Source organism: Mytilus edulis, chromosome 12 (assembly GCF_963676685.1).
Source record: "Mytilus edulis chromosome 12, xbMytEdul2.2, whole genome shotgun sequence".
NCBI lineage: Eukaryota > Metazoa > Mollusca > Bivalvia > Mytilida > Mytilidae > Mytilus > Mytilus edulis.
The window spans coordinates 35,083,912-35,156,000 of NC_092355.1; the positions used below are offsets into that span (position 1 = coordinate 35,083,912).

At 31.9% G+C, this 72,089-nt stretch overlaps 4 protein-coding genes and 1 long non-coding RNA gene across 6 annotated transcripts; 3 read left to right on the forward strand and 2 right to left on the reverse strand.

The window, feature by feature from the left end:
- Window positions 1-858: 858 nt before the first annotated feature.
- LOC139499547 (uncharacterized) lies at window positions 859-6,986 on the reverse strand. The gene is made up of 5 exons (XM_071288270.1): window positions 6,941-6,986; window positions 5,185-5,241; window positions 3,089-3,252; window positions 2,165-2,251; window positions 859-1,305 (listed from the first exon to the last, which is right to left on the reverse strand). Exons 2-5 carry the CDS (start codon window positions 5,231-5,233, stop codon window positions 955-957), a joined length of 651 nt encoding a protein of 216 aa, XP_071144371.1. The 5' UTR covers window positions 5,234-5,241; window positions 6,941-6,986; the 3' UTR covers window positions 859-954.
- An 8,680-nt stretch (window positions 6,987-15,666) lies between these two features.
- Window positions 15,667-20,423, forward strand: LOC139499548 (uncharacterized). The gene is made up of 3 exons (XM_071288271.1): window positions 15,667-15,934; window positions 17,278-17,457; window positions 20,133-20,423. The coding sequence occupies exons 1-3, from the start codon at window positions 15,793-15,795 to the stop codon at window positions 20,375-20,377; spliced, it is 567 nt and encodes a 188-aa protein (XP_071144372.1). The 5' UTR covers window positions 15,667-15,792; the 3' UTR covers window positions 20,378-20,423.
- A 5,926-nt stretch (window positions 20,424-26,349) lies between these two features.
- On the forward strand, window positions 26,350-31,882 carry LOC139497588 (perlucin-like protein). Its single transcript, XM_071285820.1, has 4 exons — window positions 26,350-26,359; window positions 27,370-27,518; window positions 30,984-31,071; window positions 31,539-31,882. Exons 1-4 carry the CDS (start codon window positions 26,350-26,352, stop codon window positions 31,778-31,780), a joined length of 489 nt encoding a protein of 162 aa, XP_071141921.1. The 3' UTR covers window positions 31,781-31,882.
- Window positions 31,883-38,850: 6,968 nt separating this feature from the next.
- LOC139498331 (semaphorin-5A-like) lies at window positions 38,851-43,802 on the reverse strand. The gene is made up of 4 exons (XM_071286704.1): window positions 43,755-43,802; window positions 42,015-42,169; window positions 40,296-40,454; window positions 38,851-38,898 (listed from the first exon to the last, which is right to left on the reverse strand). The coding sequence occupies exons 2-4, from the start codon at window positions 42,163-42,165 to the stop codon at window positions 38,861-38,863; spliced, it is 348 nt and encodes a 115-aa protein (XP_071142805.1). The 5' UTR covers window positions 42,166-42,169; window positions 43,755-43,802; the 3' UTR covers window positions 38,851-38,860.
- Window positions 43,803-43,864: 62 nt separating this feature from the next.
- Window positions 43,865-50,589, forward strand: LOC139498332 (uncharacterized). Of its 2 annotated transcripts, none has more exons than XR_011657890.1 (3): window positions 43,865-43,941; window positions 48,869-48,966; window positions 50,039-50,589. It is a non-coding gene; the product is annotated as an uncharacterized lncRNA (long non-coding RNA). The 2 variants fall into 2 exon arrangements; XR_011657889.1 differs by lacking the exon at window positions 43,865-43,941 and adding an exon at window positions 46,888-47,066.
- The last annotated feature ends 21,500 nt before the right edge of the window (window positions 50,590-72,089 follow it).

Below are 72,089 nucleotides of genomic sequence, written 5' to 3' on the forward strand. Positions count from 1 at the left end.
ATTTTAAAAGGAACAATTTAACAGAACACAAAAACATCTACTATCTACGAACACATTCATTGATTTGAGTGTCTGACGTTAGAAAATTTGATACGTCACACAAATTTGTCGTTCAATGTGCATACACACAATTTTAAAATTTACATAGGCAATGTGGCAGATAGTTCCAATTGATAATTGTTCGTGGATAAAATGAATATTTATAACTGTCTTTAGATGTTTGTATTTGCCTAAATGAGGGCGGATTGCTATGTCTGGTTCTATTGTTTAGTGGGAACAAAAGGTTATGTGTAGGGCCTGCAACAATTTCATGAATAATTTTGTAAAAGAAAACAAGTCTGTAAGGTAAACGCCTAATTTCGAGTGGGTACCAATTTAGGTTTGTCATCATTTCAGTAACTGAGCTGGTGTAATGGAAGCAGTCATCGGGATACATTTGTATTTGAAAACCAAATAACAAGTCACTCAGGTTATTCAACAATAAGCAAATGAACCAAACCCTTTACAATTCGTATTAAGCTTTTGAACTCCACTGTATGAAAATAGTTCGAATCAACATTACTTATTGTTTATTTGACCTTGTGCTGTGTTCTGCTTTTTGGTCGATTTGTTGTCTCTTTGATGCATTCCGCGTTCCCTTCTCTATTTTGTGTATTGGCATGCATCGGGAAGCCCTACTGGTTTTTTCCCTAAATACAGATGGTTATCTTGTGTGTATGATTTCTTATTTCAATATTTCCTAAAAGCTTTAAAGACATGAATGTTCTTGAAACTTAAAAATGTGGAAAAACATGTATCTAAAAAGGACAAAAATATATATACTAGTATATATATACGGATATGCAAGAAAAACTATTCTAGGTGTATATGACTGGTTTACTATATATATCAAATGTTAAAAATATGCATTCAATGGCCGTTAACTATGTATTTTTAGTGTGTCATTACAAGACCCTACACGAAATCGTTCATGTCATCATGTACTTCATTGTGATGCACGCTTATAGTTTTAGATACTGATCTGGGCTGATCCTTGTGCCTTCTAGATTTCTTATACGGCGAAACACCAAATTCTTTTCCAAATCGAACGAATAGATAAATTCCAAAGCATGTTAAAGCAATGCTAATCAAAATTAATACTAGAGTTATCGCTCCTAATGCTTTGTACACCTGTGCGTGATTGGAACATCCGGGTGTGTCGTTAGAACTTGAACATGATTCGAGAACCCTCGAGGCGCCAAAAACAACAATTGCAACAAAATATCCAAGCATCGATATCACTGATAGAATCAAGTGGAGTATTACCTGCAAAGGAAAAGAAATATTTGTTTGTTATGCTATATAAATGTGTGCGCTTAATATCACTGTTTAATCGTTCATACAGTGTATATGTTACTCAAACTAAATCCGTCCGTCAAATGATAATCAAATGAAAATAAAATCAATAAAATGCAAACTTTTCACTTTGATGTGTTTAATTGAAAAAGAAGACAGGATATAAGGTTAATATATCATTCATGACAAAATCAGTACATGCAGAGCAAAAACACACACTAAAGCAAAAGAACAGCATTGTTTCAATTGCTGTCGCTACAAATCAAAGCCACAATGTGACCGAAGGCTGATTGAAAATAAATAATTGAATGCTCAGTAGATGATAAAATCCTTGCAAACATGTTTACTTTCTATTATAAATTTTATCTAACTGTAAAAGAATGAATGCAACATTCTACTTCATGACACATAATACCTCGAAACGGCCTAAACAAAACCGAAGAGAAAATGACATGCTCTCGGTTCGCAGTCGAATAAAGAGAATTATCTGACCCCAAACTGGAAAGAGTTTAAGACCGACAGACCATTACGCGGATTTGTTTTAACAACCTTGATTAATTGTGATGCGGACCTGTCACGGAGAAGACCATATAACTCGATTCATAGGATAACTTTGCTAGGTATAGATCACGTACCAAAATATTAAACAATGTGTATTTGGCCGTCTGGTATTTAAATTGCGCAATAAATCAAAAGCATAATTAGTTGAAAAGAATTTTCATTTTTTTAAGGGTTGTAACAGGAACGATTTGAAATTGAACCGTTGTAATTTAACGAGTCAGAAGAAGCTAATCAGACATTAACATAATCATACAGAAAATTAACTTACTAAGGCTGTTTCCGGTTCATCTGGCTTCTCCTTGACAAACAGACCTTGGACAGAGAAACATCCACCAACAGTTGCTTTGGCCATTACCTATATATATACAGACACAAAAATCAATAGTGTGTTTAAAATTCTTTATTACTTCTGTACTGACATGATTTATAACACACAATCTAAATTTGTCCGTTTATATTTTTTTTAAATTATGCAGACACTAAGGTTAAAACTCCCTCAGGCAACGTTGGCTTTGGTCGGATTTGGCGATTTTTAAGGTAGTATTTGCTTTAAAGCCTTTCAATGTTTTCGGTTCTTACTCATTCTAGATTTTCTGATGTGGCTTTGGGCGTTCCTAATAAAGGTTAATCTAGAAAAGAGTTACGATCTCATTAAATGTATAACGCATTGCTCTCACTCTATTTTTTTCCATTGTAGAACACCATGAAATTACCCGAATTATCAAAGTATAGAAACATTTGAGATATCTACTTTCGAAGCTTATATGACAATACAACGATAAGAAGTTGGTACGAAACCATTTTAATCACATTTTAAGTATATGCTTTATCAAAATGGAAGTTGATTGTTTCTCGTTGATGAATAGATTAATGCAGTTTTGGGAAAGGTTTACATTTTGATCTAGTCACCAATGTGTTTTTCATTAATCTTTCCCAGCTCAAAGTATTCTAATGCATAGTATGATTTTTAAATCAATTTAATTGTTGACTACAGAACAACAAACACACTCAATATGTGTGTCCTTTCTTTTGAAAGTACTCTTAATATTTCTTTAGCGTGAGCATGTACTTGTACATCCACACAACAGACAGGTTACTCTCTTTTGACAACTCTTTATGTGTTATTAATTTGAATTTCGTCAGCGTTACATGATTACATTTTACACTTGTTTGATCGTTTTTTAAAACTCACAACTGTTGCAGCTACAAACGATGCCACATAGAAAGGAGGCGTAGAATATAACTCTCCATCCATCCAGATTACTCCGATTATTCCGCAGACAAGAAGTCCAGTCATTATAATAGTGTCAACAATAAACAGTAAAAAGTGCGAACGGAAGGCTTCACGTCGTAAACCTGAAAATAATTTAAAAAAAAACATGCTCTGAGAGAAATCAAATCAATAATTCATGAGGTATTGAAAATTACAATCAGGACCCTCAAAAGTTTTCTTTTGTGTCCTTGGCTATCATTGCACCAGTCCAAAATTAGAAAATTAAATAATCACAATGGAAATATGTTATTATGTATTAGCACGTGTAGACTACCACAACTTGAAGATCGTTAGTCGACCGAGAGTATTATGAGTTCAGTAAGTGCGTAGATACCAGGATAATACAACAAAAATTTCAAAAAAGCCCGTCGATTTTTTTTGAAAATACATCAACTATTTCAAAAAAGCGCATGGCACTGCCTTTACACGAAGAATGGGATTGAACGTCCCCATTCTGAATAGAGATGTTTCAGCGTACTTGTACATCCTTCAAAACCAAAAAGAAGCCTAATTTGGCAAGGGTTTTTACTGTCGGCTGGAAGAAAACCAAAATGACCATATTTCTATTATTTTTTTAAACCTTGGTATTTTGAAAATGAATATAAAGAAGACCTATGTTAAGTGTAAATCAATATGACGGCAAATATAAAGATATAATTATATATATCTAGTAGTCAAGACACAACATTTCAACTTCGTCAATTAATGTCACGTGTAAATAAATACCTTTGTCTTTTATAAAATTTGATTTTGATGACGGATCTCGCACCGTATGCCTCATAACTTTTAAAACATATCCCTTTTAAGAGCCTGACATTTGTCCCTTGATGCATCCACCTCTAAATGTCATTGAGCTGAATTTAAGATTGTTGGATTGCTGTTTCTAAAGTCGTAATCCTCAAGTTTACCTAAAATGGTAGGTCCTTAAACAGGCGCGACTAAATAATGGGCAGAACATATAGACTGCCTCTGGAAAAATAAGGTTAAATTGCACAATGACTACAATTATGATATGCAACAGGCCACTCAAAAGTTTTGCTAGGGTTTTTAACGTTAGTAGAGTCTGGCATCGGATTTGACATCACCATGCTGACTGGACGTGGCAGCGAATTTACCCATCATGCTGCACAACTAAAAGGGACGTTCATATTTGGCAAGTAGTTTGTAAGGGAACCAAGAGTTACCATATTTCTATTCACCATGGCCAGTCGCCCTTGGATGTTTTTACCATCGAGTCATTGAACTATTTGGAAATTCGGTGATAATCTATGGCAAAAGGGTCATCAACTGCAGCAGGTGTAGCACGTAAAACTGATATGAAGTGAGAGAGCCATGTGGTATGGACTATTCGACTGCGCATAATTTCACGCATGAATTACAAAAGTATTTGTCGTAAATTGGATATATTTTTTTAAAATATTGTGATTGATTAGATATGTTAAATCATTGTAGTTATGTGACTAATAGAATATTTTCGTTATTATCCGTATTTTGACATTTCACCCATTTCACCATTTTTCCGCCAAAATTTGGGTTTTAAGGCAACCTATGACCGTGACCAATTTTTTTTATTTGCTCATTCTTTGAAGCTATAGTTCAGCTTTTTAAATTACAGTTTTGGACCAAGTGTCATAGAAAGTTTTTTTGATATTCCAATAAAAATATGTCAACACCTCTATTTTCCCTATCATTTCATTGAAAATGGTCCCTTTTACATATCTGTTTAATTAAAAGTAAAATTTTGAGCTTATATGGTCCGTGACCCCCTATTGTTTTTCGACCAATTTGATTCACTTTCTGTAAAGAATAAAATATCAAAAAATAAGGCACTTCTGATAGAAACTTCGAATATACCCGAGCCACCTTAAAGGATATGCCGAAGAGTGATATTTCATCATGTTTAATTTTATTTGAATTTGTGCTAATGTGAGGTTATGGAAACGCCTTTAAGCTTGCCAAAAAAAAAACCAAAAACAATTGCACCTGAAAAGGAATGAAAGCTAACTCATACATACCTCTGTTAGGTGTCTTGTACTCTCCCTGTAAACCTGGAGATTGATACATTGTATTTGCTGTAATAAAAAAATAATGTTAAGTATAAACCGAGGGAGAAGATCAAGAAAATATAATTAACTAGAACGTTACTAGTAGTAATTCTAACAGTAGACCGTAAAAAAAGGGTTTGATTTTAAATCCTTTTTTTCATGTCCTTCTGGTTAGAACAAGGTCGCTTTTGCATCACCTACTGGTGAGAACAGGGTCTTTTTTTAAACGGAAGTATTTGTCTAGAACAGGATCGCTTATTTAACTGTTTAAGATACAGCCTAGAGCCCAGGTCCAGAACAGTTAATACATTTTCTAAGCGTGTATAGAACAGGGTATGTTTTTCAACATTTTTGTTTAGAACAGGATATGTTTTTCAAAGTTTTCTGGTTAGAACAGGGTATGATTTGACAAGTGTTATACCAGAAAAAATGACCAGTAACACTTCCGAGACGGGTTTTTCTATTTTCAAATCTTTCTATAGGGGCCGTTTGTTTTTGTTTCTTAAAATACCATATTTTAAATATACATCAAGAACAAATTGATTTACATTAACGTTTATATTTTAGAACGAGAATTTACGATAACTTCAATTGGTCACAAAAAGGTATAATACACCTCATCACTTTTACTCCTATTAAGTATAACTAATCATGCTCTTAATGTTCTCCAATATTCAGATCTCTATTACAAGAAAATAAGAAAAATGTGAATATGGAACCAACTGCTTACAACCGTTTGGATATGGAATATCGAATAAACAGTAACGAACCGGCCGCGTACTTCAAACTCATGTGATCATACACTTTTTTATTAACCAACTAAGTGCATTATTGCCAAAAGTGACTGTTTATTAAAAATTACATATTTTCTGTAATGGCCCTGTTTTTCTGTAATGGCCCTGTTTTTTTTTCTGTTAGGGTTTTTAATAAAGTTAATAAAACTAAGTTGTAAAGAGTATAATACCTTTTAGTAACCAGCAACCAACATTAAAGAACCATATAAAGGGATCACTGTTCATCCTGTTTTTTAACACATATCTCTTTCAACTTAATATCTTGGATATTTGGTATATCTAAAGCTTTATAATGGTGAAGTACAAATAACTTTGTTCAAACTAAACTGTCATTAAAAGAGTAAGACAGTGCATCAAATTAGCAACAACACATACACTTTTGTTCAGTTGGTTAATAAATGTATTAAGAAATGGGTGTTTTTATAATGGCCCTGTTATATGTTCTCGGTCAGTAATAATGGCCTCGGATGTCTGTAATAGCCCTCGGCGTTGCCTCGGGCCATTATAGACTTCCTCGACCATTATTACTGACCTTGGACATATAACAGGGCCATTATAAAAAACACCCATTCATTAATACTATAGTAAGCTATATTTATTACAAGTGTATGTATTAATCAGCATTGATGAAAATAACATAAATTCAACACGAAAGAATTGATGTAATGAAATAAAAAATAAACACGGTGTTTAATAACTGACACATATTATTTTTGTCATAGTTATTTTCTTCTTTTAGTATGAATTTTATTATCATAAAAAGGGGGTTCCGTTCAAAGAGAAGACTGTTGTTTTCGTTAAAAAAACCTCCCATAGATATCGTATAATTTGTAATTCATAAATACAAATATTGTCTCAGCCTTATAAAGTATACTACATGTTTTCTGATACATATTAATTAGTAAAACTGTATAATTGTGAAAATAACTAACCTTCACAACAGTAAGATATCTTTGTTTATTTATAATAATAGTTAATAGTGAATAAAAACATGTAAAAACAACTTTAATCAATACATACATTGTACAAAAATCTTCGATACGGAACGTGCACTTTTTATATTCTCTTTGTAGTCCGAGTCTTTAAACACTGAAGAGATATCGTATTTGTCCATGTCGAAAGTTCAATTGATTTCATTTTTTAAATTAAAAGTTTGATTATTTGAAGAAGACAACGTTTACGATTTTAATCGTATGTATATACGAACACATTTTTCTATTTTCGTTTAGAATGAGTTTTAAAGAAAAAAATAGATTTTCGAAAATAAAATGTGCAAAATTAAGTTTTTAAATCGAAATTTAAGGTTTATATTGATTTCGGGCAACGATATTCAACAAAATCATTTCAATAAAAACAGTTTATGGTACATTGGATAATGTTACAGAAAAGAAAATAACGGACAACTTAACAGTAGAAAAAGGTAAAACTAAAAGTATGGAAAATAATGGACTAAACATCTGGAGTGAGGCGCAAATGTGTTCGTATATACATACGATTAAAATCGTAAACGTTGTCTTCTTCAAATAATCAAACTTTTAATTTGAAAAATGAAATCAATTGAACTTTCGACATGGACAAATACGATATCTCTTCAGTGTTTAAAGACTCGGACTACAAAGAGAATATAAAAAGTGCACGTTCCGTATCGAAGATTTTTGTACAATGTATGTATTGATTAAAGTTGTTTTTACATGTTTTTATTCACTATTAACTATTATTATAAATAAACAAAGATATCTTACTGACAGCAACCAGACAACAACATAAGGCCAAAAGAAAATTAAAAAGGAAAAGACATCTTATAATATGCATTTGACGGGGGTGGGGTGGTGGTTGGGGTGGGGGGTGGGTGGGGTGGGGTGGTGCAGGGGTCCTGATCCCGAAATCCCGATGTCCCGAATTTATAGAAATTTCAATCCCGCCATACCGAAATTCGAAAAAAAGAATAGCCGGATCCATAAAGGATCGATCCCGAAATCCCGTGCTGAAAAACACCCGATCCCGGAGTCCCGTTTAAGGTCCCACCTCATTTGTGTAGATGGACTAAATAACAAAACATAATATTACCAGTCATGTCTCAGCCTGTGTGCGATTGTTTTTTTCTTGCTTTTTTTTTTGGTTGGGGGAAAAGGGGGGGGGGGTTGTAGACATATCAAACATAAATATGACCATGTACAGAATTTTACAAAATCGTTAATTGAAGATTTTACAGAATAAGCGTTATATCTAAAGATAAAAAAAACATTTAGGTCCACACTTCATATGGACCCTTGGACCCGAAAAAATCGTTGGATTATCTCGGTGTTGCTGGTCAGTAATGAATAAAAAATCACTGGTCAATTTAAAGGTTGTTGTAAGTGATGCAATATATTCCTATTTTCCTGTTCCCCTTATGTAACTTCCAGTGTTATTAAAGTTTACATTCATCAAAGCCTTAGTTTAATTTAGTTTCTTGTCATTACTACCCCCCCTTTTATTTGTCGCATGTTGTGTATCATGTACTGATTCTATATATACTTCGAGCATACATATGTACACTTATTGAACACTAACCATTTAGTAAACTTTTAAAAACGTTTTTGTAGACTTGTATACAATAAATTTTATACAAAACAAAAAAGATATTAACAAAGATGTCAGTTTGTCTGCGTGTTTTACTTGTTAACTTAAAGATTTGTAAATAACCACACGACACTCTTTCAAGAATTTGTAGAATCATTGATATAATATTTGTTTATATATGCGATGTTAAGCAGCAGTATATGGACAGAACACGGTCTGTCGTGATATAGTACCAAAACACTAGCTTTTACATGTTCCGCTGCTAAAAAAAAACGTTTTTTTTTCAAAAGTGGTCAAATCATATATCGGAACGGAGAAAAGGTGTAAACAGATGACTAACAAGATAGTCTAAGAGATTTATGAATAGGTTACCCAAAAAATGACAAAGTTCAACTATCTCTCATTAGAGCAAATATTAATAAAGATCAAAACCCTGACCACATGCAAACAATATACAAACAAACTATAAAGGGGACGGACGGACGAAAGGACGGGTGGCCAGACGGAATGACGGACGGACAGACGTACAGGGGTAGTTGAGGGGGCATACAAAATATAGCTTCAATTACATCTTTAATTGCGTCAACATGTAGACAGTAACCCTGATGATTTCTATTTTTTTTTATGATTTTACCATTTTTGCGTTCATGTACTTACAACGTATTTTTGTCTGAATTAGTAATTGTTTTAGATATGCATATTGATAATGAACATACATGTATCACATTTTTTACAACGTATAATTTCTTTTTAAAATGTTCCATAAAAGAGGGTCTGATTATGGTTTAATGAATACAGAATAATAGGCAAAAATTGCAGAATAAAATGCAAAAAAAAAAAAAGAAAAAGAAAAAGTGTATAATGAGGTGCTAAAATATAAAGAATAAAGAATATTGGTAATACTAAATAAAAATTTATGATAATTATCCAAACTCTTATGATAAAAAGAATCTATCAATACGAAACACATAATCATCGTGCATAATCAACACGAAGAACGTTGGAAATTATTAGCATGATAACTTGACGTTATATAATAAAAATTACGACGTCACGAATTTTGATGTTTTTTTTTGTCAAAATGTTGGGTTTGCGTCGCTTCTACAGGGAAAACGAAGTCGATGACCATATTTTTTTTTAATATCATCTAATTCGTAAGACAAAGAGGAAAAACATACTTATTAAAAAAAAAATCGTTGGAACGGTTCTCGTGATTTATACCAGAAACCGAAAATTGTAGAAGAAAAATATAGATTTACCCTATATATTCAATGTAATTTAGTACCCTCTTGGACCATTTTAAAAATGGATTTTTCTTGAAAACGAAGTCGGTGACATATACTTTTTTTTTTACATTTTCTGATGTGTATTTTCAATATCTAATTGAGTTCTTAGTTTTAAAAAAATCTATGGACTAGTTTATTTACTGAAGCTTGACCTTAATGCCATGTAAGAAAGTGACGTTATCAAATTTAAATGAACGTTACAAACTTTGTTGCATTAGAATCGCTGTTATCGGCTTCATAGTTATTTCGTGGCAATCACAGTTTGTTTTACTATCTCCTTGTAATCTTAAAAGATTCAAAACCAATGTGAGGTGGCTTCTTATCTATTCTGGTTTTACTGTGTCAAGTTTCATTTATATCTCTTTGTATATATCTATTTAAAGAAGAGCTTCAATTTTCAAAAGTCCGTGGTACATTGTGCGTACTAAAGCTTTTTTCACTTATAAAAAGGAGGCTGCAAAAATGCACAAGTGGCATACATATTATTATTTCTTTGAACTATCTAAATGCAGAGTACAGTCAATTAGTGTTATTTTCTAACAACAAAGACGCATTATCACTTCACGCATCTTGTTTTTTTTTCATTGAATATTGACATGGTTGAAATAAAAAAAAACAGCACTAAAAACATTTGTATTTATACAATATTTTAACAAAAATTCTATTCTACATAAGTCTTTTACATAGACGTATGCAGCTAGACCAAAGTCTAAAGCCTGTATCAATTCCTCAGTAAATTCTTTATACATGTTTTACATGTTGTAATATTGAAAAAAAAAATGTTTGATGAGCATTTGATTGGGATTCAAAATTCAATTTTTCTATATTAAATATTTTCGTATGGAGTATGAAAACTTATAATGGCAAATATATTTCTTTCTTTTAGTTCAATTCTTTTTTGACGAAATATCTGGTTTAAAGAACGAGAAAAGTGCTTACCGTGAAAACAGGCGAAGTTTCATAAAACTTTGGAGTATGATTACCGTACTCAGGTTTCAAATCCTACAATAAAAATACTGGAAATGACGTTTCGAGCACACACAGCTAAATCAATTTTAATTACTACATATACGTTTATGAATTGTTAAGCGCTCGTAAACATACTTTTCTCAGGAAACTACAATACAAGGATTTCTGAAATTTTGTTTTAGCGTTTATCATGTTTATATACATTTGTAAGTCACATATATATACTGCGTGATGCGTTTTCATATTCATCACTCGGCAACTTCCTGTTTACCGAACACTTGTTTGATTTTACACATGATAGCCAAGTTGAAAATTTTCGTCACATTTTTCTTAGGAACTACAAGACAAGATTTCTGAAATTTGGTTTCATTGTTTATACAAGTCAGCTATACCGTGTGATGCGTTTTCAGGTTCATCACTCAACAACTTCCTGTTTACCGAACACTTGCATATTTTTACACTATTAATATTTTCCACTTGCGGAGGTGGCATCATCAGTGAGCAGTAGCTCGCAGTTTCACTTGTTTATTCTGGTATCACCTAAGTTGAACAAAGGTATAAAGGAAAACAAATTAATTAACATTACATTGCGTTGTACATTGAGCCATTCCAGTTAATATAAAGTGGGGATGGGTGGTCCTTTCTGAGGGGTGTAAAATTTATACATCTTAGGGGTGAAATGTTTTTTTTCATCTGACAGGTACACTTGTACGCAAACAACTTCTGAGGGTCTTGGCAGCAGTAAATAATTAAAAATAATTACATCTTAGGGGTAACAAAAATGCCTATGTCAGATCTAATGGGTGCTTTGAAATGTAGACAGTTTTCTATCATGCGTTATCTGGTATTGTTTTGAAAATTCTGATGGGTACAATCCTTGCAGTAAAAAATTCTGATTGGTCATTTTTTCCCATGAAAGCCCATCCACCCAACATGAACAGGAACTCTTCATCTGAAAGGTCTTATTTTTTATATCCGATAGGTAGTTTTTTATGATGTTTTTTTCTGATACGTATAAAAAAAAATCTCCTCATCCATCACCACCTGTCAGAAATTAACTGAAACGGCCCATTTGTTGAGGAAGCATTCAATGTGGGTTATATAACAATGGTTTGCTCAGTATAGCCGACAGGTTAACATCAGAATCCAGTTTGTCATCTATAATTCAAATACATTGGCATAATTGTATATGTTAAGATTTTAGGGTGCATTTTATTTAGCATTCATTGAATTTAATTTAACTGCCACTGATTAGTTTGGAGTATACGACCATATCTTCCGGGCAACAAAATGGTACATCTGGGACGTTTGATGATTATGTTCAATACTGGGTCGAAGCCAATACAAGTCGATGTTACACAACCAGTTAATATTCCTGGACTGAACAGAAATAATACGGATGCATAGATATAAGAAGATGTGGTATCAGTAACAACAAGACGACTCCCAATCCAAGTCACAATTTATAAACCATTATAGGTCACAGTACGGTCTTCAATACGGAGCCTAAACAGCAAGCTATAAAGGCCCAAAAAAATATCTAGTGTGAAAACATTCAAACGGAATTTATTTCAATTAAAAATGTAAAATTTCATCGAAAAAACCCATTCCCAAAACTTTATTTGACTCAGTCAGATATACCCAACAGTTTGATATATTTGCATGTCAATTGCTTTTTTGTCTCATTGTTGATTTTGCTTTGCTATTGGTTGATTTTGAGCGTCGTTGATGAAGTTGACATCGTTTGTAGTTTATTGGTACTGTTGCTGTCACTGCTTATTGATGGATGGAGTCTGATCATGGAGATCCCGCTTATTGTTTTGTCAGAATCCCTTATTCCACAAACGACTTCATTTTCCGTTTTTCCCCAAAAATGATTCAGTTTTCATGTGTTAATCCCGCATCATGCTTACACCCAAATACGACATAATGAATATGGTATGTTAAGCCCATATAACAGCACTTGTGTTTTAAAATGAAATATTAAAAAAAACTTTGGGTTTAACGAAATACCGTGGATTTCATACAACAGGAATTAGTTACCTTATCTGTATTTGGGGGAAAAAATCGAATTTCATGCCCTTAATGCGTTTTATTTTGTGCTTCATCTGGCGATTGCAACTTTTTCGTTTTGAGCCTTAATCATGAGTCTTTTGTAAACAAAATGGCATGCGACGGACACCTGCTAATCTTGGTTTCTTGTTATGTCTAGCCACACTATTTAGTCAACAAACTATAGGGTATATTCAGAGTAATTTCCATTAGCGTTTTTTACACTGCATTATTCACCAAATCACTATGCATTATTAAAGGCATACTACTAAACTGTTCATGACATCTCATGGCATTATAAAAAGAAAGATCACAAAAATACTGAACTTCGAGGAAAATTAATTCGGAAAGTCCATAATCACATGGCAAAATCAAATAACAAAACGCATCAAAAACGAATGGACAAGAACTGTCATATTCCTGACTTGGCACAGGCATTTTCAAATGTAGAAAAAGGTGGATTAAACCTGGTTTTATAGCGCTAAACCTTTCACTTTGATGACAGTCTCATCACACAACTATTGATTTGCATTCAATTCAGTGCATCAATACAAGATGCAAACTGATCCTTTTCTACATTAATAACAAAATTTGAATAAAAGGCATTGTCTTTATTACACATCTGAGATTAGAATTTAAAAAGGATGAAAATTAGATTATGTGCCAGTCTCGTAACAATCAGAGTTTTATAATCCATCTGATTGCAAATCATAAGACTAAGTTTAATTACATACCTTCCTCATTATTTATGGATTTTACTTTTTAGAGCATTGAAATATCAATAACAACATTAAATTGCATACAATATTTAATCTGATAACGGATAGCATTGGAATTTTAATAGAAATACGGGATTAACAAGTCCAGTAGTTAATTATTCTGCAAGCTTGAAAGCTTTAAATTTATTCTGTATGAAAATAATATCTATACATATTTGTTTTACCATTTCCGTTTGGTAATTGTTATATTGATCGATTAATCAAATAAAAAATCAAAACAAAAACGGAAAGAAACGAAAAAATCTTGTATAAGCTTTGAGAAGTCCTAAATACAAGACTATGTTTATTTTCAGAGCTAACACGGTGTCCAAGAACTGCATTCAGATGACTTGTTTTTGTTTTGTTGTACTTTAACTGCATCGTCAGAACAATTATAAAAGACATCTTCGCATTAAATGTAAAGGCTTATGACGACACTGACGAAGATGTCAAATCAGATCACTAGGTATAATTGAAAGCATACTACTAAACTTGTCATGACATCTCATGGCATTATGAAATATCATCACATATTAAACTATTGATTTGCATTCAATTCAGTGATATAAATGCAAGATGTATACTGACCTTTAAATGTCATTGATATCAAAATTTGAATAAAAAGGATTTTCTCTTTTACATATCTGAGATTAGAATTAAAAAATGACGAAAATAAGATTCTGTTTCAGTCTCGTAACAATCAGAATTGTATAATCCATCTTATTACAAATTATTAGTTTAATAACATACCTTCCTCAATATTTTATTTAACACAATAAGGACTTTCCGTTGTGAATTTTCCTCGGAGTTCAGTATTTTTTGGATTTTACTTTTTAAAGCATTGAAATATCAATAACAACATTAAATTGCATACAATATTAAATCTGATAACGGATAGCATTGGAATTTTAATAGAAATACGGGGCTTACAAGTCCAGAAGTTAATTATTCTGCAAGCTTGAAAGCTTTAAATCTATTCTGTATGAAAATAATATCTATACATATTTGTTTTACCATTTCCGTTTGGTAATTGTGATATTGAACGAGCAACCAAATAAAGAATCAACATAAAAACGGAAAGAAACGGAAAAATCTTGTTTAAGCTTTGAGAAGTCCTAAATACAAGACTATGTTTATTTTCAGAGCTAACACGGTGTCCAAGAACTGCATTTATATGACTTTTGTTTTTGTTTTGTTGTACTTTAACTGCATCGTCAGAACAATTATAAAAGACATCTTCGCATTAAATGTAAAGGCTTATGACGACACTGACGAAGATGCAAATCAGATCACTAGGTATAATTGAAAGCATACTACTAAACTTGTCATGACATCTCATGGCATTATGAAATATCATCACATAGTAAACTATTGATTTGCATTTAATTCAGTGATATAAATGCAAGATGTATACTGACCTTTAAATTTCATTGATATCAAAATTTGAATAAAAAGGATTTTCTCTTTTACATATCTGAGATTAGAATTAAAAAATGACGAAAATAAGATTATGTTTCAGTCTCGTAACAATCAGAATTGTATAATCCATCTTATTACAAATTATTAGTTTAATAACATACCTTCCTCAATATTTTATTTAACACAATAAGGACTTTCCGTTTTGAATTTTCCTCGGAGTTCAGTATTTTTTGGATTTTACTTTTTAAAGCATTGAAATATCAATAACAACATTAAATTGCATACAATATTAAATCTGATAACGGATAGCATTGGAATTTTAATAGAAATACGGGGCTTACAAGTCCAGAAGTTAATTATTCTGCAAGCTTGAAAGCTTTAAATCTATTCTGTATGAAAATAATATCTATACATATTTGTTTTACCATTTCCGTTTGGTAATTGTGATATTGAACGAGCAACCAAATAAAGAATCAACACAAAAACGGAAAGAAACGGAAAAATCTTGTTTAAGCTTTGAGAAGTCCTAAATACAAGACTATGTTTATTTTCAGAGCTAACACGGTGTCCAAGAACTGCATTTATATGACTTTTGTTTTTGTTTTGTTGTACTTTAACTGCATCGTCGGAACAATTATAAAAGACATCTTCGCATTAAATGTAAAGGCTTATGACGACACCTACGAAGATGAAAAATCTCTTCACATATCTAAAGTAGAAGCTTTAATTCATTGCTCAATGGAATGTTTAAACCAGAATCGTTGCGTATCCTATTTTTACAATGGAGTATCGAACACGTGTATCCTACATGAAGATCCGTTTACATATACAATCCGGTCACAGTCTGGAGCGGGATGGAAATTTTACATTACTATTATCAGTAAGTAAAAGGGTAAATCGTTATTCATATTGAATATTATAATTTAACAATAAAAAGATATTAAAGATACAAAACTGAATAGTAATTAAAGAATTCTGCTGGATAAAAAAAAAAAAAATGGTAACAAAGTTTGTATTGGCATAAAATTGCGAAATATTTCTCTTGTAAATTTTTTCTTTAAGGAAAAGTTAACAATTTATGCTTTAACATGTTTAAGGAGGTAAATCTTGCTTAAAAAAAACAACTTTTAAAATCATCAGTACGTTTGTGTCAAACATATAATTATTCTAAGCTTCTAGTTAACATTGATTATTTCAAATGACTATCTGGTAAATACTTAGAATACATTTATGATCTTAGATGGAAATTTTACATTACTATTATCAGTAAGTAAAAGGGTAAATCGTTATTCATATTGAATATTATAATTTAACAATAAAAAGATATTAAAGATACAAAACTGAATAGTAATTAAAGAATTCTGCTGGATAAAAAAAAAAAAAATTGTAACAAAGTTGGTATTGGCATAACATTGCGAAATATTTCTCTTGTAAATGTTTTCTTTAAGGAAAAGTGAACAATTTATGCTTTAACATGTTTAAGGAGGTAAATCTTGCTTAAAAAAGAACCAACTTTTAAAATCATCAGTACGTTTGTGTCAAACATATAATTATTCTAAGCTTCTAGTTAACATTGATTATTTCAAATGACTATCTGGTAAATGCTTAGAATACATTTATGATCTTAGATTTAAAACAAAATAACTGATTTAAAGAGTTATCTCACTGAACCATGGTCTTGCCCCTTTTAATAAATAATAAAAAAGAAAACTTTACAGTGTTCAATTATCTATTGTCACACACAATTTATTCTACATTTGTTTGCAGTAGGTAATGAACATGCACACGCAAGGATGAACTCCATTTGAATGTATTTTAGAAATTTCTGGTCCAATTTTCAAGTAATGCACGTTTTCACAGATTTTGAGTAAAGAATATTCTAAACAGAAAACTTGTTCAAAACGAACTGCAAGTGACGTTATATACATGCAAACGCTATAACCAATAGATATTGGAAGATGTGGTGTGAGTGCAAATGAGACAACTCTCCATTCAAATAACAATTTATAAAAGTAAATCATTATAGGTCAATGTACGGCCTTCAACACAGAGCATTGGCTCACACCGAACAATTAGCTATAAAGGGCCCCAATATTACTGTGTAAAACCATTCAAACGGGAAAACCAACGGTCTAATCTATATAGAAAAGCACATTGTATTTTAAAATTTGTGTAAAGACGATTTGGACGATATACATATTACACGATAGTTTTAAATTTCAGCAGACTCTGGTCGATGCAAGCCTGATTTCTTTTACTATCGATATCTCGATCTATGCTATAAATTCGGAGCAGCAATAAATGCTACCGATTCTACCATTACTACGATATGTAGTGAACCTAACGAAGATATTGTGAGGGTCGATTCTGAAGAAAGACAATCCTACATAGAAACAATCACAGGTACTTTTTGTATACAGAGGCGGATTTAGGGGGGATTCAGAAAATTTTATGTTGATTATATAGGGAATCACTAAAGCGTGACGGGAGCGATTTTGTCAGATTTTAAGAATCCTCCGGATTTATCCATTTGATTGCCTTAAAACAGTTTCTTAGCACCGAGACTTGTCAAAGGTAAAGCTATGAAAAAAATCCGCCAAAATTTCAATGACTTATTTCCAAAACAAGCACATTGACCTATATTTTATTTTTTGCTCATTTGGTTCTTTTATTAATCCCCTGTCAATATATAGACAATAACTGTTTAGTGTCTTTAAATGTCAGCTGTATTTGTACGAGGCTAGGAAACAAGGTATATGCGAGCTTTTAGCGAGCTAATACACCTGTTTCGAGCCGAGTACAAATGCAGCTGATATTTAAAGACACTAAACAGTTATTGTCTTTATCCTGCAATTAATTCTGTATATTATATGTGTTTTGAAAGACACAAAACTCATGTTTTGCATTTATTTTCGATTTGAAATTCCTTGAGGCCACTGTAGTAATACGATACAGTAATCACACATTCAGCTGAAGACGGGTTCGCAAAAAAAGAAATTCGAATTTGAAACAGGAGTGTACGTGTTGTCCTATGCTTCAGACTCGACATGCACTAAACATGCAGGCTGAAATTGACATCATGGTTGTTTTTGTTACACAATCATACACATTCAAGTTTTGAAATCGATAGTTGTCATCGTAGAAAAGACTGCTGTTCATGTGTGTATGTTATCAGAAAATTGTTGTGATTCTTTTTGATCTAAAGAAATGTTTGAAAACAAACAGAACGTATAAAAGTAATTGTTAATTCGCAATTGATATGTCATTAGAATGCGACTGCAATACACATTCTGAGGTCACACAGGTTCATACAATACTCAGTCCGGCAGTGGGCGGAGCTTAAAAGCGATATCTGTATAGTATTCAGATACAGCATAGCGATATCTGTAGGGCTGTATCTGTATAGTAGAACACCCAATTGAAGGATAAATACTAGTGAAACGTTATGAAAAGCTTGTTATTTTGAAACTGAGTAGCGAACTAGTTTTTTTTTTTACCAAAATATGATACAAAGTAAAAAGAAATTCTAGATATATTTACACAAACAAAACAAAAGAAAATAATAGTTCAGATGTATTTACTGAAAAAAAAAAGAATGAACAAAAGTATCAAACATGAAATTCTTAAACAATTGGAATTAATCAAACGTGACAAAATAATCAAACGAATGGAAAACACCCTCAATAGCTGACCTGATAGCGCACTTTCCCCTACGACAATGATATGTTTTTTTTATTGCACCGAGGGTAGATAATATCGTTATGATTGGTTTAACGCCTTTATGTGGAGACCCACAATGGATCCGTAGGGGGGTAGTAAATGTCATTGGATGTTCCTGACGTAGCGTCATTCAGCTAATGGTGACGTCATCTATTAATTGTGTTGTGTTTTATTGTTAAACTTTCTATAAAACGGAACAGAACAAGTAAAGCGTGCGATAAATTTTTTATATGGTTCATAACTAACCCCCTACCTACCATAGAGGGTGAATACAATCCATAGAAGATTTCGCCTTCGGCATCTACTCCTATGGATTTTACTCATCCTCTTTGCATCCGTAGTGGGTCAGTAGCGAACGATACAACTTATAATAGCTAGCAAATTTGTCACTTGCATGCCACCATTTCATACTTGTGTAAAGCGCTTTGTCGGATTCTTAGTGTACAAACCGAGGTGATTTTTTTTGGTAAATTGTTATAAAATACCCAAAAAAAAAGACGTATAACCTGCTGGTGAAAATTGAAAAATACTTACAAAATTATTAAAATGTACTGTGAGATAAAAAAGTGAAATCTCAAAAAATTCTGAACTCCGAGATAAGAGATATTTGTCCTTAACAGTAAACACTCAGTGATAAGAGATATTTGCCCTCAACAGAAAACACTCGACTGTTCCATTATCTTTAGAGTTGGTGTAGACATACAGCTAGTTATAAACCTGGATTATTTCACCATTTTTTACATAAGGAAAATCCAGAACCAAGTCAGGAATATGAAAGGTATTTTCTATTCGTTAAATGTGTTTGAGCTTGTGATTTTTCCATAAATAAGGAACTCCTAGATTTAATTTCATCTTGGAATTCGAAACGTAACCTTTAGGTTACTCTGATATCTATTTCATTAGAAAAAGACAATAGATACCAAAGAGACGTTCATACAATTTGTATATGTCAAAAATTAAATGCATAGGCAAAAGAGATAAACAATCGAAAGAAAAAACCACGATCTATACAAAATGAAAAATAAACAATCTGAAAATAAAACTCACCCCAACAAATTATTAGCGATTACCATATTTTGACCAACATAATCATCGAAAGCACAATAAGGAGAGAAGTGGGAGATACTAAAGGGATATTTTATCTGAATGGTCAAGAACAAACTGTCAATGTAATGACAAAAAAAATATCATAGAAAAAACGACTATAAAAGTCTGCAAAACACAACTTACAACACTAAGGCAGGCCAAATATGAACCCTACCAAAATCAGACAAAGATTTCAGGTGCTCATGTTTTTTTTTCCTTCTCCATCATGATTTTTTGGCATATTTAAATTCTGATAATATTTAAAATTTCAGCTGACATTGGTCTTGTGTACAACATCGCCATCTGTATTCAGGGAACAAGCATGCTAAACTCATCACACCAATGGACATTTAATGATGGGACCAGAATGCCGTATTCAAAATGGGCTAAAGGTCAACCGGATGCAAATGGAACATTTATACGGATGTTCCGATCCCACAAGTACAAATGGTACAGTTTGGTTGATGACAATATGTGCTCTTACATCTGTGAATACAAATACAATGACAGTGTATAAAATGTAAATCGAACACTTGTAAAACACAACTTTTTGTCAAACTTTGACAACGTCTAAGACCATTATTGAACAACGAAAATCCTACCACTATACCGTGTGTCTAACTGTATTTCCCGTCTCTCAAGAGCACACATGTAATTATTCGAAGAGCTCGTTAGCCTCGCACTTTAAATATTAAAATTTTACTCTATCGGGGGAAAAGTATCGTAACACTTTGATACAATGGTTTAATTTTTGTCTCAACTTGGCAGATTGCGTACTTAATCTAACGAAGTAGCGGATTCACCCGAGGATCGCCGATTGGAATGTGTTCTATTCGTCACAACTCGGCCGATTCCGTACCTTCATCTAACCAAATAGCAGGATTGTCTATTTTGGTTGAATATATATTGCTTGTTAATATGCTCCTGCATTTTGTAAATGAACTTGTAACAACGTATTTGATTTTAGCGAGAGAAATTTATATATTTGTGAAAAATTAGTTCATATTTTTCGATATCACAAATCATTTACTAAATTTTATCATCGGTATAAGGACATAATTCGTAAATATAACTCAACATGCATACATCTTATGCGTTCAGGTATTTCACGTCCAATCTTTTATGGTAATATTCTTTTTAAAGCACAAAAATGTCAGTATTCACCCTAAAAGCTAACTTAACCTTTAAACACTCTTATTGAGAAGGAATATAGTTCCAATACTGTTGTCAGGTCATTAAAGATTGCATATTTTGGTTTTAATATTGATTCACTTATAGGGTCTTTACATCGGAATTAAACACATTTATTCTAAAAGCAGTTGTTGGCATGCCACGATATATGTTCTTCTCATATATTTCATGATGGTATAATACTAAACCCTAAACAGGAGGGATTGTGCCTGATTCTCATATGATGAAAACATAATCTTTCAATCAGTTTGATTGAGGTATGAAGCTGGCATGTCAGTAACTGCTAGTAGTCTGTTGTTATTTATGTATTAGTGTAATTTTGTTTATTTTCTTTTGTTTCATATTCTGACATCGGACTCGGACTTCTCTTAATCTGAGTTTTACTGTGCGTATTAGTGCGTTTGTTTTTTCTACATTGGCTAAAGGTATAGGTGGAGGGTTGAAATCTCAAAAAACATGTTTAACCCCGCCGCAATTTTGCGCCTGTCCCAAGTCAGGAGCCTCTGTCCTTTGTTAGTCTTGTATGATTTTTAGTTTTAGTTTCTTGTGTATAATTCGGAGTTTAGTATGACGTTCATTATCACTAAACTAGCATACATATTTGTTTATGGGCCAGCTGAAGGAAGCCTCCGGGTGCGGAAGTTTCTCGTTACATTGAAGACCCATTGGCGTCCGTCGACTGTTGTCTGCTCTATGGTCGGGTTGTTGTTGCTTTGACACATTCCCCATTTCCTTTCTCAATTTTATTGACCTCTTAAAAGTTTTAATGGACAAATATTTTAATAATACATTTATATTACAAGTTGATATGTTTCGATATAACATCAATATTTCTAATCAACAAACATACCACTCAGTATGCAAATGTTCAGGTCAAACTTTCAAAAAAGAGTGCTAATTAACTGAATGGCACTAATTTAACAATACACAAGAAAAGATGCACTGCACATCAAGTCAATAATGTAAAGGCCAGAACATCATGTAGTTATGCAAACGTCTTACTCTTTGTTTTGACATGAGATTTGCCGGAACCCACCAACCACATAGTACATATTTTTTTGTTTTAAAGTTGGGTATATTTGCATGAGTTTTGAAAAAAAAACAATCAACCATTAAACCCCACGTTTCACTTCATTCATTCAAACTTCAAGATTATTTTTTCGGTGGGTCTTCAGGGTTAAATGTTCTTTTCTTATACATATATTATGATAAGAGAAATGTTTTTGAATTGAGTAAACTAATTGTGTGCGAACATTCTAATAGTATAACAAAAAATAAAATTTAATAGATTGAGGAAAACACAAATCCGGTTACATACTTAAACTGAGAGAAACACATCAAGTACAAGGGGAGAACTACGACACACCAGAAACACCACATTAACATAAAACACACAGAAACGAACTATGATGTTACAATAGCCATACAGGTTACCAAAACGTCTGATAATATCTTAAACAATTAAAATTTAAATAGAACAAAACCCAAAGATTTCATCAGCAAATAAAGGATTGACATACAAAAAAAACATAACAAAGAGCATTTAACGAAAACCGCTAAAATTCATAAATCTGGGAAGACTCACAACGATATTAAATGCCAACTTCTTTTTTCGTGAGTGTTTTTTTACCTGTCGCTATATTGATTTCATAAAGTTTCTCATGATTTGCAGTGTCGACTGCACTCATATCCATCAATAATTCAAAACAGTAGACAGCATGTGGTTGACCATTTTAACATCATGATAATAATAATATAAACATCGAAATACATACTTTCTAATCCTGTTGTATAGGGATTTTTCACCCAACATTGACTTACGGTAATAGTTAGTGGATTTGTTCTTTTGATATTTTGAAAAGTGTTACCAACATGATACAGTTGACTACATACATACAGTTTTGTTTATACATTTATACATCTACACAGATATCTTTTAGGTATTACCTGTCTCTGTTCTCCACATTCTAATTCTAACGAGATTAAAAAATAAGTACACACGAATTTAGCAATGACCAATTATTTCCAATTCTAAATGATAGTCTGGGAAAGTAGATTGAATTAAAACAATCAAATGCAAACAAAAGTATAATATAAATTAAATAAATCTGTTACAATATCTGGTGCTTAATTGATTGTAAATATTTAGTCAAATAACATAGAATTTTCAAACCATATTTCTTTATTAAATCTGATATTTTTCGAGTTTCATGACGGTTAGTGTGTAACTAATGCAGAATATGAAATAAGTTTCTTCACTACAAATAACATAGTATAAATTAAAAAAGTGGCAAATTTCACAGTCGATGCATAAAAGGTTGAATCAAACTTCTGTATAACATTATAAATAAACGATTCTGATAAAGTCTTATTATGTTTTCATTCAAATGATGATGTACAGAATTTTCAACAAGAAATTGTATACTTGAGTTTTTCATATGGATATGGAGTATATGTGTCTCAATTGATACGTTACTCTAGAGCTAGCTCAAAGTACGTTGATTTTGTTAAACGAGGAATACTACTTTCTCAAAAGTTGCTAAGGCAGGGCTATGAATCAATCAAATTAAGGTCATCACTCATGACGGTCGCCATCGTGAGCTGATTGGCCATTATGACAAAAGTGTGTCAGAAATCATATCTGATATTCTTCCTCAGTCATAATTACATTCCATCATTACCGAACTGAACAAAGAAATAACACGACGGGTGCCATATAAGGTGCAGAAAATGCTTACCCTTCCGGAGCACCTGATTTTACTCTCGGTTTTTAGTGCAGTTCGTGTTTTTCTTATTATTATTTATAACTGTTGATGTAAATGGCCTTTGGTTTTGTGAGTCTTTGTTTACTCCTTGGTTTTGATTGTTATTGTCTTTCTCATCATAGCTCACCAGTTACACTACGTCAAATGGACGTAAACCATCTTAGTGCAACATAGCATTTTTAAATGACCATCGAAACCATGAAATTTATCGTTGTGCTTTATGTTACAAAACGTGGCTTTGACATGTCCGATGAACCTTTGATTATAATCCTTGTGCAGGGAATCTTTTGTACACCTTCCATGTTAAAGAATCATTGTAAATGCTCTTGTAGGGCCAATTTGTTTGATAACGACGAATCTATTTTCGGCCTGACTATGCATGAATTTTGTTTCACCATAAAATTTAATAAATTGATCGAAGAAAAAGACATATAATTTAAAAATGATTCAAATTTTACTTAAGCTATTTAAAACATATACACGGAAAATGCATTTGAAGATTAAAATTTTTCATTGTAACTTCCTTATGACTCGAATTGACTTTCTTTGATATGTTATAATATTTCTATGTTATTTAGACGGAAACTAAGTCTAATCTATGTTTTAAAATCTGTAATCCTTGCCTGATTAAGAGTAATCAATGGTTTCAGTATAAACAAGTGTTGCATTTTACCAGCATGTATGTTTGTATCAAAGTGCGAAAAATTACTCCATGTCGAAACACGTTGTTCTGACGGAATGCCTTATATGCACACGCACTAGAAAAGTTACTGCATGAATTACAGATTTTTCTAATTAAACACATACCATTTCGCACACTTCGTTTCTAAACTGATATAGATCATGGTAATATTTCTAATTTTCCTTCTTCATTCAGTTTTTGAAAACTGTTATGGGGTTTATAAATTTAAACAATTATATACAAGAAGAGATGCTGTGAATAATATTCTTTGTGAAAATGGAATAGGATTTGTAGTGAACAAAACTTCGTCAGTAGTTTGCAGTAAAGTCTGTGCCTCCCATCCATTTCGTGTTTCGTTTACCTACACTATCAATGGAGATTGCCATCTATTCAACACAGTTTTACTTGATACGACATTATGTGAAACCTCTCCAGGTTCATCCTATTATGCCGAAAAAGGTAGGTTTACATCTTGTATATATTTCCTGTTCTATTAATCTGAAAAATATTGTATTTTGGAAGCTGTTTGTGTTGCACTTTTTAATTAATATGTATGAAAAGAAGTCTTGGAATTTAATTGTACCCGATAATTTCTTTACACGTACCATAACTATTTACCTGAAAAATGTTGTATTTTGGAAGCTTATCAATAAGCTGTTTGTGTTGAACTCCTTCAAAAAATATGTATGAAAAGAAGTTTGGAATTTTAGTTGATGTCGATAAGTTTTTTAAATTTTAAACTGCTAAAGTTCTGAATATGATTACTAGTACCTGTAAAATAAACTGTGAAAAAGTCTACATTTGACAATTCATCATGTTAATGAGTTTTCGTACCGAAATCGGTTCATGTTTGTGTGTATTCCCACCGCTTTTTGGCGCCTGTCGAAAGTCTGGGAAACCTCTGATCTTTGTTAGTCTTGTTTGCTTCTTAATTCTAGTTCATTTTTGTTGAGGAGTTTAGTAACATATCTTTTTTCACTGTACTAGTATACACTGTTACGGCCAGAAATCGCCTTTAAATTGTAGCCAACAAAAGACACAAATCAATAATAAAATTTAACAATATTTATTATACAAAAGTTTACAAGAAGTATTACACAAATATTACTGTCAACTTAACTGTCAAAATATGAGTCCAATCTTTTATCTTTATCTGTATCCGGATATCTTTCGGAATCCAATCTGAATATTACGGTCACAATCCAGTATGATGTTGTTTGCAGAATAAAAATGTCAATCCAAATGCTATGAATATTAATGTCTATCGATGTCTAAGTCCAAATCCAAGAGTGATCGTTTAACTTTAGTGTCTGTATATATATAGTTTTCATGGAAGATTCTAGAACAGTCTATAATGGAACATCCTAGAAAGTTACAACAGAAGTTTCTAGTAAAATGTAGAAGTTTATATAACCCATCTTTTATTAGGATCATTCTGGAAAGTTCCAATCATTCTGTAAATGTTCCAGAGATTTCTAAACTGCACAGTTCTAAGATTATTCTGTAAACAACTATCAGGCCACACAACACAAATCAGGCCAACATAAATGTATACAATAATTACAATATCATAACAACACTTGTAAAAAAAACCAAGATGATCAAAGAAGCCAGGACATTTTATTTCAAATTCAGATAAATTGATGATGTTCTTTCCATTAAAAATCCAAACGTTTTTGATTAATGTCCGTTTATATATCAACCGGAATTTGAAATCTCAGAAACCTATGTAGCAATATACCAACTTCCCCTGGATACGGGATATTCATTTCCCCACTGCTTTGGTATTCAAGAACATGTAGCAATGAATCAGACTGTGTAAAACGTCACCAGTGTCTGAGCAGAAAGTTGATGGCCAGGGGTATGTCAAAGAACGTCTCGTCCTTTTTTATTCTAAAAGTTCATTGGAATGTACAACGACTTTTTTTGGGTAAATATTCCGTATCAACTTCACAAATATTACACGATGGTCTTGAAGTATAGATTCCGGGTACTGATGTTGTTTATCGTCTTAATAACGTGTTATAGTACTCTTTGATATGTCTTCTTAATGTTTCTTTAACTGTTTGGTTGTTCTTTTGGTGGAATCTATTTGACGTGGCTTTGTAACTTATACATCCCGTCATTCTGGTTTTGTCCCATGGTAAATGCTTGTTCATATAACGTTTTGTTTATTATTTTATAATGATTAAGACTGCTGTACCCCTATTTTGACATTTTTACCAGTCATTTATGTTTTCTTTGTTCACACATCGTTGTCAATGTAATAGAAGTGAGAGGTTTAGCTATCTATTAAGCAAGGTTTAATCCACCATTCTCTAGTCTGTACTAAGTCAGGAATATAATAGCTGTTATCTATTCGTTTCATGTGTTTGAGCTTTTTATTCTGCCGTTTGATTAGGAACTTCCAGTTTTGAATTTTCCTCGGAGTTCAGTTTAGTGTGGTTTTATTTTATTCCAGTATACATTTTTGGTTACGAGCGAGCTGAAGCCCGACTCCTGGAGCTGAATTATTTCGAGTAGCAGTATAACATCAAAACAAACTTTAAAAATAATTTGGAGAGGCTTAAGTGACCAGATCGATACACAGCAAAATATCTTTAGCTTTTTTCCGCAATAAAAATGATCGCCATCATATATTCAACAGTGTTGAGTAATGCATGGTGTTAAAACCAATAATCAATCTATCAATAAACCGATCGACTGACCTCTCTATTACAAACATAAATGCTAATTATTCACTATATGATCATTAACATCAGCTATACGATCATGATAATGTGTTTGAGCTTTTGATTTTGCCATTTGATTAAGGACTTTCCTTTCTGAGTTTTTCTCGGAGGTAATTTTTTTTGTAATTTTAATTTTTAGATGGTCTACTGGAAAGTACAACTGATTTCCTGACGTTATTTGAAGAGAGTACAGCTAATGTAGTGATTTGTGATGCAGGATGGGTAAAACTAGGAAATACATGTTATAAGTTCACCCCAGATGGACCAAAACACTGGACTACTGCTAAGGTAATAGTATAGGTTTGATGAGACCAAACCTATATCCTTGTTGTGGTTTTTTTGTTGTTGTTGTTATTTAATGGGGGTCTTTCCATCAAAATATATGTAATTACCTACAGAAATACGCTGATTTGCAAGGTATATCAATTTCAAACTATTATTTTGACAAAGTATACATGTAGCTGATATATTTCAACACTTTATTTTTGTCATTTAAAGATGATATTTGTGAAGGAAATTTCTTTAAATTATATATATATGATATAGTCACAAGAATAATCAAAATGTCCTCAAAATGAAAGAAAAATACATGATAAATACAGAAAAGTATCAACACCAATACACAGCTAATTTAACGTTTGGGGTAGAACAACTGTATTAGCTTGATCAATCGTTAAATTATTACTTTCTTTGAAGATTTATCATGTTAATTATGGAAATTCTAAATATGTTTTACAGACAAATAGAAATACATTTGTCTACTGTCATATCTTTAACATATTAAAGATTCAGAATATATTATTAAATTTAAAAGAGAAAAACAAAACTTAATCACATATCAAACACGGTATTTTATTTTACTAATAAATCTTTTTGATTCAGACTTGACTGACAAGATAAATCCTGATAACCATACCTGATCTGAATCAAGACCATGGAACTGCTTCTTACCTAGTCATGTCATTTACACTCTTATATTTCAACCCAAGAACGAGTTTTCATATTTGTAACAACAAACCTTATTAAAAAATTTCCTATTACAATGAACAGCTCTACCTTTGTTTTTTTTGTTGCAAGTTTCATGTTTTCGAATATCGTTTTTGTTTCATACATATTTCATCCGTTTCGATTGCACACACGTTATTACATTAGATGTATGTTTCATTATGATTGATGATTGGCTAACTGCACACCACGTGTTATTCCTTAAGCAATTGCATTACACAATAAAACTTATCATTCATGATGACACGAGGTCACACAATAAAGTGCACAGGTAAATTCAATAAAAACTTGATAAAAATCGTGTTTTCATGATCCTAGCTAAAAAATGTAATTATAAGTATTGAATGCTTCTTTTTGTAACTTCATATGGTTGTAAAAGCGTTGACCGTGCGCACATTTTCAAAATGTACTTCGGTCAACGCTTTTACACCCCAGTAAAGTTACAAAAAGAAGCATTCAAATCTTAAATATTGTGTCGGGTTTTTCGGTTTATATATTTGCAACAATAAGAATACCACGACGAAATAAATTTGAAACATATTCAAAGTCGCTTTAATAGACGTTATTACAAATTTAATAAAACGGACCTATTTAGCCTTTTTTATTTAATGTAAAAAAATATGCATCACTAGAATAGTTGTTTAGGAAATCCTGTAGGGTTACATGAAGTACAGATATGTAGTTTCCCTGTCAGACACCAGATCTTTACGACATGTGACTGTCATGTTTTTTTTGTCGTTTTTATACCAAACCAGCGACTTAAAATCAACAGAGTTCTCATATAGAATTGTTGTTCAAACTCCATTCATTCAATATTTTATTGCCATTCCTTCTTTACATCCTTTATACATAAAGATGAAACGGTTTTAGGTTTTCATCCTTTAATAAAATTTTGATATCTGCGTTTCAAATTCGAAAAATTATGTCTTTTGTGAAAACCCGGTGCCAATCTGAAAAAAGGTCCAAATGTTACAATTTAAGCACATGGTACATCAACCAAAAACTATTTGCTAGTCAGTTTGAGTACTAAAAAAATTTAAACAATTTTATTTTATGATTCGAGCAATTACTAGAACTACGACTTGAGGAAATACTCTTTTCCGGATTTTATAGTAATTTCCTGTCCGTATACTGCTTAAGATTTTACTTCATACGAAGGCATATGACGCCGTTTTTTGACATACGAAAATCGCAAAAAAAATCGTAGTAAGCCTGGACACAAAAATGTTTAGATACCTAAAAACATTCGACAGATCATGCTTTAAAAATTTGAGTAAACACGTGAATAAAAATTCGTCAGTAAAAACCGTCAGCAGTGAAAATTGTTATTAGTACGAAAACACATCGCACGAGAATATGTGTCTCACGTATATGCAAGCTTTCTCTGGATTAGCCATCATTCTAAAAACTGAAATCTACAAATTTCAAAATCAAAGATGTAGAAAGACTCAATAGTGGCATTCGGCTTTTTCTTTTCTTTGGTTGGGTTATTTTCTCTTTGACACACTTCCCATTTAAATTCTCAATTTTATTTGAAAATTGAACTATTTCAATAGACATTTCTTTCAAAGTGCACTACCATATAGTACAGACAGTTTGCATTTGGAATCAACAAAAAACAATAATCCAAAAAGTGATGCGATATTGTCTAATGTTCATCGTTGTTTGATAACCGATCAATAACAATATATGGATAATTTACACTCTGATTCTTATAAGTAACATTTTTAAAGGAAGATATGAAAAGTGTCATGAAGAACATCATTAAATCATTATTTTTAATGTGTTTATCTGATCAGGAAACCTTCAGCCGCATCACATGTCTATGCAGGTTTTACTTAGATGATATGTTTAACTAGTAGATTCTTTTCATTTCAAAATAATCCAACCTGTGTTCAATAAAGTATTATTTTGAGCGAATGTATAATGACTCTGAAATAGATGTTAGAATAAGCCTGTTGGAAAGGCGACATGTTTTAAAGGAATATTTAAACCAAAAACTCGAAAATAAGTGGCAAAAAGCAAAACCGACCAAAAGACTATCATGACACAAACACAACAAAGACAATTAGAACATTCTTTGCTCGTTACCACCTTAAAGCGAGTCAACTATTAGTTTAAATTTGAGTATCATTTAAGACAATCTAGTCGACTTTTAATTTGGGTCAAACATACACAGTTATTCTTCACGTTGCTGCTTTACACATGTTTAAAGTGGTGCAACTAGCTGATATTCACCTGTCGAAAATAAATACATGTACATCTGTTCGTTCTACAGATTTATATGGATAATTAATTTGCCAATAAATCTATAAAAGCGATTCGAGTACATCAGCTGTTTATTCGAAGATGCTAGTAAACAATTTCTACATTGTTAAGATATATATCAGATGAGGTTATTTCTTCATGACATAATGGAACTTCAACCCGATTTCTTAATATTCAAAATTTAAGAATAATATATAGATTGTTACTAAAATACAAAACAAAAACAAAAACAAACAAAGAGACAGGCATATTAATGAAATATTATATGAAATAATTCAAACTACTCTTCTAATCTTTCCGTGAGTGATTTTCATCACTTTAATTGTTGATTTTTGAATATACATAACCGTTATTTCAAATTACCACTGATCGTTTGTGTTTCATTCTTGCCTACAAAAAAAAAAAAAAAAAATCAATGGAATACGCACTTTACCTATTACGCTTACTTTGTATTTTCTTAATGTGTTAAATGCTTTTCAGACATTTTGTAATAGTATCGGTGGTTACCTGGCGATAATAGAGACTTCGGAAGAAGATGAGTTACTCAAGTCCTATGTAGCCAATATCGGTAAGGAGTCTTGAATTATGAAAATCATATATTTCTGAGATTTGTCGCAAATTGAGTGTATCTTCCGATGCGTAGTGCAGATTTGTACACAAATACTTGCGACAGTGAAATTATTACGAAGTGCAAACTGAAATTACAATACTGTAATCTCTATTCTAATGACAAATTTGATATATATTTCGGCTTAGAAATGCTTCGGTCTTTCTTAGATTTATTTGACGATGAGTCTCATGTTGAAACGAATCACAATAATGTACACAAAACCTGCGTTACGTCTACAAAAGACTCGATAGAGATTCTTGAATATAGCTGAATAAGTGAAAACTCCACATACAGTACTCATTTGACGAGTATTGAAAACACACAATTTCGATTTTTTCATGAGCCTAATATTATTTACGATCTTTATGGTATAGCGTTTTTGATATGACAATATTATAAATAAAATATCATGTGTCTTTCTGTAGTTCCGTCTAAAGATTACTGGATCGGAGGTTCTGACTTAGCAACAGAAGGAGTGTTTATCTGGGAAAATACAAGTGTCACTGTGAATTTGCCTACTAGTACTTTATTTCAAGGGTGGGCACTAGGTCGACCCGATAACAATAATAACAACCAGCACTGTATGATGCTTGCTTACCAACTTGATTTCAAGTGGAATGATGCAAAATGTGACCATCCTAGAGACTACGTTTGTGAAAAAAACTGAAAACAGCAAAAGTGTTAATTTGTCTTTTTTACTGTTCCTATTTTCTGAATGTTTTATTGCTTGATCACATTTAACTGTCTAAGGCTGTGTTCACATTGACCTAAATTCAATGCTGTGTTAGTGTAACTCACAAGTAAACTAAACACAATTACGTTCCCATTGATAAAACTCAATGTTTACATATAGTTTAAATCCTGTTTTGTCTACATGCAGTCGATAGTCGATGTAGGCCTTGTGTAGGTTAAATGTACACATAACTAGGCATTTATAACTTTAGTTTAACCATGTATCTGTAAGAAAAAAACGATTTTTGAATAAAATTGATATCTATAACAATTTTTTATAAAATGCTTTACAGAAATATTTGTCTAAACTTGAAGTTATAAAAAAAATAAATTTAGGTAGCTTTATAAATCCCTTATCAAGAGTCAAAGCATCACCATTGGCGACCACATAATTCAAATACAAGTGCCACTGTGAATTTGCCTACCAGTACTTTGTTTCAAGGGTGGGCACAAGGTCAACCAGGTATAGACAACCAGCACTGTATGATGCTTGGTTATCAACTTGATTTCAAGTGGAATGATGCAAAATGTGACTATCCTAGAGACTACGTTTGTGCAAAAAACTGAACACTGCCAAAATGTTAACTTGCATTTATTACTGTTGTTATCTTCTTAATGTTTTATTGCTTGAACACATTTAACTGTCTTACATTGCTTACTGTATGAGTGCTTAGTTTTGACTTAAATGAAGCGTATTGTTAAGAGCCTACAATGTTAAGAAATCAATATATCAGATTTACATAATTTAATAACAAAAAAACGTACCATTGGTATTACAAACGATGCAAATTCTATATTTCCTCAGTGAAGTCTTTGCCGCAACATTTGATAAATAAAAAAAAAAATCCAATTGCACTAGGTTGTTCCCTTTATTTTCTAGTCGTAAGTATCGCATTTTTAAATCATGCCTCAAAAGATAAATATATGTAACGTCTTCATGGTCTTGTGGCCTTTTACCTATTTTTTTTTAAAATTCAGTCCCAGTAAAGGCAGATACAGTTTTCGAAACTGGCTGTAATATGCATTGTTATTGTTTATCAACTATTTAACTGTTATCAGATGAAAATATGATACTGTTGATTCATTTATTTTCGTGAGTATCAATTTTAAAATTCCGTGGATTGAAGAAAACTTGCATGTCCTTGGATATTTGATTTTGTGGATTTGCTGAAGTCTGCAAACAAGTCTATAAAAAATTTGTTTTTCTTTGTACATTCATCTCAGGATAGACATACGAAAACATTTGTTTTAAATAAATCAGCTGTGACACGGAAACGGACGAATGCAAATATTCAGAAAAAAGTTTCATAGTTATATTAAATTATGTTTGAGCAAGTTACCGTTTGTAAAAGAATTGAATAATGTGTTTTTAATATCTCTGATAAGTGCATGTCAACTTGAAAGATGAATGTTATAGACATGTTATATACTCGATGATACATATTGATACGTTTTAATTGAATTTATATGTCCTGTTTTTTATTCAATAATGCGTCCAAGTCACAACTATATGTTCGTACTGAAAAACATTACTCAACCAACTAGTGCCCAGTGGCGTCAACTTATGCAATATCCTTCATCATAAATTAGTTCAGTAGAAAAAAAAGTTCCTTATTTCAAAGATCAGTCTGTACAAACAATTTCTTATACCTATTCCAAATCAATTGCAACTACAATTTAAAATTACAAACACGTTTTGTAGTATCTCAATATTGACGACTTCAAGTCTAAACCTCCTGATTGCACTCCCAATTCTCATATTATCCGGCTGACCACGTTATTACCGATGACCTCAACATTGTCAATAACACTTCACTGCGAAATTTGTTATCCAAAGGTCCGAAATATTGCGAGCCTTCATCAATCAATTGGAAATAATTTTAACATACTGATGTTTTCAGTCGAGGATTAGGCTAGGCAATGGCCTAAACGCGAGAAGAAGGACATATATACTATATCCAAATGGATTAAGGCTGTGAGGCTGTTGATACAAATCAGAATTAAGAAACTGAATAGTTCTATCAATACTCATGCTACGTCAATCTTTAAATGTTGCAAAACACTTGTCCTACTTCCATGACAACTATATTGTTGTCCCCACAGATAAAGCCCGAGACAACATCTTTTTTGTGTGTAAAACTCACTACATAAGCTCCTTGATCAATGAACTAAGTATTGGCAATTCACTTGAAAACTCAACATATACCTTAACAAAGAGGGAAATCGCAGATAATCATAGGTCTGTTCTATGTTCGTTTGAAATTTCAACTTAGATGAAGTACTGAATCTTCCATCACTATATTGGAAACCTAAACTACATGAATGTTCTTACAAAAGTGCTCCACGAAATCTATTTTTTAAGTTATTAACATCTATTTTATCAACAATATAAGCCGGGCTTCAAAGTAACTGTGAAACTGCCCATCGTAAATCAGATGTTGATCGAAAAAAATCCAAATATCTTTTAGAGTACAAACAATCTAAGACTCTTTCATCTTGCAATAGTATTAAAACATTTGACTTTTCTACACTAACACAAGTATTCCTCATTCCAAACGTTAACTAAAAGACCGATTGAACGAGTTGGTACTGCTTTGTTTTATAAGATAGAATGACCAAAGTAGATACAAGTATCTTGTCTAAGGGAGGCATACATCCTACTTTGTAAAAGTATCACACTGATTCAAACAAAATATTCTCTGAAACTGACATTATGAAGATGCTTGTTTTCTTGATCGAGGAACCAATTGTGCCCCTCTTCTCAGCGACTCGTTTCTTTATTGTTACGAGTCTGACTCATACAAGAACCTCTTCTAAGAAATTAGCAATATCCTTTAACTTTACTTTCCGCTATACAGACGATGTTCTCTCACTAAATAATTCAAAATGTGGTGACCACGTTGAACGCATATATCCTATCGAACAAGAGATAAAGGACAGATACAGTTAAGTCCGCCTCATATCTTGACGTACATCTAGAAATTGACAATGAAGGTCGGTTGAAAACAAAACTTTACGACAAACGAGATAATTTTATTTCCCAATTGTGAACTACCCATTTCTAAGTTGCAACATTACAGCAGCACCTGTATACGGAGTATGTATCTTCAAATTGATACAATATTTTCGCGCTTGTATTTCCTATCATTATTTCATTGATAGAGGGTTGCTGTTCAATAGGAAGCTATTAACACAAGAGTTCCAAATTGTGAAGTTAAAATCATACCTTCGTAAATTTTGCAGACGCCATCACGAGTTGGTTTAGCGTTATTTCACAGATAACATCGGATATGTTTCTTCTACTTCCCTTTTCATGAATGTGACCTACCGAATTAGACTATTTTCCGGTTTGTAAGAACATGGACAACAAGATGGATGCCATATATGGAGCAGGATGTGCGTACCCGGCGGGAGCACCTGAAATCCCCTACAGTTTTTGTTAGGGTTTGTTTTGCTCAGTCTTTAGTTTTATATGTTCGAAAGACAGACGACAGACGACGGACGACAAGTATTGTGAAAAGCCCATTTTACCCTCTGTGCTAGGTAAGCGGAGAGCTGTACAATTGGGGTTGAGATACTCCCCCCTTTTTAAAAAGGATATTTCAATAACCTATTTGTACTTCAAGCCATAATTCATCCACCCTTTTCATTGACATTGTCACTTTCTTGTTCGACTTATGTGTTCGACAATCAGTTTGGCAAAACTTTTAGGAACTTTCGATCCTCATTGCTCTTCAACTTCGTACATTATTTGACCTTTTGTCATTTTTACTTCTAGTGTAATGATAATGAATCTTTTAAAGACGAAACGTGCGTCTGGCACAAATATAAAATTTCAAGCCTTGTATCTTTGATGAGTTTATTTGGTATCTGTCGCCCCTATTATACACTCAAAATAATGCCATTACCGTATACAAACAATATAGTAAGATGCTGTGTTGACTACAATGTCAACCAATTGTCGCGAAGAGAGGATACATCATGCAGACAATCAAATTTTTGAAACAATTACCAACCCATGTGCTCACAGGACTATGATTCGTTATCTGAATGCACATACATTGTCTTGTTTTGGTTCGCTTGGTTAAAAAAGTTGACCATCAATTACACCAATCACAAACATGAATCAGTTACTTGAAGATTTTGATAATTGAAAATAAGTGTACCTTCTTGTTGTGAATTATTTTTATACGGTAGTATGAATGTTCTTCCTTGTTCATTTGATATGTATATGGCAACACAATGAATACATGTACTATTGAATTTATACCCGCTTTTATTTAGAAAAACATCACATATATTAATGATTAAAATACAAGTGGAATACCAATGAACATTCCAACAAAAAAAAAACTTTACAAATTTAATGTCATATAAATTACAGATGCAATGCTATGAAAGGTCAAATAATAACTCATCTAACCTAATAAGTGAATTTTAGACATACAAGAAATAGCTAGGAAGTGCGCATTCGCGAGAATGTAAACCACACAGATTGTATCCAAGATATTGAAAGTAAGAATTTCATACGAAAGCAAATAATGAATTTTCCCAAAATGATGATTATAAAATTTAAACCATTTAGAATTGTCCCTCAGTTTTATATAAAAATGAAATCGATCCGCTTTCCTTCCAAATTTTTTCCAATCAAATGTTGTCACTTCTTATTTGGTTCATCGCTTTCGATTTTTCTGTTTTTCCTGGAAGACAGAATAAGTAAAGTAAATTCATAAATTGTTGTAATTTATAAAATTATACTGTATTTTACTGTTAATTTATTAATGATATTACAGTCATTCGTTGTAATGCATGATGAACCTCAAAATGCTTTGAAATATTTAAGCCATATAGAACATGTGAAGAATGCATTCAGTGAGCTGTACAATGCCATAAAATTGTTTGTTTCTTATAAGCCAACTTCACAATGTCTGTCATTTGTGCTATTTCGACTAAGTGTAGATTCACATGTTGGGTCAAATGTCAATTTCGTAAGGAATTAAAAATTTGAAAATAATATTAACTGCAAAGGCTCAATCATAAACTGTAGACACATCGATATGTGTATCGCATGTAGGTGTCAAAGTATGATGGACACCAACATTGTATATTTTTTCAAAGTCACGTGACAGCTCGTGGACAGGACCTGAACATGATTGAAACACTGAGATGTACAGACAGTATCATTGTCTATTGTAAGCAGTTCTTATCAATCTAACTTCCGTAGAAACCTTAACATTGTAAATTGCTCTATAATTCAAAATCACCAAACCATAACCTAGAAGGCATGGCCTCACAGTATTCGTTTTACCTATATGTTCTTATAGTAAAGCAACTTTGTATTATTTGTCAATCATCGGTCACAAGTAGTTCCTAATAAACTTAGGCAGAAAACTATAAAAATGTTGACGCAAGCGTTGCCGTCGCCAGAGAGAAATCTCTATTCCTCGCTTCCAGCGACTTTCATCATAGGCGAGACAAAAATTATAGGCACTATATTTTGTCTCTTATAAACTCATTAGAGCTTATGTTATGTCCTTATTTGTATACCGACACAAACCTTATTTAATTATTTATTGTATTTATTTATTTATGTGCGGTGATCTGCAACAAGTAACAATGAAACAATAATTATTGCTACTTTTGAGACTAATTCCCGAAATGTATTTCTGGAAAAGACTCCAATTTCATACGGACATTTCAGATACAATTAATTGTTTTATTGTTGTTGGCAATTATAGCTTCTTTTTATAGTTGTACTGTATACGTGTTATTGTCCCGTATTCTTCGGTTTACATATTTGAAACAAATATTATGGGAATATAAATCATTTGGACATAGCAAAGAAAAATTAAAAACTTAAACATATTTAGTATTAATCTGTATTAGAGGAATTTATTTTGATGGCACTTTCGGCACATCCAGTGTAAAGCCTTAGTTGACAATTTAAGGCCAAAACATTTTAGGTAGTACCACTCCAAATACCTGTTGCACACGATATAGTCATTTAGATGGACTTCATTACCCCACACTTATTAGTTCTTCTTCTGTATTTTTCAAGACTCTTTGGACATTTTTTCTTTGATTTATTAAGATTAATGTTCTTGTCGAGTAATGTCGTACGCAATTTCACAAATAGAAAAAAAAAACGTTTCTCTGGAGTTATGGTTGTATCTCCTTCTTTATTATTGAGCATAATGTTCATATTGGAATGGTTGAATTTTTTTATATTAGAAATTTTCACTGACCACAACTTCAGCATTTTGCTCATTCGAATCCACAGTCATGAATACATGAAATAGTTAACTACTTTACACGACTACCATATGGCAAACAGAAACGTCATATTTGTCAATTTATCTGGAGGTTTAATCATGTAAATAGATATAGGAAGATGTGGTATGAGTGTCAATGAGACAAATCTCCATCCAAGTAATAATTTATAAAGTAAACCAGAATAGGTAAAAGTACGGCCTTCAACACGGAGCCTTGGCTCACACCGAACAGCAAGCTATAAAGAACCCCGAAAAATTACAAGTGTTAAACCATTCAAACGGAAAAACAAACGGTCTAATTTCTATGAAAACAAGAAACGAGAAACACATATGAAATACATAAACAGAGGACAACCACGTGCACTGTACATCAGAGTCCGGAAATAGGACAGGTGCAAACATTTGCATGTACATAGAAATTTAATAGTTTAAATTTATTTCATAGATTGCTCATTAATCAGACTTTTTTTTAGACCAATGCCTACCTAGATATTTTTTGCTATTATCAATAGCTTCAGGTAACAATAACAAAAAATGAAATATGTTATTGTTAAATGCAATTTCCGTATGAAATAGGGTACCACTCGAAAAAACATCTCGGCAATTAGTTTCGAAAATAATAATAATTATTTCTTATTGCTATTTTTTGCGGGTACCTGTAGCAAGTGCCAAATTTTATTAATGTCGACATATTTCTGTTTGTCATAACAAATGAAAAAAAATATAGGGAACATTTACCTGATTTATTGTCCAAATCGTCTTTTCTTTAAACGATGGCATGCTGTAAAAAGATGAACAATATTTAACCCAATTGTCTCAAGGTTTTGCTACATACGGTGAAACTTTTATAGACGCATCTCAACTATCAGTGATTGCTCTATGCCATATTAAACATTTTTACTTATTTGAAAAGTAATGTTATACCCTTTTTTTGTTATTAAAACTCTACACAACTTAACCGCAAAATGATATATTGATTCGTTTCAAGTGAGGAAGACTGGATATATGTTAAAACACTGTATTTCTGGTTTGGTTCATTTTTGTTCTGAGGTTGAAAGAAAGATGTTTACGACTGGGTCAATGACGTGACGCTAGTTATCAGCACGTTCATGTTAACATGATACATAATTAATTTGTTCATTTTCTGTCAATTTATGAGTCGATGAAATAACTAAATTAATTGCTTTTAAATTGCTCGTTGAGTAGTAAATTTGGAAGTCTGTGGTTTTGTATTTTACCAACATTTTAAACGCACAGGTTTAGATGATATCTTAGTATTAGTAAACCTTTTGTATTGACATTTTGCTTCTTTGGAGTAGCAAGGTTTTTGAATTTGATGCAATCATTCATATGTACATTCTTATTTTTTTGAGAAAATACTTCAATGAAGGCTTAACAAAATGATCTAGTACATTCCTAACATATTATTCCCCGAGATGGTAGCTTTTTTCCTGTAAAATTCAAGGTTTCAGCTTTGAGATTATGCTAGTAAATTTTACTGTTAGCTATTTGTAATTTATACCACTGCATCGAGTTTATCCACTGGCGAAGTTATTTTTTTCTTATTCAAAACGCGAGGCTTGCCAAACGTTTTAAACATTTCAAATTGAACTGTCGAGAAGAGATAAATATCGTATTACATGATTTTTAGTGGTGGAAAATGTTTCCGCTAATGATTTTTTTTTATGAAATGCAGACTATCTGAATTCTTCTGTTTGAACGACATGCAAAAAGGTGTGTTCTTTCTAAGTGACATGGTCTCCTTTTGTTCATGACATCACAATAAGGAAATACAGAGGAAAGCAATACAACTTGCCGTCATAATCGAATTTGAACCAATGGAGAACTTAGATCAAAATTATCAACAGGTCATGAAAGGGATGAATTTAGTAAGAATTAAAAAAAAATGTTCAGGAGTGTTGTAAATAATTTATTTGCTCTTGCCTCAAAACTGTTTTCATTCAAACGCTGACGAGTCTTATGTGTACGCGGAAGAAGCACGCGTATGACGGAAAAGGCTTATATCTTCTATGATTTTTTTTTATTCTGATTTTCACTTAAAACAGCGACAGATTTAACAGTTTTTCAATAAATTTTAAGAAGAAATGTTCTGCTTCAGTTAACCATTAAATTAAAAGGTAATGTTGATTTTTAATCTGATGTATCTAAAGAATTTACCTGGACATTTTCTTAAGTTGCAGAGTGTTGTTTCAGTTTCGGAACCAACACATTTCAGGGCATCTTCAGACGGTGGGGGATTGTCACATGTTCTGGTTCTGATTATGACAACATCTCCACAAGTAGTAGAACATGATGAGTTGACCCATTGGCTCCATCCTCATTGAAAAATAAAAACAGAACGGTATAAATCTAAAGCAATTGAAAAACCATTGAACAAGTATCCATTATAAGCAGTCTCTTTCGTTCAATTTTCATAACCTTAAACCTCAATTTTGCATTAATTATTCCTACAAAACAAATATTCGACCTTATTTGAATAGTTATGCATGCATCATACTCATAGTTTACCTTAACTTGTTTAGAAATTGTTATCAAAGGTACCAGAATTATAATTTAGTACGCCAAATAATCATGTGGTAATAAATATGGACTATTGTAGGGCGTCAAATGGGGATTTCCGTTTCCATAATTTTAGTAACCTGTTTATGCTATCGTTAATCATTTTATGACTGGCTATTATTTATTTTGAATTTATTGAACCATACAAATTAGTTTTGACTCTTCACATTGAATAATTTTATTGAATAATAAGTTATTAGTTTATTTTTTAAGCAAGTTTTGTAATGAGAAAGAAACTAAAGTTTCAACTCCCTTAGGCAAAGTTTGCTTCAGATTAATTTGGCTATTGTTTGTGTCATTTTATGATTATGTAGCTCAATAACTGTTATGGTTCTTGTGTATCCTTGGTTTTCATTATTTGATCTATAATTTCAACGTTAGAATGCACACTGATTTTTGACAGATTTGTTTCCATTTAAACTGTATTTGTACTTATTTTTGCGAAATGTGTACTTCAAACAATTTCGCGGGCATTAATTTTTGCGATTTATTTCCCAAAAAATAAAATTAAAAAATCAATTACGAGTTTTGCCAGGTGTGTCAATATGAAGTGCATGAAAGGAAATACGTATATAGCCGTCTGGAAAACTGTTGGTGGTAAGACTTCCAGTATTACTGAACTGATTTGATTACAATGAATTTGTTTGTCATTCTATTATGAGAAAGCGAAGGTTGAAAGTTCGTAAAACTAAAACTATTCTTTTGTTTGTTGTCAAATGAGAACATTAATGCTTTCAAACACATTGTCATATACTATACACACATGTTTGTAAATTAATCGATAACAGCTACAATGTACTTTTGATATGGTGAAAATAAATACACGCACATTCAAATTCCATCTTTTAACTATAAACTAATTGTTCATCTATGAAATGATCAACGATAATCTACAATTATTTATTAAGGGATTTCGCTTCTCAGTTTCAAAATAATTAGCTTTTCAAAATTCTAGTTTATATTGACAGGGTATTAACAAAGGAATCAAAAGAGCGAAAAAAATATAAAGGTCAGTGTGCTTGTTTTCGAGATATAATCCATTGAAATGTTCGCGGGTAAATATTCTATCTTTACTTTTCATAGCTTAATTATTGCGAAGTTTAAGTTCTCAAAAACTATTAAAACATAATAAAATGTTATAAGACTTTTAGAGTTGGCTTATCATTACACATATAAAAGATTTATCAATAGAAAATGGGGGTCAAAGGGATTTGTTTTAAGGCATTCAAATGAAAAAACCCAGAGGATTCCGAATTCGGACAAGAATCCCATAATATGACAAGCGAACTTCCTCAAGAAATATTTGTAACTGCTTACCTGGAATAATGCAGGTGCTCGTATTAAAACTGTGAATATCTATGGTTGTATTTGAATTAATACATGTTCCTTCATAAGTAAACTGTGTTTTATTTGACGCCCAGTCTTTAAAATCAATCATGAGGCAGCATATTAATTGGTTTTTGTTCATATTCCTTAAATATTAAATTCAATATGAGGTTAATTACCATTTCATGTGACGTCTGCTTTTTGACATAACTGTGAAATACTTTAAATCCTGATTTGAAGAAATATACAAGATTCGGCAACAACATGGAATCATAAGAGACAAAGAACCATTCTGTTTCTACAGATATTTGCAAAAGGAGGTATACATCATCAAATCGAAAAGGATAGAGCTTTAAATTAGACATTAAGTAAACATTTTATTACACAAGAGGAACAACTGCCCTACAAAACAAGTACTCACAACACACATAGTTTAAAATTATTTTGAAATTATCCTATTGATTTATAAGAAATTCAAAAATCCTAAATGCAAATTTGAATTTGAATACCAAAAATACCAAATGTTGTTATCCGTGCATTCAAAGGATACATGTAGTTTTCATCAAACTGATTTTGCTTTGAACAGCAATATTGAATTACTGAACGACATTAACAGTGAGATAAAAATATCGGAATTGTGAGTAAACAATAAACGACGACGAGATGTTTCCAGACAAGAATAATTTGAAGAACATCAGTTAATATGTGCATGATTAGATTTGCAATTAAACCTGTCATATGATAGATAAGATACACATGCTAACGTCGTCGTAAATAAGCCTAAGACACTAATACTCATATTAACAAAAGTATAACAAAAATGCTGAATTACAAGTCAAATTCAAAAAGGGGAAGTCCATATAAAGTCTAAGATAAGAATCAATCACATGTATAACAGTCGAAGCTTTGTGTCCGACGATATCAGACCAACCTGTAAATATGATTCAAGTTAAGAAAGTTTTTAATAAGGACAATACTATTAAAATTACAAAACGGAATTCTAGAATACATTTTGAAATATTGAATAACATAAAAGAGGGACGAAAGATACCAGAGGAACATCACCAGTTCAACAAGCATGTAAGAAGGAGATCTGCTTAGCAAATAGAATGGTGCCGAACCTGTGGAACTAAAGTATGTAAAAAACACCAAGTACATATGAACAAGGTTAAAAATACCAAACAATATTAAATATCAATTGTACTCACACATATGAACTGAATAATAGTCAACGATTTTTCTCTCGAGATCATATACATTACAAAAAATATAATCTAAAATAAAGTTTGACCGAGGTAAGCCTTCCAACTGATATTTAATAGTGTGTTTTTCTATGTTGTGATGTTATACTATTGTTTCAGAAAAGGGAGAAGGGTTGTTACCATTAATTTAAAAACGTTTAATCCCGATGTAAATGATTATACCTGTCCTAAGTCAGAAATCTGATGTACAGTAGTTGTCGTCTGTTTATGTAGTTTATACTTGTTTCTCGTTACTCGTTTTGATATAGATTAAACCGTTGATGTTCCCTTTTGAATGGTTCTACACTAGTAATTTTGGGGCCCTTTATAGGTTGTTGTTCGTAGTTAGCCAAAGCTCCGTGTTGAAGACCGTACCTTGAACTATAATGGTTGACTTTTATAATTGTTACTAAGATAGAGGAATGTCTCATTGACATTCATACCACATTTCCCTATATCTATGTATGAGATGAGCATAAGTCATACTTACAATGTAATAAGATTTGTGTTCAAATACAGATCTTTCGGTAAACTTTTTATTTCGCAGCGACATTAAGGTGATTTTCCCGCAAAACCGAAAAAAAAATAGTGCAAGAGTTATTTCCCCTATCTGGATCAAAATGTTTAATGGCGGGCGACTTTTGACGTTGCAGACACAGTACTAAATGTAGCAATAGGTAAGCTACGCGTATCGCATAAATGATGAACTATATCTCATATGATGTCTTTTTTCATATTATAATGTATTTTCACACCAAATAATGGAAATAATTTGAGTGAAAGCTGTATTTATCAAAAGAAAGATCGCAAGCGGAGTTTAAGCTCCGCCCACTTTTTACCTTATTTGGAAATTCAATGTAGTCGTGAAGCTTGCAGTTTGCAAGTCTGTTAATTGAAGATAATTGAAGCAGTCGTGCACTTGTCAGTTGAGATTAAAACGACCTGGTTGAAGAAACTGATGAGAACAAATGGAAAATTTTTTCAATATGATCCATTGTCAGGGTAAAACATGATTTAAAAGGATAATCATGGTGTAATTTATCGCTTTCAGTTATTATAATCTAGAGATATACTAAAATTATGCAGACTGGCTTGTGCAGCATGGTACGGATAGATCAGATATATAAACCACGTGTTGCAATATTTAATTTCAACCATGGCCAGTATCTATCATTTTTATACGAAAGACACCGAAACACAGGGGTTCTTCTTCACAGGTGTTTGTTAATCCTATGGTCCACACAAATTATGAACGTTCATCTTGTGTCAGATAATTTAGGAAAATGAAGAAATAAAATAAAAAAACATGTGCCTGTGCCTCTTATCGCCTTTTTAAAAATAATATGCATTAACTATTATAAAGGGCAAATACATGTATTTGAATTGCATGATGCCACAGGGGCGGATCCAGCCATTTTATAAAGGACGGGTTCCCATTCAAATGCATTGATCTGCCAAAAAAAGGGGGGTTCCAACCCTTGGATCCGTCAATGTGCCATCAGTTATGTATACATTGTACTTATTTACATCATGCCATTCGTCCAAAGTAAAAAAAATATTCCTGCAGGACACATCAAATAAAAAAACTTATTTGCCGGGGCTAATCATGCTAATTATTCTTCATCAAATATGTCAAAACTACTCCAAATAAATATGACGTGTTGAAAGGCTATTATATTTTTTTAAGTTTCGAAGTAAGGCGTCAAAGAAAAAAAAGAAAATAGCCTTTCAAGATCGAAAGTAAGGTGTCAAAGAAAAAAAATAAACTAGCATTTCAAGACGTCATAATTATTTGGACTACATCAAAAACACCTTTAAATAATTATTTCAATTCATCATCCCTAACAAACATTTTTGTGTTGGTCTGTAATTGGTAATCATGGTAATAGTCCAAATAATTAAGACGTCTGGCAAGACTATTTTTATTTTTTATCTGAGACAGCCAGTAGGAAGATTAAGGCATCCAAGAAAAAAAATTAAATAGCCTTGCCAGACATCATAATTATATGGACTAGGTCTGTAATTTAGCAGTTCATGTTCAGATGTAATTGTAACCTCTTACAAGGCTACATGAAGCTATTTCATTTTTCGCAGGAAGGCTCAAAGCTAAAATAAAATAGCCTTGCAAGATGTCTTAATTTTTTAGACTAAGAATAGACCACTTTGCTATTATTATTGTGTGCAATATAGATAAAGACTGAGAAAGCATTGTCCACTTGAATGTTTCGTACATGTACATGTATCTACATGTAATATGGCGCTGTATCTTGTAATTATTTGGAATAGAGGGAAGAACATTTTACACCGGAGTTGAATTTCTTTAATATACATGTACATGTAAATACCATTGATTTCATCATATGTCTAATATCATTCATTATCACAAACTCTATTGTCTGACATTTTTTGTATTTCACAAGCAGACAAGTCTAAATATATCAGTGATTTTCCTAATCTTTTTCAAATGGGACCTGGAGTGCCCTGGACACTTAAATTTATGCTAATAAAAGGAACCCTGATGAACACGTAATCTGGAGCTCTACCACATACATGTATGATGTACACTTGATCCCCCTCTCCAATAACAGACCCAGGGCGAACAGACCGGATAGGCAGATACCCCCAAGGCCAAGGTTTGGAACCCCCCCTTTTTTTTGGACGATCAATGTATTTGAATGGGGACATATAATTGGAAACACCCCCCCCCCTTTGTCCTGGGTTAGGAACCCCCCATTTTTAAAATGGCTGGATCAGCCCCTGAAATGGGAAATGTGTCAAAGAGACAGTAACCAAACCATAGAACAGACAATAGCAGAAGGTCAACAACTTGTTTTCCTGTTTAGACGTTTTATCTTTCTATGTTTCGTGTTTGGTACGATGTGTGCTTCATATTTCCCCTTATTTCATTATTTATTTTCCCTGTTACCTGTCATACTCTTTAATTTCTCGTGCTTGTCAAAAAAAGTTTTATATATCTATTTAATATTTATTATGGTCCATGTACATGATGTATTGTTATATATATATACCTAATTTTTTTATAAATAAGTGTTCCTAGTTCACACTCACAGTCTGGTATCTGTATCATTCTGGAACTGGAAAGGGTTATTCCGTATCCAGCATGATTTTAACTCTCTCTCTTTTCTTGGCGATGTGGGTAGCAGTTAACTTGTTATTTTATATTGAGAACAAAAAATTCGAACAAAAGCTATATTATTTGTGTTTATTTGTGTCCTTTGAATTTAAAAGTCTCCAACGGATACAAAAAAGAACTTGTGTGGTTATACATTGTGAGTACCTTCAAATTACTATAAATAGATAACAATCTTTAAAATCAGATGCAATTCAAGAAGGTTTAAAAGTGACAGCAAAGTCTTCATGTCCATTATAAATGACTGCAGTCAACTTGTTATTTTCTGTGAAACAATGTACCGGTAATTATTTCTGCTTTTTTTTCCTAGGCTAGTGTTTCCATGTTTTATAAACACAAAGTCCAAATAATATTATTATAATATTTCTTAAAAGGCTTTGTTGAGATTAACTGGAATGCCTTCCTCATGTTCCCTTAATTTTTTGGCATGATTTTAGAGTCATGCGGTTTTATCTTGTCATGGGCCGAGTTCACCTGTATTTTTAAAGATTGAATTATTTCCCTTTGTTATTGGTTGGAAAAAATGTTGGCGAAGTGTTTAATTCATCACACGAGTTGCGAAATTTCCTTAAAACAGCTGCCATATTTATGATTGTGAACATTAGGATGTATCAGGCAATTGACTTATATTATTGGCAACGCTACAAAAATGTAAATGCACTTTTGACTCTAGTTCAGTTTATTTTTCACTTTACGACGGAAATAAAATGACTATTTAAAGGGTCGGTGCTCAAAAATAGGGTAGGTCAGGTAACCGTAAACAGACATATATTTTTTTGGCCTTAGGAAAGACTAAAAGAAGCAATAATCTGAGGCTTATTAATATGTAGTTTGCTCATCATGACTGCCTACTTTGACATATTATTTATATATATATATATATATATAATAATTATTATCAGTATTAAAATTGAATAGTCACTGCATGCATTTTCCCTCTAAAAAATAGAGTGCATGTATGACATCAAATATCTGAACTGTGTCCCTGTTCAGTGTTGGTTGGAATTAAATCCATTACTCAAAGCTAAATCCCCAGTAAACAGAATCGAACTATAATGGTATTTGTAAAATTTTCTTTGTGAAACCACATGACCAAGAGGCAGAAAAAAAGCCCCACTTGTAATAAAGCTGTGTATTCTGTTACAACAGACAACTGTGTGCAATCATGAAAGTATGCAAATCATCATTTTTTAAACTAAACAGCTGTTTAGAAACGGTTAAACCGATAGATGAGAGGGGAGGGTCTCATATTCTTATTTCTGTGAATGTAAGTCTACCTCAATCTACTGATGATACAAAAAACAACAACACATTCATGTACAAGTGTTTTTCATGACACTTAGCTGATATTGTAACATAAGCTCCCTTATGCTCATGATTTTTATTTATTTTAGATTTACTTATTCTAGTTATCAGGATTTTATCTTTTTATATACCAAAACTTTTAATCTTTAAAAAAGTGCGGGTACATTGAATTGCAAATGTATACGGTTTCTATTTCTATCTATACATCTTTAAAACAGCCAGATTTTTGGATAGAGAGTCGGGGGTGGATCCAGCCATTTTGAAAAGGGGGGGTTCCAACTGTATGTCCCCATTCAAATACATTGATCGGCCAAAAAAACAGGGGGTTCCAACCCCGGAATAGACCCCCCCCCTTGGATTCGCCAATGAGAGTTGTCTCATTGGCACTCATATATTTTGTACCACATCTTCCTATACATCTATATCTAGACAGACTGACTATATTAAAGTCAGTCTGTCTGTCTGTTCCATGAATTTTTTTCGTCCATCTTTCTCAGGAAAATAACAAGGATTTCTAAAATTTGCTTTCAGGGTTTATATGAATCAGCAATACCTTGTGATGCTTTTTCATATTCATCATTCAACAACTTCCTGTGTACCTTAAAATTCTTTAAGTTAATGAGGGTATCATAAGCGATCAGTAGCTCACAGATTCACTTGTTTGTTTCAGATTATTTTATATATTTTTTGTTGGGGGAGGGAGCTGACTATTTTGAGCAGTGCTCTCAGCACTTCTATTTAATCATAAAAGTAAAATTAAGACGAGCAAACAAACATTAGCAACATGCGTATCATGGGTTTATTTAATTTGCATTATTTAATGCACATTACTTGTGTGGCAAAAGTAATTTCTTTATTTTAAAAAATATATGATTCATTATCATGATGATTATACACAGATAGTCATACATGTTACATGTATACACAGGTTCATACTATTTTTGTATATAACTCTGTAACAGTTTCAGTACTTCATTTGTTTGTACTTATACATCTTTGGATTTTAATGTTTGGCTTTGATGAGTGTTCCTGATGAAAGTAAATCCAGAAAAGCACTTTGGACGCATGAAATTATTAAACGTGTTATCAATTTTTCATGCTTCTTATTTTAAAACTAAAGTATATTATTATAATCTTTTTTCTTTTAGGTCGCCTGAGAATTACAGGACTGAGGTTACAGTATGCCATTCAAGCTTTGGTGAAATGTAAAGTAATGGTTTGAATTTGGAATCTTTATTATAGACAGGTAAATTGTTTATCCTGCAATTATCTAACTATTGTACAATGAGACGACTCTCCTCAAGAGTCCAGTGAAACAGAAATTAAAAACTATAGGTCACCATTTAGGCATTATGGCCTTCAACAATGAGAAAAACACATAAAAGGCCCAAATCATAAATGTTAATAAATATGTTGAAGGAGAATACTAATGGCCTAATTTATGTGGAAAAAAAATGAATGAACAAACAAACAACAAGTGCTTAATTACAGACACATACATACAGAATGTGGCGGGGTTTAAGTTGATTGTTTAATAACGGTTAAATATGTTAGCAAGCCAGGCTTTTCTTCCTGTTCTTATAATACATGTACGTGCAAATAAATTTCTGTTTTCTTACATGTGAGAAGATTGTATGATGTAAATTTAGAACTTTATACATTGTACATGTTAAATGGCAATGATTTTAAAAGGCAACTTTAAATACAAAATGTATCTCATTTTTATAAGAATTGACATTCTGAAATCTATACATCGTGTACATGCATGACAAATAAGTAACTGTACAAGTATGTAGATATTTTCTGAAATAGCAATTATTAATATCACAATTTTCCGTTCTTCAAGAATTGCAATACAATAATGTACCCAATATAGATCATGATAATTTCTTAATTAAAAATGAAGTGTCTGTACCAGCAATAATATTTATAAACACAGACATGACAGATACACCTATAATAATATACTGAACTTGCTAGCTAAAATTTCTTGTGGATTACTGATATTGATCATGTTGATATTGAAGTATTCCTGTCATTGTTCACATTTGGAAAAGGAGATATAAATACATAAATTTAAATATTTATTGCATAGTGCGCTTTTTTAAAATGTGTGCGGAAAATTCAATTTTTGTTCAAATGTTGAATGAAGACATTTACAGGTAAAAAAGGATGGGAATTATTTTGTTAGCATTTTAATTGTACCTTTTTGAAGAAGTATGTTTACTTGCACTAACTTTTGATTACTTTTTTCATTTTGAAAATTTCATTTGATATTTACATTGTACATGTATTATATTTGGATTTTTATTTTTCAGGGATAAAGACCTTAGACCTGCAGTCAGACACCAGTTAAAAGTTACTTATTATATAACTCATCATGGCCATTATCATGATTATGGAAGATCTGATTAAAATTTGTTTAGAAAGCTACCAAATATGTCCGTGAAAAATAGAAAAAAGACAGCAATTCTACATAATGTACCGTACTAAGCAGAAGCATTGAATGTTTCAAGACCAAATGAATTGGAATTTAGTGTTTTGATGCTGAAAAAACAAGGAATATTAATTTTCATCATTATTGAAGTTGATTTTTTTACCTCAGTTAAAATGAATTCCAAATATACATGATATCAGCAGTTCGGAGATTTGTGAATATTCTTAGAATAGGAGCTTCAAAAAGGATTTCAGTTAAAAAATTGTATTTCATGGATGTAAAAAATGTAATTTGTTGTCTCTTTCATGAAATATATGAAAAAATCTGCAATATCTAACCAAGATGAGTGAGAGATCTACAAATAGACATGCTATTCAGTTGAATTGTAAACATGGTAAAGAGGAATTTTGAAAAATTCATTTATAAGACTTACATGAGTGTTTTGTTATTTTTATGGCGATTACAGGCAATTCAATATAAATATTAATCATACCAGTAAACCTACAGATATGTACATTTTCATGAGATATGTACATGTATGCATGCAATTCACTGATGCACCACTAATGGAGTTGCATGTACATGTAATAATAAAAGTAAGAATATGACATATGATTGTCAATGGAACAACTCTCCATCAGGTAACAAATTGTCCTATTCATGTACATTGATGTATTGGCCACCAGAGAACAAGAAAATCATATTTTCCCGTACGAAATTATAAGGCGTATTACGCCTGGAAAAAAGGCGTAAACCAGGCGTAAGTGGTAGTTACGTGTCTAGATCCAAGCGTAAGGGAGCAGGAAACGTAAATTTGTAGTCCTTACGGGCGTAGAAAAAAGCAGTTAACCTGGCGTAAATTGAAATAATCAAGGCGTAAATTGAAATAAGCAAGACGTAAATTTTCTTACGGGCGTAAAACTGTTGGTATGGCGTAAATAGAAATACCCATAATGCTTTGTTTAAAGGATCATGGGATTTTTTTTCAAAATTTGGCTCTTTGGTTTTAGTTTGTTAAAGTTGGACACATGGCAGCTTCATATATTCAGGGATAATTTGCTTGTTTTGTGCTTTTTGGAAGAATCTGAAATTGGAAATACTGAATCAAATAAATTAATGAAAATTGTGAAATAAAAGGAAAGTAGTAATACATGGTAAATAATAATAATGTGAGTATAACTAAGTTATTAAGTATTATGTTCTATCAGAATTTTTGAAATCCCAAAACCTTTATCCTTGGATAATAACATTAAAATCTTTTACTTTAAGTTAAATTGCAGTATTATCATTTATAAATTAGTTCAAAAGACAATAATTTTCAAAAACAACTTAGTTAAAATGCTATTTCAAGAAAAAATAGTTGTTATAATTCTTATTTAAACTTAAACTTATTTGAGCCATTGTCTGCATAAAATGTATTTATTTCTATATTAGCTTCTTCAATGGTTTTAAATACATGAAATATTTCAAGTTTTTTGTCAAACAATAAGAAATAAAAGCAAGAGTACAGAAGTTTGTATCAAATACACAAAAGTACACAGCTTAGGGTTAATTCACTGAACTAAAATAAGTGTAGTATTATGTAAGGATATTACGCCTGGTTTATTTATTGACCAGGGGTGCTCATTTGCATATTACGCCTATTTTTTTGTGAACCAGGCGTACTCATTTAAATATTACGCCTAATTTTACGCCTGGTTTACGCCTTAGTTACGCCTTATTTACGCCTGGTTGACGCCTGGACATGCATTTTGTAAACACTGCAATGCCGCCAGGATAAAGTATGATTTTTACGCCTTGTTTCCGTGTCATATACAGGCGTCACAGTTCGTACAGGTTGTCATTATTTATATTTCAATCTCATTTCATAACACACAAACTATAGGTTTACAAAAGGTTTAGAAGCATAATAAAGTGTTTTGATTGCAGTTGTTGGTCATATTGATGTTGGCCTTCAATACTGAGCAAGACCTCTGTACAAGACTAAAAGTGTAACAGCCACACAATGTTTGAACCAAAAAAAAAATGGGTATTTTTCTTAGTTTGCATTTATATCATGTAGCTGCTATTTTGTACATATGTACATTTACATACATGTTCATGCGTATCTAACTTTTCTACAGGTACATGTACAAAAATGTATACTTGGGAAATCGGAATTATATTAAATTTGTCCCCTATATCATGATTTCATTCATTTGATTACCACATTACAATGAATAACATGTACAATGTATGCATGGCAATGAGAGCATTCCCAACACACAGACAGAAATTACTTTCTTCTTATTTTAAATTTACATGTACAATGTATCATATTTATGTACATAGTACAGACTGTACAGCTAGAATTTGATACAAAAATAAGATGATGTGGTATAATTGCCAATGAAGTTTTGATTAACAATTACAATTAAGTTGTGTTACTTTTGTGATTGGGTCAGGTAAAGATAGGTTATATATACTGGTACATAGAATTTCTTTTATTCTGACAGAAAAGTTGGCTCCAATCTCAGCAATGAAAACACGATTGATCATGTTGATTGTGCTGAATGTCACGTAAGCACTTGCAGCTATTTCTTGGCTGTCCATTTGTATTGGTGGCCACTTTGTACAGTAGGCAGGATTTTAATACGAAATGAGCGACATAAAAAAATAAGTCACTATTTCCAACGTCATGGTAAAAATGTATACTTTTAAAACTTTTGAAAATGTTAGAATAAGTAAAATTTTGCTCCAAATAGCAATGAATGGGTTGAAAAGGAATATTCTGTCCAACAAAATACAGGAAATAACAAGCGACATAAAAAAAAGCAAGCCATACAAAATTAACTAGCCTGACAAGTTACAACTGTTGAAAAATAAAACATTTAGAGGCAAAAAAAATCACCCTGCGTATGCCCCCCCCCTGAAAATAAATTCAAAAAGACCTCAAAATCATGATTAACAAATTGATACCATCACTTGATTAACAGCAGATATTCAACAATTAAAATTTGAATATTTTTATGCAGGTAGCTTATTTTATTTAAATTTAAAAATTGCCAATGACACCGATCAAACAAAAAAATAATGAATTCTGAATTCTTTATGAAAATGCAACTGTTTTCAGTAAAATGTTAATGGTTTACAATACACAAACACTAGAAGAGACATAGTAGGGTAATCTATTAATTTATATTATGAACATGCACTTGTGAAATCGGAGCTATAATACAAGCACACCAGATGGCGAATTTGAAATAAAAAAAGGGGGAGGGCTGTGTGCCCCAACACTAATCGACGTTTGGAGTGCTACACACAAACATAATAATGACCTGAATATTTCTGAATTTGTTTCCTTCAAATGATAAAGCAAGCAATAAGAGCATATTTGTTTATTCGCTCAATTATATTATTACATAAAACGCCGGTGAAAACAAAATATACACATAGTTTTTCCGTCAGCCGATCCGAGTATTACAGGGTCTTTCAAACGCTTTTTTCTTGCATTTCATGGCGATTATGTTACTACTCGTTAAATTAATTGAAAAGTGCAGGTACAAGAGCTATACCAACCCACTACATTCTGATATTGGTAGAAAGGCCACATTTCATATTTTTCAAAAAATGCTGCTACAAGTTATATAGTGTTCGTGTAAAGGAAATTTTACAACCCGAAGTGCCAAAAAGTCAATAAATCGATAAAATTCTCAATGTTTTATTGTTTTTTATTTACAAAACATCTAATAAAAAAACTAGTAGCAGCACTTTTCAAGTAAAACAATGTATGCCGATTACAGGGAGACCAAAATCAGGGTGATCCGATATCATCTTCAACCTGCACTTTTGACTTTTTTGGAAAATGTCGTTACTTTCAGTTTGAAGTCACGTGACACTAGTGTATTTATATTTTTCTAAAAATAAAAGTTTGGAATGTAAATCAGAATAGACCCTTTTCCATCCGTTTACTCCTTTGACGTGTATTTTCACTTTTAGACAGAGAAAAATATCTATGAGTTCAATATGATGTTTCTTGTGTATAAAAATGGGAAATTTCTTGAAATGCCCTTAACATCGCTGCGTTTGTTAGATTCTAGATACCTGGAAGAAAATCAATTATTATGATTATGTGAGAACATGAGACATTAAAACACTGATAATGAACTAACCAAAGATTACCAGATTCGATCTCCGTATATTCAATAGAGGACATATGATCCAGTCCATGCGAAAAGGTACAAAACGTCCTTTTGATAAACTTTACAGGACACGTTATCAAAGTTTGTTATAGTATTTTTGAAAAAAACACTTTTATCCGAAAAAAAATTACATTAATGTAAACATTCATAAGATTGTCAATTATATCCCGAATTTGTCAACTAAAACAGAAAAAGACGGGGAAATATCAGAATTTTTGGTATTTGAGCAAGTGTAAAATCAATTGTTCCCCGGAATAATGCTATACTGACCAGAAACTTAAAAATTTACGACACTACAGAGACAAAAGTCAAAAATTTGCGTCAGTTCTACAGGTTTAAAGAAAGTAAGACAACATTAAATCATGAGGGAAAATACAAAAACTATGACATCTTGTGTTTTAGAAATTGAAATTTAAGTTAAGTTAAGTTATTAAATATTAAATAAATCAACCTTAGTTGCACGGGATTCGAACCGTTGCCTGGTTTTATTGCATTGATATCCGCATCGTAAGCGAGAGCCTTATCCGCACTGCTACCCGGGGTTAACAATATCAATTAGCCAATCAAGCCATTTAAACTGTACTTTGAAAATGATTGAAATATATGAAATGATTCACTAAAAATCTTGATAAAACTAAAAGGGGGGGGGGGGATCTCAACACTTGCAGGTGCGTGTAGCTCACAGCTTGATGATATGAGGAAAAGTAAATGTGTTTGATAAATCACAAGTCTACTACCAATAATTATGCACACTTTTTAGAATTTCGTAAATTTTTCGTTTTTGTACCTTTTCGCATGGACTGGCTCATATATTTTTCTTTACACTGAAAGTGTTGATGCATTATGTAAAGCTTTCAACAGCAACTTATAAATATTGACCGACATTCAAATGGGATACGAAAAGAAAGTTTGCGAACACATTGAAATGATGGTAGATCGTCCAAGATACACAAGCATATTGAGAAACATCAGTTATGTTAGTACGTTATTATATAAACAAAACGGTCTTCAATAGTTCAATACAATGAAGTCTGTGATAAGCGTTATTCATAATTTTAGCAACATAGTATCGATTATAACAAACTATCGTGTTAACTTACTTTGTTGTCATTGGCTACAATTTTGAAATAAAATCAATCACCTTGATTATATAAAACATATTTAATCAAAACAATAATACTTACATTACCAAAGGAATTATAAGAGTATTGGTCTTATATTGAATAGTATTAAAAGATAAATGAGGATGTACAAAGGAAGTGTTTGTAGACACTAGAAGGGTGACAACTTTTGTAACTACGTATTCAATGATAACAGACAATCTGGAAACCTTACACTATTAGCACAGACGAATATTGAAGAACATAGTGTATATATGGTCGAAGGATGTTGATGCCGCACGTCTGGCGTATAAAATCATTATCCTTTGATAACTATTTCCACCACTGGGTCGATGCCACTGCTGGTGGTCGTTTCGTCCTCGAGGGTATCACCAACCAAGTAGTCAGCTCTTCGGTGTTGAAATGAATATTAGTTATATGATCATGTTTTTAAATTTCCTGTTACAAAACTTAAAATTTTTCGAAAAACTAAGAATTTACTTATCCCAAGAATAGATTACCTTAGCTGTATTTTGCACAACTTTTTTGAATTAAGGGTCTTCAATGGTCTTCAACTTTTTATTTGTTTGGCTTTACATCTATTTTGATCTAAGAGTCACTGATGAGTCTTTTGTGGAAGAAACGCACGTCTGGCGTATACAATTATAATCCTGGTACATAGGTAACTAAATAGACTTATAACACACTATCACGTAACTTTAAGTCTGATATAAATATAAACTACACTTACACAAATCTAAGATCTGTGTTGAATGTAAACAGACCTTCTTGTAAACTTGCTAACATGTTATTCTCTAAACCTCTGAAAGAGAAATCAAGTATCATGATTCCGTAATAACATGTTACATTAAAGCACCTATGATAAACCTACCAAAGATTCCCAATATGATAATTTTGTTTTCAATAAGTGTAGAACAGTGATAAAACTACTCAGCTATTGTCACGCACTTATATTAGAAACTAGTCTTTTTGTTGGAACCGGATAAAAAATCTATTATGATCTTTTAATGTGATGACATATTGACGATTTGTGTTTAACAAGTTAAATGTTTTACTGTAAACTGACCATCTGGAAAACATTCTGACTTGTTATTCACTAAATATCCAGTAGAAAAGCAAACATCACGAACATATCCAATTCACCTACTAATTTTAAAATTACTAAAAATTGCAATTGTTTAAATTCATTAATTCAATAGATCAAAAAAAAATTGTCATCAGCCTGATATTGTGGGTGTATCTGTTATTGCTTTGACATTTAGCATAATATAACAAAATAAGAATACTGTGGATTCATCTATTTTCGTGGGTATCATTTTTCGTGGATTGAGGAAAATTTACACCTTAGTGGATTTTTAATTCCGTGGTTTTGCTAATATCTGCATCAGGTCTATCGAAAATTTGTAATTCAATGAATTTTTAAATTCTGTTCCCACAAAATCAACGAAAATTGGTATCCAACAAAAAAAAATGAATCCACAATATAATGATGACACCACTACTATGTCCTCGGCATACAAGTATATTTAAGAACAGCATATACGTGTGTACGTGATTAACTAAACAATTTTCATATGTTAGAAAAAAAGTCTTATGTGAGCATACATCATACTTACAATATTTGAAGTTTTTTGTTGTTAGAAAACAGACTTTCTGGTAATCTTACTAGCTTATTAGATCCTAAATATTTGGAAGAAAAAATCCATTATCCTGATCATGCAAGAACATGTGAAATTAAACACACCTATTAGGAATCCGATGTACAGTAGTCGTCATTTGTTTATGTGATCATACTTGTTTCTCGTTTTTATATTGATTAAACCGTTGTTTTTCTCTTTTGAATGAATTTACAATTTACTAATTTTTGGGGCCCTTTATAGCTTGCTGTTCGTTGTGAGCCAAGGATCTGCGTCGAAGGCCGTACCTTGGCCTATAATGGTTTACTTTTTATACATTGTTATTTGAATGGAGATTTGTCTCATTGGCACTCATACCACATCTTCCTATATCTATTAACAAAGATTAATAATTTCAATCTCCGTGTATTTGATAGATAAAATATGTGTTTTTTAAAGTGACATTGTTGGAATACCTTCTGGTTGTCGTCATATATGTATACTGAGAAACATCTTTTAAATATGTACGTGATTTGCAAACAAAACAATATTTAATACAATAATGTTACTTGATGTTTGAAGATTATAGACTATTTGGTAAACATTCTTGGTTATGAATGGCTGCAATTTTAGATTTAAGTCAATCATCTTGATTATGTAAGAACATATTTAATAAAAACAATATTCAAATTATTTAAGCTGGGGTCACACATTCACGATTTTTACTGACGTTCTTCACAGGACCATTCCCGATTAAAATGTATTAAAAGTCTGATCAAGATCCTATGAATCGTGGATGGAAATTCAAACTTTTATTAAAATTTGTAAATTTTTTTTATTAATCACGACAACAATCATATATTGTTCAGGAAGCGTCGATATTCAACCGTTTCCAAGCGAAATTATCCCGACAATCCCGTTCTAAATCCGCTTCTAATCCGATTTGTATCTTTCGCCAGGTAAAATTCGACCGAATCTGTCACGACTGCGTCCCGATTCTACCGAATGTAATCCGACAGAGATCAGATAGTGACAACACAGTGAACCGACGCTGACGGAAGTTATCCGTACGAAAACTGTCGGCATAATCGGGATGATCAGGTACTGTCGGAACGTAATCCTATCACGGTCCGCTCTATCGCATTGCAAACGGCTTTGTCTGGTCTCAGTCGTATTGTATTCTGTAATTGTCGGGACTCTGACGTTGGTATCATTGACGAATTTAGAATTAACAACGGGACTGTTTCGGAACGGTTTCGGCAAAAATGGTTCGCAATCGACAAGATCTGGATGCAATCTGGACTCAATCGGCAAAAAAACAGCAATGAAAAATTTCTCCAGATCATTCCCGTTCCACAGGACACCGTCCCGAATACACAGAACATTGCTAGGAATTCAATCCGATACAGCAGAATCTGTCACGACATAGGCACGATTGTAATCCAACTAGACAAAATCGGATGAGTTTCCCCGAATGTTACGGGACGCACCTAACTGTCGGGATGCTTTGCCGAACTATTCGGACCCGTCCCGACCAGTAGGAATCTGTTTCGAACTAAAATGACTGCGGTCAGACAATAAAAGGACATTCCAGAAAATTGATGATACTAATCCGACTATTTTACTTTTCGTGTCGTATCGCTGTCTGATCTCAAACGGGAGCAATAATCGGCAATGTGTGAACCCTGCATTAAAGGAATTTTCAGATCAACTTTGAAAGATTGAATACAAGTTAAGTTAGTCATAGAATGATAACACAACTGCTGTGTTATCTTCACATACGTATTTTGGAGATGTGTTTTTAAATGATTACATAAATATATAATATAATCCAGAATAAAATCAATTATAAGATGAGCATAATTCTTACTTACAATGTTTCAAGATTCGTGTTCGAAACCAACAGATCTGTTGGTAAATATACTAAGTTGTTAGATCCAATATATCTGAAAGAAAATCAATTATCATTATTATGTACGAACATATGGCATTAAGAAAACTGATACTGAACGTACCAAAGATTTCATAATCTAATCCTTTGTATTCTATCGATAAGATATATAATTTTTTTTAAAGAAAAAAATCAATTTTTTTACTTTCCATCTTATTATGTTAATAATATAAACACATTAACCAAGTTTAACTGTTTTGCAAAGCTTCTAGTAACCAACTCCCAATCCAAAAAAATAAACAAGTAGTCGTGGAACATCTTTAAATTCGGTAGATATATGTTCTAGGGATTTATGTTGTGCTTATAGTAAGTTCTTATCGGGGCCTTTTATAGCTGACTATGAGGTATGGGCTTTGCTCATTGTTGAAGGCCGTACGATGACCTATAGTTGTTACTGTTTGTGTCATTTTGGTCTTTTGTGGATAGTTGTCTCATTGGCAATCATACCATATCTTCTTTTTTATATTACCAGTTAATATAATAGTAAAATAAGACTTTTTGGTTAAATATGTTTTCTAACGGATATATTGATCAAACTGCTAATTGGATGACAATGAGTGTATCTTTTCTGACTTTTTAAATAAGTCTTGCGAAAAATTTCCTACTTTTCGTGTTTGAATTCCCTTTAAAATAAAAGCATTCTGTTTGTCTTTTTTTTATCTGCACTCGAGTGTATTTAAGCCGCCGGGGATCACATGTCCAAGTGTGAATGATATCTTGTTAGGACGATAAAAGGGAACTGCGAGTTGGAGACACAAAAAATAGAGAAAAAATTAAATCATTTGTGGTAGGAAGTAGGTGGCAAAGTACTTATATCGCCGCTGTCTATATTGTTTATACTTTACGTTAGCTCAGATTCAAAGAAGGAAAGAATCCGAAAACATATATAACATAGAAAGTTGGGTAACAAGAGACATATCAGCATCATATTGACACGTAATGATACTCCGGTACGTCATGCTTGTTGTTAGACTTTTTGGTATTTAGATATCATATGATTATTTGTATCAAGATGCTATTGCGATGGCAGCATGAAAAAATCGATGGTCAGATTTTATAAACCAATTTGATAACATATTTAGGAGCAAAAAACAACTATATCAATGCAAATGTGCATATTTATATCGCATAAACATAATTTACAATTTTAATTTGTTTGCGACGTTTCTCTTTAAACTAACATTGTTCATGCATGTTTTAAATCTTTTAACTGTATACAATAAACAGTCAGCGACATTTAAAGTAATATTAGTATAAAAAGGAAGTTTACAAATAAATTCAAATGATTGTAGACCTTCTGAGTTTTTTTACACATCCGATATATATGTACGTGATCAAATCAACAAAACAATATTTAATCAAAGAAAGTATGTTATAAGCATTAATTTCAATAACAAATCGCAGTTTCAGAATCTAGTGCATTCTGGGTAATATTTTCGAAACGTTATGATTGGTTTAACACGTTATAAACAATAGAAGTTCATCTTATAACTTGACGTGATTTTAATTTTGGTGTACAAACAATTGGCTTACATGTAGTCTTTTAGATTATGAAACGGTGAATTCGTGTAACTAAGTGTTCGATGATAACAGACCTTCTGTCAAACTTATATAATTGACACACAAGTATACAAAGGAACACAGGTTATATATGAACGAGGTTGAAAACTACACTCACTATTTCATAGGTTTAAGTCTGATATACATATCAATTCTACTTACAATTCTGCAAGATTCGTGTTCAAAAACAAATCTTTCGGTAAAGTTACTAACTTGTTTTTCTCTAAATCTCTGAAAGACAAACAAGTATCATGATTTTGTAAGAACATGTTACATTAAAACACTAAATCTGAACTTATTAAGGACTACCAAGTTGATCTCCTTGTATTCAATAAGTTTACAATGGTGATACACTTGCTGCATTATTTGCGTACAAGAATATCACAACCCCTTTATACATGTTATATGTGAACATGATTAAAATAATTGTTTATTAAGTTTAACCCCTCCACATTATTTATGTATGTGCCTGTCCCAAGTCAGGAGCCTGTAATTCAGTGGTAATCGTTTGTTTATATGTTACATATTTGTTTTTCGTCCTTTTTTATATGTAAATAAGGCCGTCAGTTATCTTGTTTGATTTACATTGTATTATCGTTTTTTTTTATATCTGACTATGCGGTATGGGCTTTGCTTATTGTTGAAGGCCGTATGGTGACATATAGTTGCTTATGTCTGTGTCATTTTGGTCTCTTGTGGACAGTTGTCACATTGGCAATCATACCACATCTTCTTTTTTAAATTACGTTCGACATATTGAAAAATGGTATTCAACATGTTTATTCATTTTTTGGGAAGTTTTCTAACTTATTATTCATTAAATAAGTAATACAAAGTTAATGATTACGAACACACTCACTTAACCTACTTATATTCAAATTACTAAACATTTCAAAGTTATTTATTCTTTTTTTAAACTGACATTGTTGATGCCTTTATTTAATCTTTCAACTGCAACCTTTTACAGTAATATTAGTATACACAAAGGAATTTTGCGAAAAAATTGAAATGAAGGTATACCTTATGTGGATTTGATGCAAAAGCATATAGAGGAACAGCAATTTTATATGTACTTATACAAAAATGAATTTTGTGTTAGCATAACTCACATTTACTATTCTTGCAACACAGTGTTTGATGATAACAGACTATCTGGTAAACTAACTTGGTGTTATTGGCTACAATTTTGGATTAAAAATGTATCATCTTGATCATTTAAGACCATATTTAATCAAGACAGCATTGTCATTTCGGGATATTTTATAGCTGACTATGCGGTATAGGCTTTGCTCATTGTTGAAGGCCGTATGGTGACCTATAGTTGTTATTTTCTGTGTTATTTTGGTCCATTGTGGAGAGTTGTCTCATTGACAATCATACCATATCTTTCTTTTTTTATAATAATGCTCAAATTACCAAAAGGAATTCTAAGATCGAATTTTGAATATTGAATGACATTAAACATTAAATAAGATTGAAAGAAGGGCGTGTTCGTTCATATTAAAAAGAAGGATATAAAGAACTCAGGGTACATATGAAAGAAGTTAAAAATTCCACACACTATAAGATACATTTAAGTATGATATAAATATCAATTTTACTTACAATTCATTAAGTTTCGTGTTCGACAAAAACAGACCTTTTGGCAAATTTACTAACATGTTATTGAGAAAATCTCTGGAAAAAAATCAGATATCATGATTATGTATTAACATGTTACATTAAAGTACTTATACTGAACTTTTCTGAAGATTTCAAGGTTGATATCCTTGTATTCAAAAAGTGTAGAAATGTGGCAAAGTTTCTGAGCTATGGGTACAAAATTATATAAAAACCCTCTTATATACATGACATAGGAACAAGATTTCAAAAATTAACATACTTATATTCAAATTACAAAATATCTAAAAGGTTGCACTTCAGTTTTACAATGGATCCAATGTAGTTTTCAACAACCTAATATTGTTGATGTATATTTTAATGCGTCGTAATTCAAAATTAAATATTGACACAATTAAAACAGAATAATACCAAAACGAGGTGTTTTTAGGAAACAAGTGTAAAAGGAAACATAAAAAATGTGTGTACGTGATTAAATATGTAGCACTCAAAACCTCGATGGTACTCCGAACCGCGTTGGTTAACACGCTAAAATGCGATGGTGACATTGTGATGTTTACTTGTTGATAACTTCGCTAAATAGCGATGGTGGTTACGCCGAATTGCGATTGTCTTTTTGTGACATAGAGTAAACAATATGCATGAGGTGTTTCTATGAAATAAAAATATTAAGATTTATCCGCGCATTTTGAAGATCTTTTTAGTTCTGTTTAGTTCGAAACAAAGACTTTGAAATATTCATTAAAGTTTGTTTCGATCTAATTTTGAAGTAATCAATTTTTACATGTTTTAGATAAAGATACAGTAGTATATAGTCAGAAAATATGGTATTAACGGCGTGTATGTCGATATAAGAGGGGCGAAAGATATCTGAGGGACAATTAAAATCATAGATAGAAAATAAACTGACAAAGCTATGGCTAAAACAGAAATAAAACAAACCGACAAATAAGTGACCTTGAGCTGTTGTCTGCTCTGTGGTCGGGTTGTAGTCTTTTTGACACGTTCCCCATTTTAATTCTCAATTCTAAATCATAGTACACAGGATACAAAATAGAACAGTAAGGATTAAGCAACACAAATCCAACAAAAAACTGATATAAGGTGATTCGCCACTGACGAGAATAAAATATATAGGGAAGAACACGCAGGTACCAGTCAGGTTAATTTCGGTCTATGTTGTAGAAATTAGATTAAACATTGTCACACCAATGAAATAATTCTACAGTGATGGTGCTCTTACAAATTAACTTGATATAGCAAAAGCTTTAATAATGCCAGTAATTTCATGATTAAATTGTCCACACAAAATCGTGTAAAGCATACATGAAGAGAAGTCAAATCTAATATTGAGATCTCGACATTTTAATGTCAAACAAAAGGTTTGTACACAAAGTTGATCTTTTTGCCGCCTTGACAAAATCGTATTCGCCTGCTTGCGAATCTAACATGGCTTATTTGATGTAACGTTGTATATAAAAACGTCACAATATCAAAATATCATGACAAACCATCTCACTTCAGCGAAAGGACCATCGTACTTAGCCGTGGACCATCGCATTTCAGCGCGACCATCGCACTTCAGTGTCCCCATCGCACCTCCGAATCCTATATATACAATATATTCTATAATAAGTCCTGGTCTAAGTTAAGAATAAGTCATACTTATAATATTCGAAGATTCACATTGTTCGTAAAGAGACTTCCTGGTAATCTTTCTAATTTGTTATTCTCTAAATCTCTGGAAGAAAAGGAATTAGCATGACAATGTAAGAACATATTACATTAGAGCACTAATATTTAACTGACCAAAGACTTCCTATTGAATATCCTTGTTTTCAATATGTTTATAATGGAGATATATATGCTAAGCTTTTGGCACATAAATATATGAAAACTCTATTTAAATAGGGACATGATTAAATATTCAATATAACATTTTAAGAAATCAAAGAATTACGCATAGAAGATGTGTGTTCAACAGGTTTTATGTTAACTATCCTTTCAGTAAATTTTATAACTTGTTATTCAGTAAATATATATTAGAAATGCAATGCTCATGGACATACTTAGCTAACCTTCTTATATTCAAATAACCAAACATTTCAAAGGTTGATATTCAGTTATTCCATAGATCAAATATATGTGTCGTCAACCTGATATAATGGATGTATTTTTTCTGCTCTAAAATTCAACATAAGATATTGAACTCAATTAAAATAGAACGATGACAAAACTGCTGAGCTGTCGGCACAAATGTATATTGAAAAACATCAGATATGTGTACGTGACTAAACTATACAATCTAATCTACTTTACAATAAAGTCTAAAATGAGCATAAAACAGACTTACAATGTTACAAGTTTTGTGTTGTTAGAAAACAGACTGTCTGGTAAAGTCACTAACGTGTTATACTTCAAATTTCTGGAATAAAATCAAATATCTTAAGTTGTTTATTTAAAAAAATGTTATATCAAAACAAATAGGTACTGAACAAATACAATGCATTTGTCTTTAAATTGACATTGAGCAGACGGTTATTAAAATAATAGACAAAACTTGCATTTTACCCCTCTGTTAAGTTTGAGCGATGCTTCCCATATTGGTTGGTGAGTAAAGTCATCGGCAACAGTTTGAAACTCGATACCCTAATTAAGATTGAGTCAAGTTTTGTTAAAGTTTTGTAAAAGTTAACAGTCGACGACGGACGACGAACGCCAAGGAATAATACATATTCACTTAAATAAAGGGACGTCAGAAGATTTAAAACGTGATGACTTATTTGTAAATCATGTCTTTCTGAAATTGTTCGCTTATTTAATTCTTTATCTGTCTATCAAAGTGTTTCAGATATATGGCAAAAATGCAAATAAAATGGTCAAAACCTTCAATAAATGGACAATAACTCTAATAAGGGGTCGTCAAACGATACAAATTAATCAATTTGTTATGCAGAAATGATCTTGTCCTTTTGATCATTGTTGCCTACTTAAGTTTTGGTCTGTTTTTTTCAGATATTAGGCAAAAAAAACCGAAAATAGATACATATCGTCATTAAAGGGCAATAACTATAATAATTAGACTTTAAAAAGTTATCTGACAGTCTGGAAATGGATGGACAATAGGCATATCTCATCATCCAAACTGTTTTTGCACTCGTAAAATTTTCTAATTTTATCATGGTTTTCAAGATATTAGACAAAACTTGCATTTAAGGCTTCTTTATTTTTTTTAGTCATGTCTTCTATCTTTGTTGGTAGTCAGTGTCATAGGCAACATTTGATTGATTGTAGCCAAGTGTGGTTAAGTTTGGATCAGTAGTTACAGAGATGAAGAATTTTGAAAAGGTTAACGACGAAGGACAATGGCCGAAAGTGATGAGAAATTATTGAAAAAAGAGTAAGTCAAATCAGTTAAGTACAGAAACAAATACATGTAAATATTTTTAAACGTTTGCTCTGAGAACTTTATTTTTGTCATAACACAGCTTCTGTTAAAATCTAATAAAATTCATCAAGTTCAAAAAAAGTTATTAATGACTGAAAAGCTTTAACCTCAGCCGGTATCTACTTTTTAACTGTAAAAACAAGAGGTTCACCCGCATCTTCAACAACAGACACTTTTTTTAAAGTTAAGGGGCTAAACTCAATTAAAAGATAGCTGAACATTTCAGTCACATTTTATATGCCTACTGATAAAAAGGGGAAGTTAATTCCTGACAAAAACCCAACGCTGAACCCCATCAACCATTTATATGAATGTAAAACAGGATGACATGTCTTATAATCTTGCAGTGGTTAGGCATTAGAAAAGAAATAGTGAATTCCTCGATACTAGAGACCTCATAAGTCGAAAGAAACTGACAAGGCCATGACAAAAAATAAACGAAAGACAAAAAAAAAGTCAAATAAGTGAGAAAAAAAAAACCAAACACTTCCAACTGGGGGTGATCTCAGATGCCCCTAATGAGTCAGCAGATCCTATTAGTAAGGAGTTACATATGACATAGGATAGACAGAAACGTTCCCAGTCTTGATCCTTCTCATTTCATATTAATTCCACTTCCTGCCTGATAGATAATTTCCTTTCACTGTATAATTAAAAAAAATTACTGTTTTGACTGCTTCGATCATAATGAACTTGAACTATAGGATACAGTTACATGCATCTACAAATTGTCAATACAGTTAAGATCAGAACTTAGCTATACGACATAAGAGATGTTTTCGATTTTCTAGTTATTGTATTTCTATTTATAGGTAGCAACAGCCAATCAGACGGAATGAAGTCTTTTTCGACTTATGAGTTTGCATATCACCTTGGTATCTTTCGTTAACACAAATACAATTCGTAAACGTGTAGTTAAATGTCAACATAAGTCGATACAAGTAGCAAGATGTCGGTGCAATGTTAAGTTAATATATAACATCAGGACCAACAAACCGGAGACGATGGACATTAAAAATATGATAACAACTTACATTAACACGATGAAAGTATAGTTATTTAATATCCGTCCATTTTAGCTTCTAAAGGAATTTATCTTATTGCATTTTCATTACGGTAAAAACCTACTGCCTTGCCTTTGTATCATAACTTACAGTTCTATAAGGGATGATAAACCAGAAAGCGCATTTGGTCTTACTGTTGTTAAGTTATTGCCACCAAGTAATCTGAAAATATGTAAATTAAATCTCATTATTTTGATATATATAACCTACATTTCTGTTACATTCTGCAGTTATGAAAATATTCGTTGGCATCTACATGAAAAATGTCATTAAATTCGACATCTGTTAAAAAAAAAGTTAATAATAAATGAAGCTTGAGTTACAATTATCCATGGTATCATGTATATTAAAATCATTTGGTTTGAACTAGTAAAGGATAGACCAAAGATTGTATGAACTACATTTGAATATATGAAAGAAAACTATAAAGTCTATTGAAAAGACAGAATAATGATGACTTTCATTTGATTGCTCAGTCAAGACAGATTGCTGATGATTTACTCAATAAGGACCATTTTGAAAAATGTGAAAGACAAAGCCTGACCATGCAGTTAACAACAATTAACATTGAAATGCAAAGTAATGGCGGTAAGATAAATGTTGGGCCGTGAATGAAGTATATAAACAGATTATAGGTATCATTATCATTAATAACTTTTACCAATGAACCATCACAATGAGGTCAAGTTCAAATTGCACCTGCCAATTTTACATGAACACCTTACGATCATTACAAACAACAAGTATAGCAGACCAATTGGTTTTAGTATCTCAGAAATGGACTTGACTAAGGAAACTGGTTATTGTCCACTAATTCATAAAATAAGGTCGATGTCAATTGAAAATTTTCTAAAATATTAAGGTTTTAAGAGGTATGTTTACGCCAACACCGGATCACTATCTTTATGTAGAGCTTTCTTCGGCGGAAGTCGTAGGCTCGACAAAAAAACCTATTGTCTAGTTATAGCAGGAAAATAAGATCGATAATTTCAAGAAACAGTAAGTTCTTTATAAAACGCAAAACCGGTCGGCCAACAATGTTTTCCGCAAAGTCAAATATACCCCATATCTTATTACATGTATGTACATGTGTTATAATTCTTGAAAAGCTTCTACGTTTTTTCATTATTTCGTGGTGTTTTCGTCTAAACTGTTGAATATGCATTACTTAAGAGGTTCTGTCCAGTTTTCCATGGAATCATTGCAAAAAAATGAGAATGGAAGTGGTAAATGTTTCAAAGGGACAACAACCCGCCCAAAGAGCAGATAACAGCCGAAGCCCACAAATGGGTCTTCAATGCAGCGTGAAACTCCCGCACTCGGAGGCGTAGCTTCAGCTTGCCCCTAAAAAAAGTATACCAGTTCAGTGATAATGAACGTCATACTAAACTCCGAAATATACACAAACCTGTATTAACGATAACTTATCCATGCATCGCTATTTACAGAATTTCGAAAGAAAAAACAAACAAATTCTTGTGAATAAACTTCAATATCTAGATCGCTATCCAATCTTCAATATAAACAAATTAAATAATACATTTGATCAACACTATACTAGAATATCCTCGATTTGAAATAACAAATTAATGTTTTATAGAAACAGCCATAATGACAAAATGTCAAAAGTATGTTAATGTTGAAAAGAGAAATTTTGATTGTAAATGTTCTTAAATCAGTTTCTCCAAGTCTTAAGATAAAAAGTGCACTTTCGTTGTATTCTATTACTTCACCAAAGGAGTAGGTCCGGTAAGGGCCAATTTGGCCTCAAATTTCAGGTTCATCTAACTAAAGATTTTGGACACTTTTTAAACACTTAAGTGTCTACTTCAATTGATTCTATTCGGTTATGTGTAAGATTTTGACTGATTTAGGCTCCGATTCAAGCTTAAATATGTAAAAGCTATCAAATATGCTAAAAAAACCGTCACTTTTCAGATGGTTTTTGTCAAAAATGAAAGTGGCCGCATCCGTGTTCATCCTCAACCTTTATTAATGTTATGTATTATCGTCAAATACAACTTAGATTTCTATATTATGAATGAACACGAATGCGGCCACTTTCATTTCAGACGGAAACCGTCTAGAATTTAACTAAAGTGCTAAAATTAAGAAGATTTCAGTAATTTAGAATGACTTAATAATGCTGGTACCTTATATATGTGCATTGTATTGTCAAAAAACCCCATATTTTTGTAGCAGAAGCATTCTACTTTCCAGTAAATAGCTAAAAGATTACATTTTCACCATTTTGTAAAACTGCTATATTTTGGGCCAAAAAGGGGTCTTACTGACTCTACTCCTTTAACAAAATAAGTTGGGGCCCTTAAATTTCAACTAGGCGCCTCAAAAACAATACTGAAAGTGCCCAGAGTTGCCATGGAGAACGTCAATAAAGTTTAGACTTGGCGTACAGCGATGAATTAATAATGTGATGGACACTTTTGTTATAATATATCCACTCACAAGCCCTCGATCTCCATCTATGTGATATGATTCCCTCATATTGTTTTAAATCTGTATTCGCATCTATGCATTAAGCAAAGTTCAAGAGTCAGCTTCAGTACAAATGCACAAACACCTGAGATTATAACATATGTAATGTATAGTACTTACAAAATTGTTGTATTTGAAGAAATATTTTGCGGTATTTCATTTAAACCCCTTTGTGAACAATCAACTGTTGTATCAGTACATTCACAAGGTGAAGGACATCCATTTACTAAATCCCTGTTAAGCAAGGTTATAAACACTATAACTGTAACTGACATCAACATGTTATTAGATGTTTTCGTTTTTCTCGATTATCTTGATATAGTTATCTGTAAAATACAAAACATAATGTCGTATTAGTATACAGTATTAAGTCAATGTCAGAAAAATATAAACTTTTTTGTATGAGGCTGAGAAACTAGAGAAGGCCCGATTGTACGGAGTACATGGATTTCTCCAGTTTTGTGCCAAATCCAAAAAAGTTTATATCTTTATGATATTATCCTATTGCAATTATTATATTGCAGCTTAAATTGATAATTTGATACCTATTTAAATTGTAACGCAAATTTCAAACCTATTCTCATCCATTAATGAACCCCTGGTTGAAGAAAAAGTGTTCCATGATGAAATTGACATTGCACAAAATATAGCTGTGTTGCTATATTTAGGAAATAAACACAACTAGTTGCAATAGAATGTATTCTTTTGCTAGGCAGTAATTTATATTTTGATAAACAATCATTATTTTTCAAGATAAGAGAAAACACAAGAAGGCAAAAAATAGAGACAAATTACCATTTTCAAGATTTAACTTTTTCTAAATTACAAGAATATCAGATGATACATTCAAACTCATAATTAAAAAATAATATGACAACGCCATAGCAAAAAAGGAAAAAAAAAAGCAAAAAGGAAAACAAAAGTACACATAATATAACTTGCTAACTTATAAATTACATACAATTGAAATTTTCTGTAAACTTGTGTATCAATTGTAGCCCAATTCATATTTGTTAAAAATTTTATTCATTTTTTTCTTTGGGGAGAGGGTGGGGCAAAATAGGAGAATAAATTCTTAGGAAAATTAATATTTTGTTTCAGTAGGGATGTAAGAAAACACATTTGATTTCTTAAAAATAAAGTACCAGGGGATTTAATTTGAAGTTGGAAAATGTTCCTGTATTTCATTGATATCAAAATATTTTTATTATTAAAACAAAATGGTCTGGCCTATTGAAAATGAAGGGTCGGTACCTTAATAAAATCTAACATTGAGTTGGAGAAATTTGCGTTTGCACAAACAGCTTAACAATAGGCGAACAAAGGAGTTTGAAAATGATTGATTGATTGATAAAAGTCTCGTGGCAAATATGTCATGGTTGTTCAGGACTAGAACAATCTCACAATAAACACAATTAGTTGGTACTGCAATAGGCACAGACTAAGATGAATATGGACGTAGGTGACCTATTTTATATCATGCACAGCAAAACAGACGTCCGATATGGCAAAGGTTTTACGGCCGATTGGAAGAATATCTAAGTGACCAAATGTCCATTCCGGTGTTAAATGAATATTCTATCAGCAAAAAATTACGCTACTGCTGTTAATGAAAATGTCAACGATCTGCTTTTAGAAAAAAATCCACTTATTAACCGAGTAATTCAAGAAAAAATCTAAATACTCGTAAAAACGAGACGAGTTCTAAAGACTATACTCATTTTCAATATCTTCAGAAAACAAGATGTTTCCTTTAGGGCTTAATGTTCTAACACGTTCCTCTACAAATCAAACACACACAAAAAAATCAAAAATCAAGACATTGTTGACATACAGCAAACAAAACGAGGCCAAAAAAAGAGATTGTGAAATAATCGTGCTACTGTTAAATGGTGATGTATATGACTAGGCTTATCTAATGTGAAATACTCTTACTTCTAAAGTTAATGGTAAAAGTATGTATGTAACTGCACGTATGTGGGCTAATTTTATCATAAAAAAAAACAAAACAAAAACAAACATCCAGAAACTTAAATGTATGTTCTTGTTGTGCTCAGAAAATCAAGTCCATATCTATTTGTATAATGTTTATCAATCGTGTATAGTTCTTGTTTATTTCATATAATTTAACTGTAAAATTAGATTTTTAAATTAATTGAATGATTGATGACTTTTAAAACAACTTCCAGCAACTTTGGCTATTTATTGGCCGCCTGTTTTTTTTTGGTTGTGTTGGTAAAGGAAGGCAGATGACCGGGATAACCAAATAATTGTTGCCAGAACCCTGTTGTTTCGTGCAAGATTTGAATTCACAATTACAAAGATACAATCTATAAACTACTTACACTAATTTGCAATCAATGTCCCGAGATATTTGAGAACTACTGAATTGATAGCATGGAACATATCAATAACACATTAAGATTTTTACCTATTCAATATTTAAGATCTTTTGTTAGGAGAACCAAAGAAAAATAAATAACGGTACAACCTTAAACTCATTTAATTATCAGTATTATTGTAATTAGGCTGAAGTTACATGAAATTTTGGAATGGAAATAATTGAATATTAGAAACATTGTAAAATGTTTACAATCATTTATTCTTATAATTTTTCATAACAAATTATAAGGAATAAAGAATTAAGTTTAAGTTAAATTCACGTAATATGAAAAACATTAACGATTTATTACAAGATAAATACATACGAAGAAATGAAGGCTTTACAAATGTTTAATATAGAACTAAGGAAAACTTACACTGCAAAAATTCAGACATACGTACTTGTTAATTTGATTCTTCTTGTAATATAGTGAACATAAGGCAATCAATATAGAATAAAACATGGCAAAATCCGTATCGCATGCTGTATCAC

Excerpts from the sequence above, each read along its gene's own strand:
- LOC139498331 (XM_071286704.1), bottom strand. The coding sequence starts at position 42,165 with ATGAACAAAAACCAATTAATATGCTGCCTCATGATTGATTTTAAAGAC. Across the intron at positions 40,455-42,014 it reads GAGCACCTGCATTATTCCAG|GATGGAGCCAATGGGTCAAC; the intron begins GTAAGCAGTTAC and ends TTTTTCAATGAG. Across the intron at positions 38,899-40,295 it reads CAACTTAAGAAAATGTCCAG|CATGCCATCGTTTAAAGAAA; the intron begins GTAAATTCTTTA and ends ATCTTTTTACAG.
- LOC139499548 (XM_071288271.1), top strand. The coding sequence starts at position 15,793 with ATGGAATGTTTAAACCAGAATCGTTGCGTATCCTATTTTTACAATGGA. Across the intron at positions 15,935-17,277 it reads ATTTTACATTACTATTATCA|CAGACTCTGGTCGATGCAAG; the intron begins GTAAGTAAAAGG and ends TTTAAATTTCAG. Across the intron at positions 17,458-20,132 it reads CTACATAGAAACAATCACAG|CTGACATTGGTCTTGTGTAC; the intron begins GTACTTTTTGTA and ends TTAAAATTTCAG.
- LOC139497588 (XM_071285820.1), top strand. Across the intron at positions 27,519-30,983 it reads AACACTGGACTACTGCTAAG|ACATTTTGTAATAGTATCGG; the intron begins GTAATAGTATAG and ends AATGCTTTTCAG. Across the intron at positions 31,072-31,538 it reads GTCCTATGTAGCCAATATCG|TTCCGTCTAAAGATTACTGG; the intron begins GTAAGGAGTCTT and ends GTCTTTCTGTAG.
- LOC139499547 (XM_071288270.1), bottom strand. The coding sequence starts at position 5,233 with ATGTATCAATCTCCAGGTTTACAGGGAGAGTACAAGACACCTAACAGA. Across the intron at positions 2,252-3,088 it reads CGTTTGTAGCTGCAACAGTT|GTAATGGCCAAAGCAACTGT; the intron begins GTGAGTTTTAAA and ends GTATATATATAG. Across the intron at positions 1,306-2,164 it reads ATGAACCGGAAACAGCCTTA|GTAATACTCCACTTGATTCT; the intron begins GTAAGTTAATTT and ends TTTCCTTTGCAG.